The 70,047-nt window shown below is 45.7% G+C and overlaps 4 pseudogenes across 4 annotated transcripts; all 4 read left to right on the top strand.

Annotated features, from left to right (window-relative positions):
* Positions 1-832: 832 nt before the first annotated feature.
* Positions 833-6,950, top strand: LOC309890730 (zinc finger CCCH domain-containing protein 11A-like; annotated as a pseudogene). Its single transcript has 8 exons — positions 833-886; positions 1,087-1,206; positions 1,986-2,109; positions 2,540-2,742; positions 3,382-3,501; positions 4,007-4,065; positions 5,865-5,919; positions 6,442-6,950. The product of its transcript is annotated as a zinc finger CCCH domain-containing protein 11A-like (transcript).
* A 12,581-nt stretch (positions 6,951-19,531) lies between these two features.
* LOC309890729 (zinc finger CCCH domain-containing protein 11A-like) lies at positions 19,532-28,923 on the top strand (annotated as a pseudogene). Its single transcript has 10 exons — positions 19,532-19,585; positions 19,786-19,905; positions 20,686-20,809; positions 21,240-21,442; positions 22,070-22,189; positions 22,695-22,753; positions 24,267-24,326; positions 24,554-24,608; positions 25,131-25,579; positions 28,742-28,923. The product of its transcript is annotated as a zinc finger CCCH domain-containing protein 11A-like (transcript).
* A 9,272-nt stretch (positions 28,924-38,195) lies between these two features.
* On the top strand, positions 38,196-44,311 carry LOC309890728 (zinc finger CCCH domain-containing protein 11A-like; annotated as a pseudogene). The gene is made up of 8 exons: positions 38,196-38,249; positions 38,450-38,569; positions 39,349-39,472; positions 39,903-40,105; positions 40,741-40,860; positions 41,366-41,424; positions 43,226-43,280; positions 43,803-44,311. The product of its transcript is annotated as a zinc finger CCCH domain-containing protein 11A-like (transcript).
* A 12,487-nt stretch (positions 44,312-56,798) lies between these two features.
* On the top strand, positions 56,799-61,071 carry LOC309890727 (zinc finger CCCH domain-containing protein 11A-like; annotated as a pseudogene). The gene is made up of 7 exons: positions 56,799-56,852; positions 57,053-57,172; positions 57,952-58,075; positions 58,506-58,708; positions 59,295-59,414; positions 59,920-60,000; positions 61,028-61,071. The product of its transcript is annotated as a zinc finger CCCH domain-containing protein 11A-like (transcript).
* The last annotated feature ends 8,976 nt before the right edge of the window (positions 61,072-70,047 follow it).

Genomic DNA, 70,047 nt, shown 5'->3' with positions numbered 1-70,047 from the left:
ACGAGTTCATCTCTAAATGCGCTGTTTTTTTTTTGTTTTTGTTTTGTTTTGGTTTTTGTTTTTTATTTTTTTGAAGAGCTAACTAACCCTGGCTGCATCCAGTCTGAGAGAGCATTCAAATGGACTTGCTTCCTCTCTTAGTTATAAGCTGTTTAAAAGCGCATCCTATGTTTGAATTGTGGATGAGAGGTTCCCTTGGCAAAGTGAGGAGGAAAATTCTTCCTACCCCTTTATTATTAATTCACGGATTCAGTCTTGGTTCGGCCTACAGGAGCAGTTAACTGGAAGCCTTTGAAGATCGATAACTTTGCTGAGGTTGTCCAGGTAGGTGAAATCGAAGACCCACAGGGCCTGGAACGTGCTGTTTAATGCGTCCTAACTGTGTTCTAGAGAAGTTATTTGTAGCCATAGTTGATTATTGACTTGCATGTATCATCAGGTGGTTTTTTAAGGAGTGACTCCGTTTTCAGGCTTCCAGATGTGCTCCAGGTCATATTATTGAGGATGTGGAAGAGAACGCTTGCTGACAAAGCTCCTGGCAGCTTTACAGAACTTTAATATTTAGTTAGTTCATGTAACAGCTGATTTCAAGGCTTTGCTCTCTTTGAGAGACTGATAACTTGATTTGATTAACTGAAGAAAGCTGGAAAAATGTCCGTTCCTCATTATTTTTCACTTGTTACTTTCTTTCGGGTTACTTTTAAAAAGAAGATTTCACTGATCACAAGCCAGTAGAAGACTTTCAGCCCAAGCAAGGGTGAAGACAGCTCTCTCCAAGAGCAGAGGAAGTCCCTGTGGAGAGAACCCGAGCTTGTTAGCAGAACTCGTCGGCATGTCTAAACAAGGAGACGATTGCTACTTCTATTTCTATTCTACCTGTAGCAAGGTATGGCTGGCTTTCCTTTGCTTTGCTTTTTTTCCCCCTTTTTTTCAGGAAGGAGTAGATTAGGAGGAGGAAGCACACTGGTCTTTGGTTAACTTGAGAACCAGATAGATTGTGAATTCAGTTGTAGCACCATTAGGCAGCAGCATGGCCATTTTTGAGGCTGTACTCTATTTTCCTTGTTGGTTTCCTTTTGGTTCCAGGGAGACAAATGTGCCTACCGCCACTGCGAAGCTGCTCTGGGCAATGAGACGGTCTGCAAGCTGTGGCAGGAGGGTCGTTGTTTCAGGAATGTCTGCCGATTCAGACACATGGAAATTGACGTGAGTGCCTAACAATGTGTTCTCAAAATAAATCCACAAAAGCATTTTTCAGTGCCGTAGGTGTACTGATTGTGCTTTTGCAGGATAGATTTGTTTGCTTCAAAATCATACTGGTTTCTGTTACCAAGAGAGGGGGTGGGAGGAAGCAGAGGGAAATAAAATCAATGCCTTAGGTATGTCTTAGCAAGATATTTGTTTATTTTTTTTTATTAGATGCTGACAGTTTTCTCAAGAGATGCAGAATAGCTGTTAAATAGACTGCTAAAACCTGCTGGAGCAGGGGGGTAATAAACAGGCTGTTCTATCCTCATGGGAGCAGGCTTGATAATGAACTATCAGGTGTCTTCTGACCCACAGTCCTTCAGATAACGCTGTTGTAGCTGCCTGGGGTAGGAAGTGGGGAAAGTTAAAGGTGCAGCAGAACTAAGTCTCCAAGAAGTAGTTCTAGACAGGGTTAACCTAGGCAATTTCAGATGTTCTTTTTCCCTCTGAATAATCCTAGTATAATCCTAGGTGTATTAGTTTAAGCCACCCTCAACTGATGTCTGAGAGTGCCTGTCTTCTCAAACTGAGTGATGACCAAACTAAATGTGCATAGTGGTTACAGCTTATGCAAACTTTGTGAATATGCCCAGAAATACTACACTTAACTGAGAAACTGACCTTTGGAATGATGTTTCAGCACTGTGTTGTGACAGCTGTCACGATCTGGAGCTGTGCATCTCTTTGCAAGCCTCAGGTGCATGTTATCACGAGCTTTTCTTTCTTTCTGTCTTCAGAAAAAGCGCAGTGAGATTCCTTGCTACTGGGAGAACCAGCCGGGAGGCTGTCAGAAAGCCAACTGTGCTTTTCATCATGCAAAGGGACGTTACATCGATGGACAATTCCTACCACCAAGCAAGAGTGAGTTTAGGTCCTTTTTCTTTATGCGCTGAAGAATTAATTTTGAGTAGTACTTAGTGGGTGCCAATCCTGTAGGGGGCGTCAGGTAACTGTTCATTTGTGAGTGCAGGAAAAGGTCTGCAGTCATAGGTGTACTGCACCGAGTGTACTGCTGGTGTTTGTTTTCTGCTTTCGTGCTCAGCTTCTCTTTGCTTAGTGTGATGTTTGCCTTGCAGTTTGCTTCCTGTTGTTTCCTCTTTTGCTGGGTGGTAGGGAGATGTGTTGTTGTTCGAAGGGAAGTCATTGTTCACGGCGTAAGCAGTGATGGGATGGGCAAAAGGAGATGCTGAACTCGTTGTCTGTGCGGGTTATCTGCCTTTGCTACCATCTCTTTGCATTGTGGTCAAAGTTTTAAACTGCCATATTACCGATGATCCTCCTCTTCCTCTAGCTACACTGCCAAGTCCGCCTGAGTGCGCGGACAATGATCTGAAAGTGGCTCAGATGTCACTGCAGCAAAACAAACTTTCTGTCCAGTCAAATCCCTCTCCACAGCTAAGGGGGTGACGAAAGTGGAAAACTCTGAAAATGTCCCAAGCCCTACACACCCTCCAGTTGTAATCAATGCTGCAGATGATGATGAAGATGATGATGGTGAGCATGTTTTGGTTCTTGGAAGGAATTTGTGCTGTAAATGATTGTGTAAATCTTTGGTTCTTGAAGGAATCTGTGCTGTAAATGAATGTGTTAAATCTTTGTTTCTTGAAGGAATTTGTGCTGTAAATGAATGTGTTAAATCTTTGGTTCTTGAAGGAATTTGTGCTGTAAATGAATGTATAAATCACAGATGACCTGAGGTCTGACTAGCAATAGGGCAGGCAGTCTGGCCAGGTCACTGGTGGCTTTGTCTGGCAGTCAGTGGACAGAAGCTGAAACGTTGGAGGAAAGCTTAGAACCACTCCTGGCTTTAGCTGGTCTTTTGTGTAAAGTTCTATGTGAAACTAGGAAGGAAATTTCTTTTTTCTGTCTGAAGAGCAATGTGTTGTGTAGTAGTTAAAGCTGCAGAGAGAATCTAGAGTCCTAGATGTTTTGTCCTAGTGTATTCTACTTAGGAGTTCATCAGGTCAGTGTAGCTGTTTAAAAACAAACAAACAAACAAACAAACAAACAAACAAAAAAACAAAACAGCAACAAAGTTTTTTATATGAACCATGGGCTGAAGTGTCACTGCATGAGCTACGTAATCATGACCAACCTGGTCTATGCATAACTGAATCGATTTTTCCCCTTCAGACCAACTTTCTGAGGAAGGAGAAGAAACTAAAACTCCCGTCCAGCATCCAGCTGCGGAAGGCAAAAATGGATTACGGGTGATTTCCACTCGGAAAGGCAGTTCTACTACTACTAAACAAGGTATGCCAGCACCTTAGTAGGATAAATCAGAAGAACTTGACAGTTAAGTCAAAAGCAGCGTGGTGTAAAAACACAACAAAATGTAGGGGTGCTGAATGGAGTCGGTTATTTCCATGATCTCATTTCTGCCATTAATACCATCATGTGCCCATTGGGTCAGAAAGGTGAACTCCTTTTCTTTACTTTTGGAGAACAAAACAGGGCCACAGCATGGAGTTTAAATGGCTGCACGTGCAGCCTTGCAACCACTGTTGATAAGCCATATCTAACAATAGAGGGATCTAATATCGTGTAAATGGATTAAAATTAAAACTACATTTTGAACCCTGAAGGATGAAAGGAGGGGCAAAATGCCATTGGTTCTATGGCTCTTTCACTTGTGAGGAGTGTTGACAGGCTTTATTCGAAATACTTCAGAAAGTTCCTGAGCGCTAAGAAGCCTGAGGACCTGTGGTCCTCAGTGAGTGCCTCTAAGCCTGTCTCATGAACTGTTTCCTGTTTTCAGAGGGCAATCTGAATTTTGGAATAAAAACACTTGAGGAAATCAAATGGCAGAAGATGAAGGAAAAAAATAAGAGACACGGTGGTGAGTTAATATTGCCTACTTTCTTATCCTGTTCACGGCAGGTGATGGTGACTGGGAGCTGCTTGAGGGACAGACTTCCATTTTTAGCTGGGGGCATAAAGCAACCTGATTCTCAGCCAGCTGGTATTCTAAATGGGAGTTCAAAGGGCAACCAGAGGCAAATTAGTCACCTCTCTTCTTTACATGCTCTGCTTGCTGTATTTTTGACAGTAACAAGTCATTTAAAGTTTTTTGTTCTTTGTGATAGTTTTTTATGTTGGGTAAACTTCCTTACGTTTTGGTTGCTCTGAACAGAAGGTTCTTCAAGATCTTCTCTTCGTCCCGTTGATTCTATGATTTTTCCTGCTCCAGAAGAGGAAAACGTCCGGACAGTGGTGAGAACTGTGACAGTGTCTTCCAAGAAAGGTAATAATGAATGCTTTTGTTTTGATTTCATTACTCCTAAACTGGAGGGTTAAGCAATAATTAAAACAATTCACCCATGTTAGCCTTCTGGTGCTGCCTTCTGTTCAAAACGTGCTTTTATGCTTAAAGTCCCTGGTTGTACTGGAAAGATTTGGTGCTCAGGTTAAGTGCAGTGGCAGGAGAGAAAAAAAAAAGTGTCAGTATGCCAATAGGGGGGTAACTGAAAACCAGAAGAGTAACGAGAAGAGCGAGCTGTAGAAGCCAGTGCTATATAAGAAGCAATTTCTGAAGCATTAAAGAGGCGTACAGTGGCAGGTGTGGACACAGTATGACAGGAGTTTGTGTATAAATTGTTTAGAGCTGTGCAAATGCCTTTTAAAGGGAAAAAAGTGTGGAAGTACTTTTACTCGTAGACATTCACCTTAGAAAGGAATATTTCTCAGCATTTGCACCTAAGAATATTCTGCTTGCTTATGCAGCTTTGTTCTGCACAAAGTATAGGTGTCAAGCAGACTCAGATTCACTCTCCACTATCTCAGCTGGAATTTGAAGCAAGCACTGAGACTATTAATATTTTTTTTCCATGTTAATTATAGTTAAAATATGAGTTTATGTGGTTTAGCTGTCAAAAGAGTGTCTGACTGGGGTTTTTTGGACATGGGCTAACAGGATAATATTTCTGTTGGCTACTGGTTTCTGTGAAATAGAAAAAAAAATTCCCTTTTGTTTTAGGGGAGGAACCTGTGGTTCGAGTAGATCTTGCTGATAGACAAGGAAAACGGAAAGCCTCCGCGGGTGAGAACTTTTTACGAGCTGTTACGTAGGTGCTGCCTTCTATATATGACTGCATTAAAGAGTATTTGGGATGTATGAAAGGAAAATACATTGCAGTGGAGATCTGTGTTGACTGCAGAAATGGAAAAAAAAAAAAAAATCATTTAGCAGCTGAAAGGCAATTCTATGAAAATATGCTTGAAAAAGAGAAGCTTATTGTTGACTGTTCTCAAACCTTCCTGCAAAGAAAAGTTCTTACAATATTCCTTGTTTTCTCTGAAGATGATGTAAGCAGCCTTCCAGTGAAGCGCAGCCTTGCTGAAAGGCTGGGGAAGAAGGTAGAGGCTCCGGGAAATGCTGACAAAGCACCCAAGAGAGAGACAGGTACTAAACGGGCATCTGGATTGGATTCCTGGGTTTCGTATTTAGTCTTTCTGTTTGTCCTTTTCCAGTGATGTTTCTTTTTGCATGTTGGCTGAGGTCGTAATCACTGGGATTCAAAGTCACCTTTCCTGTCTTGTTTTGAAATGTGAACCTGAAGTTGACATTATGCAGCCTCCCTAATTCGTTCTTTTTCTGTTTTGCAGTTCGAGTTCCCAAGTCTCTGAAGGACAGGCTGGGATTACCTCCTAAGCAGACCAGTACTGAGAGAGGTAACAGCTAGATATTAAATATGCTTTCTCCTCCTTCCTTTCCACGAACTTGGACTGCTTTCATACATCCCTACAAACTAATTTAAACGAAAACAAAGAACTGACGCCTCTTGCTTGAGTGCTGAAGCTCTTCTGACAGCCACTATCAGAACTCTGGCTCTAGGTGTGTGTTTATTTTCTACTTGTGCCTTGTCGAGGTTTTTAGCTGCTTCTGTGAACCGTTACGTACAATTAGAATAGAACCACTGCCAGGAGCAGGAATTTGAAATGCAGTCTGAAAAAGTAATAAAGTAAAGCAGCATTTCTGTGTAGCAGTTCTCTCTGGATAGGGCTGGTCTTCAAAATACAAGTGGCTCAGAGGAGGAGGAGAATGTTGTTCTAAGGATTGCATTGTTCTAAGATGCATTATTGGGAACGCTCAAGATGAGTTTTCCTTAGTGCTCTGACAAATTTTGGAGACTTAAAATATTGCTGGACTCTCTTTAAATGTTGGTGCTTCTCCTCATTTCTTGATGATGACAGGGAAGGCTGCCAAGCCGATGGGAGAGATCCATGTGAAAACACTGGAGGAAATCCGTCGTGAGAAAGCTCTTCAGAGACGCGAAACTCAAGCCAAAGCCGAGGCTGAAGGGCATGGTAAAACTGAAGATTCCAGCGCAGGGGCAAGAGCTGCTCGTGCAGGTCGCATCCAAACTTTCTCTGAAGCCTTGTCCGAAAAAAAGAATAATCGCTTGGTAGAAGAGAAGAAAAAAGCAGGAGAATGCCATAGCAAGAGCAAAATTCAGGGTGAGTCCAAGAAGCAGCTCGCTCTGTCCGGGCCCAGCAAAGGGCAGGCGAAGGAGCCGGCAGGAAAAGTCAAGCCGGAAGGAGAAGTGCGTGTTAAAACCTTGGAAGAAATAAAGCGTGAGAAAGCTCTGCGGATGCAGCAGAGTGAAGGAGATGTGCCAGCTCCCTCAGCACAACCCGGACCTGCCCCAGCAGAGCAGAAATCTTTATGGAGCACAAAACTAACAGGTAATAAGATGCTTTAATGCCTGCCCCAGTGAGGTGCTTCCCATATTGAGCAAGTTCAGTTTGCTCAGGATCTGCTTCATGGATAAATGCTGAATGGCTTGCACATTGTAGCCTTTCTCTCTCTCTCTCTCATGGGACACAAGGAAATAAATGCACAAAGGAAACAAGTACCCAGCTTTCTTTATTTCTGCCGTTGACAACACTTTTTTTTGTCTTTTTTTAAAGCACCTGAAAAAGAAGAAAAGAAGGCAGTGGAATTGAACCGGCCTTTTCCTAAACTTTCCTCTGGACCTGATGTACAGGTGAGTCCTCTGTGAAGACACACATACATTCGTACAATTTCTGATAATTCTGACAAGTTTTGTTACTCACCGTGTGCCACCCTCTTGAGTGTGTTCTTACCCTTCAGCAGCTGGTAGGAGCTGCAGTGCAGTCTAAATCCTATCGCCAGCAGCATTTCCAGACAACTCTGTAATCCTCAAACTTGGAATCAGTCTGTTTATACCACAGCAAGAAAGAAACCCTGTTAGCACCAGGTGAAATCTACACAGTTAACGTGGAGGGAATTCTTTTTGTTCTTACTGACTTGATCTGTCAGACATGAAGGATTTAATACAGAAGGCCAGAGTTCTGTGTTCAAGGAAATCAATCTGTCAGTGGATACTGTATAGGGGAACTTGTATGACTTTCTGCTGCTTAAAAAGAATGTGATAAATAGATGTACAGCAGAACATCCTATCTGTTTAAAGAAGCTTGCCATAGTGGATATTGCAGATATGTGAGACTGTGTCCGTAGTAAAGCATGGCTCTTGTTACAGGCAGAATTTTATGGAGAAAAAAAAACACAACAGTAACCTGAACGAGATTAATATGCTGTTCCACATCAAGACCATTTTGGAGGGATTGCTGATCAGATTTTCTTAACGAAATCTCCACGGATTTTATTTATTTTTTTTGTCCTATTCATGCACTCCTTTTCTTTCCTTCTAGCCCACTCAGCAGAGTGGAACTCGTAAATGTCCAGAGAAGAGCTTTGAAGAGAGACGGTGGGAGAAGTGGCAACAGAGAAAACAACAAGAGAAGCTTCGTCAGGAGGAAGCTGCTGTCAAATCTACTGCTGGCTTCTTTAATACTGAACCAGCAGGGAAAGTGGCAGCTCAATTTCAGGGCCAGGAAGCTAAAAGTAAGTGTTGAAGGTTAAGAGTTACTTAGGTTGTCTTCTGAAATACAGACAGAAGATGACAATTCTCATGCTGTAACTCTGGGTGGGTGCATTTTGCCACGCAATGCTACGAAGCGAAGGGTGTACTTTCTTTTTCTTAGTTTGTTTCTTTTCCTGCCAGCCAGATGTTAGGTAAGGAACGGGAGACTAGAAAATGACACTACAAGTGTGGACTTTGTAGAACAGCTTAACTGTGGGACATCACTGCAAGGGAGAGGAAGCTGGTACAACAGTTGCATACACTCTTGTCCTACTATAACTGCTGCTTTTTCCTTTCCTAGCGGGAGCAGGACTTTAAATATAAAAGCCGTCTATATTTGTGAACCTAGCTTGCACTTAGGATTGCTATGTGTCTGAGGTTTCCCTTGTCCTGGATTATTATTTACTGTAGCTCTTCGGTTTCTTTGTTCCTTTGTATGGCTTGTTGGTAGACAGAGTTTCCTATGTGGAAAAGATTCCTGAGAATCCAGGCAATGGCGGTGTAATTGTGCTGGCCAAATGCATTTAAGTGTGTAGAAGGACTGTGGAAATGATTAAGAGAACCTGGATTTTTCCTGAGGCAGAGCAAGACTGTATCAGTTCTCTCTTGCTTTTACTCTAGCCAACTTTATGACACCTGCGAAGCCTTCGCGTGGGAACGTCACTTTCCCCAAGAAGAAGGCACTGAAACGTAAGGCACCTGGGAGTTATCCCTCTGCCATAGCAGCTGTGGAACTACAGACTGCCTTTGATGCTGACATGATGGGACCTCCAGCCAGAAAAGCAGCCATGGTAAGGCCAGGGGCTAATGCAGAGATGGATCCCTTGTTAAATTTCTACCCTCCTCTATTTGAAAAGGTGGAAAACTCAAACGTTCTGCAGGCCTTCTGTTTCCTTTGAAATCCAGTAGCTGTCTCCAGGATGCTTGTAGAACCCTTCTGTATTTATGAGATGAATGGCACTCTTTAACCGGTACTCTGATGCTGTGATTTCTCTGGTGTGGGGGATTTTGTCCATTAATGCCATGTTCTTAAAAGACACCAGATCATGAGTAACCTCCAGGTGAATGTGAACTTTCTTCAGGAGCACCTTGGTTTTGTATTTTGGCCACGGCTCCGCAATGCCAGAGGAGAAGCAGTGTGGAGGAAAAAGCTATTAAGGAATCTTTTACCCATGTGTCATAAATACTGTTTTGCTGCTTTCTAGGGTGTTTCAGACGTGCCGGAGCACGTCCCAGCCATCAGACTTGAAGAAAATCCCCCAAACAGGTGACAACCCCAACTTGCTCTTTTTCTTAATCAGTGTATATCCCCAGGGAAACGTAAGTTCTGTCACATGTGGGAAAAAATGAGGGTTCTGAGATAATTAAAGCCCAAATCCATCAAAGGAATAAGTCACCTGAAACCACTTTCTAGCAGCTAGCAGGATTGCTTAATTAGGCTTTCTTGAAATGCTGCAAGTCAGCACAGCTTTCCGGTGACTTCTTGGGTTGTCTGAATACCTGAACGAGGATGAGGTGAAGTTCTACTTCCTCGTGAGGTGATAGATGATGAGTAGTGTCCTCTGCCTTTTGGTCCTCAAGAATGCCACCTCAACTCCAGGTGCCCTGGCTTCACAGATAAACCCCCAGACTGAAAAATGTACCTGGTAACGCATCGGGCTCTAAATGTAGCCCTGGGTTGATTGATAACAATCCCTGTGTAAGATTGAAGCGTAGGAGGGCTTGCCTACAGTTTTAAGAGCCGGTTTGCAGGAAAGGGATTTCCCGTTAAGAAATGGCATATCCTGATTGTTCTTTCTTGCTCTCCCAAGACCTGAAGTGCGTCTTGGAAGCCCGGAAAGATTTGAGGAGCAGATGGAGATGGATCTCGAGACCTCGACCTCAGCTTCTTCCCAGCTAGAAGAGGCACGGACACGCCGGCTGAGTTCCACAGGGAACGCGCCCTTATCTGCGGATGAAGATTTTGAGAAGCTACTTTGGGAAATCTCAGGAGGCAGACTGGAAGCCGAAATCGACTTAGACCCAGGGAAGGACGAGGATGACCTCCTCCTTGAACTCTCCGAGATGATTGACAGTTGAACTGCGTAGTCCTATGGTAGAATTAAAAAAAAAATAAAAAAAAAATTAAAACTGTTCTTCTTGTTAGATACCCTGAGGTGATCCTTTTTCTAACTGAGGCTTTGCAATGAGACTTAAAGCACGGTCCGAAGTGGTAGAAATTGGCAGGATCTGCACTCAGTTGTCCTAAATTTCCCTGCTGGTCAGAGTTAAGGTCTTGTGCATCCGTTCTGTAACTATAGGTGGTTACCTTCGATATTGAGAGGACAAAGCACTTCTTTTGGCACAGAAAGATCTCCATTGGCACGCCATGGTGGCTGCAAATCGATCTTCTGATGGAGCGATGCTCTGAAGGCTTAAACGTAAAGCTTCTTCCTTCCTCCGCCCTTGGCACAACTCGATGTTGGGCACATTGTGAAGCTTCGGTGTTCTGATTTCTCGGACAGTTGATAGCCAAATCCTGGAGTTACTATGTCAACTCTTGACTTTTACTCGTGTATGCCATTGTTTTGACTGTACCCGTGTCAGATGATGAAGCTGTAGGGGTGGGAGGGAGCAGAATCGTTATTGCAGTGTGTTGTGGACCAAACTTGCTGCCAGGAGTGGGGGTGGGGGTCAGCCCACCCAGCCTTCCTTTCAATTATCAGGGAGGATCAAATGGTGAAAAGCAGCAGCTCTGCCATGCGGCTCCGCTACCCCCACTCCCTTCTCTTGTGCTGTACCAAAGTTCCCCCAGGCTTTGGTTGGTGCTTTTTGCTGGTGTGAGGACTCCGGGGCGAGCAGTCGGGACTCTGCCGCAGTTACGGGGTCGATGAAAGGTTGTTTAAGTGCCTCTTGGTTTTAAAACTTGCTCCCCTGAGCTGCTGGCTCTGCTGCCTGCTACAGCAAATGTTCGGGTGCCATCAGCATCGCGCTTGGGCGTGGGCACTGACCCTGCGGAGGACAGAGCTGAGATTCGGGTGTATTGTGTACCCTGCCACCAGCCATCGTTTTTTTTCCCCTAGCAGGTCAATTTTGAATTATTTTCCGAACTTTTCGCGGCACGGTAGGCTCTTCCCGCTATGATTTGTGAAGCTGTGGGGGCCCTCAGGCATTTGCTGCTGGCAGAGGAAAAGCGCTTGTCGAATTTGTTGTAAATACTTAATGTTTGGACAAAACCACGCGTCTCTGTCTGTGTGTGTGTGTGTGTGTGTGTGTGTGTGTGCTGTGACGCCCCGGCCCCACCAGGGAAAACCTCCGCCGACGAAACTGCTGCTGGAGCTCACGCAGGCCTTCATCGTGCCAAAGGACTTCACGGGGACTTCTGCCAGCTCAGTAATGGGGGAGAAAAAGCAAAATCAGGAGGAGAGCTCAGAGACTGCACCCACCTGCCCTCGCTTTCCCTTCACCCCAAGAAGCCCTGTTCTACCATCAGCCTTCGATTCTTCTGCCTGCGGTGCTGGGAGCAGGAGCGGCAAGGCGGCGGCAGCCATGGCGTACCGCGAGCAGGACCAGAAGGTGCAGAAGGTGATTGTGCAGCCCATCGTATCCTTCCTGCGGCTGGGGGGTGCCAGGGAGGTGGGTGGGGGGCGGCTTGGACCTCAGGGGTCTCGGATTTGGGGCCCTGGGGGCTCGGCCTGGGCCTTGAGGCCTTGTCGCGGGGCCCTGAGGCGTCGTTGTGGGGTTTGGGGCCTTGTCCCGAGCCCGGAACTGTCGTCCCCGTGCTGAGCCCTTAACGCAGCGCCCCAGAACCTCATCTTCCGCTATCTGCAGAACGTGAGTACCGCGGGGAGGGGGCGGGGATGGGGATTTGGGAGGTGTGGGGGGAGTGGGGAGGGTCTGGGGATTCCCCTCGGTGAGTTTTCGGCTCCTGGCCGTGTCCCGGGACGGGTTTGTGGGGGATGGAGAGCTGTGCGGCGTGCTGGTGGGCACAAGGAGCCCAGCGTTTCCCCCTCGTGTAGCCGGGCGTGCAGGGGTGTTCCCTTGTGACTGGAAACGTGTTCTTCACCGAATGTGTAGTATTCACCCGATGGTATAACGCTCAAATGTCAGATTGCTCATTGAAACTGCCCCTGAGAGTTGCTCCTCGGAGCGTTTGGGAGCTGTCGTGGCTGTGGCTAGCAGGTATTTCTGAACACATGAGAGAACAAAAGTGCTCAGTGTTTGTGGCCCGACTTACTCTCCTCCTTCGTTCTGCAGAGGTCGAGGATCCAGGTGTGGCTCTATGAGCAGGTGAACATGCAGATAGAAGGCTGCATCATCGTGAGTATCCGCACGTCCCCATGTTTCATCTTTCATTTTGCCTCATTCACAATCGTGTTTTTTGGTCAAGAAAAGTTATCACAAGGAAAAAAAGATTTGTACTTCTCTGCCCTTCCCCTCGCCCTGCCCTTCCCTCCTGCTCCTGAGCCCTTCGTCAGGCCTTGCTGGGCCCTCTGTCCGGCTGTCTGTCCGTCCATCCGACCCTCTGGCCATCTGTCCCACCACCCTGCCCCGTCCCTGCCCTCTCCCTAAGGAAGCAAAGAGTCCCCGGGCTGCCTTCTTGGGGGGAGGGGGGGAAGTGGGGAGGTTCTGCTGAGAAAAAAATGAAAGATTTCCCCCTTAACGGGCACCTTGCGAGTTCTTTCGAGTTCCAACCTTCTGCCTTCCTTCCGTAGCAGTGCCTCTAAGGGGTGCGCTGTAAGGCAGCCCTCATCTGGCGCGTTGCTCCTCCGTTCCCCCAAGGAACTGCCTTCAGGATCTGACTAACTCTGGATGCACCCGGTTGTCGCCTTAATTTCTCCTTTAGCTTGCTGAAAACAAGCCGGTTGGGTGACCTTTTGCGTTTCTCGCTTAAAATTTGGATCGAGGAGGTCTGTGTTTCCTTACGCTGATGTCCACGCTGAAGGTGCAGAAGGGTTCCGTGCTGTTGCTTGGGTCAGCCTTGTTGCCAGGTTCAGAATGTTTAGCCTACCGGTGCTTCGGTGCTGTTGGGCTGCACTCAGAGTGTGAGCTCTGGGCGTTATTTCTCAAATACTGCGTTATTTGAGCATACAGACCCGAGATATTCTGCGGAGAGGTGATTTAAGGCACATCAGAACCACCGCTGTGGCGTGTGCCAGCGTCGGACGCCCGTTCGAGTGATCAGGCGGAGCAGGTGAGTTGAATTTGGTGCTGGGTGGCGAGGTGGTGTTGGGGGAAGAGCTAGGCTAAGGAGAGCTTCCTCTTGCTCTGCCCCTTCCCATCTCAAATGGCCGCTTCCTGGGGAGATGGGTTCGTTGGGAGGTTAACTACAACGTTACAGTGCGGATGAGGAATCATCTTTAGTCCCGTAGGTATTTGCTGCCAGGCCGCAGCGTTGATTTCAGAAATTGTATTTAAAAAAGGGAAAAGAAAGGAAAGATGTATTCTTTAACATACTCTCTTTTCTCGGAGAGTAGATGGAGGAGCTTCAGCAGTGCCCTTCCTCCGGAAACGATTCCCAGTGTCTGCTCAGACACTGAGGAGGAAAATGGAGGAGAGCCACCCGATAGAAATAAAGGAAAGAAGGGGTCATGGATTAAGGGAAAAGCACTACTTAAAAAATTGGTGCTCTCTAAAAACGGGTTAAGGGTTTGGGACCTGCAGGTGCTGCCTACAGCTGTGTGCGTTGCAGTCGTGCCTGTTGCCACTGAGCAAAACGGGGAGAGCTGCTTTGTCGAATGCGGCGTGTTAAAGCACGTGCCACTGCCTGGAAGAAAAGCACGGACTTCCCTCGTGTGGGCCTTCTTCCCTAGCGATCTGTGGTTTACCTGATGGTTTCCCATAAGCTGAGAATGTTTAAAAGAAAAAAAAAAAAAAAAATCAAAAACCAACACCAGCGTTGAGAGTGGTGAAGCAGATCCTCACGTGGGGACTCAGAATCAGCGGTGACATCACCATGCGAAGCATTGTGTGCGCTTCGGGTTGGGGCTGCTGCGAGCCTCGCAGCGGGGAGGGAGAGCGGATCCGGGGTGCCTCTGTGTCAGCCCTCTGCCCTGGTGGCTTCGTGAGCACTGAGAGTTTGACTCCTGTGTTCCCAGCTTTCGCTTCCGCACCTGCGGTGTGGCAGAGCCAGCGAGCTGCTTGCTCAGCTGGAGGAGGAAGAGGAGTAACCTCAACATTGCCGAGGTAAAGCACAGTTACTGAAAAGATTTGGCAAAGATGTGGGTTGTACCAGCGCGGCTGCTGCAGCTGCAGCAGATCCTGGAGCATTGGAGAAGATAGAGAGGGGTTTCTTCATGAAAAGAATGCTGTTAAAAGTGTTTTCATGCCAGAAATTAGGATAAACGCCTCTGTTGTTTGACATCCTCTATTGAGCTGGCACATTGGCATTACAGCGTACCTGGCACGCTGTTTGTATTAAAAAAAAAAAAGGTATTTTATTCAGGGCAGGCCAGAAACGTGCCTTGGCACTTGCACATCGCAGCAATGCTTACAGACCCTGCATCCTGGCTGCCAGGCCAGGATCTAAATCCGATGGTGCTGTTGGTAAACTGAAGCTCAGGAAGCGCTTCTGGGTTTTTCTGTCCTTCCATGTGAATTTTTACCCTGTGAAGATGGTGTATGAAGCTATTTTCGTAACAACAAATAGGTTTAAAAGCAGTTTCAGTTTAACATCTACACGCTTGGGTGTTATTAACAGAGCTTTGTATACTGAGCTGGTGCTTGGTAGGAGAAAAACCATCAATCTTACCTGGGAAACCTGGACCCCCTCAGCTACATACTGCTATGAGGAAACTCAGATGTAAGAACACACTTAAATAACACCTCACCAGAGCTGTTGTGCTCCTGACCACCAAAGGCACCTTTTTCCAACACCGTCGTACTGGAAGTTGATGCAGCTGGTTCCATCCGTAACGTGTGACTGTACAGTGCTGTAAAAGAACTATTTTTTCACAGCTTTGGAGAAAGTGAAGCAGAGAAAACCACGCATAACCACTGATACCTGGACCCCAAACTGCCACAGACTGACAGTGATGCCCACTGGATATCTCCTGATACCCTGCTGCCTTCTGACTGCTCCAGCAGAAGTCCCGTTTTAATTAGCCAGCAGGTCCCTCTGAGGGAGGGACTTTGCTAAAACTCCTGCCGTAGGAAGTATCCTACGGGAGCCAAGTTGCTAAACTGATGTGTGGTTTTCCCTTAACCCCCTCACCCCTGACTTTCCAGCTCCTGACGACACTGCCAACGTGTGCAGTGTCACCGTGTGCCATCTAGGTGCCAGCTGCCATGGTTTATATATTGTAAAATTAGTGATTTGGGACTCGTGAGCACTGAGGAGAGGCTAGCAATTGCTTAAGAGCTTTCCTTGTGTCGCTCTGGGGCAGGGAGATGGGTGAAACATCTTAGGCTTGAAAGTGATTCCCTGCAGAGTGACGTGCTCAGATCTGCACAACAGATCTGTCGTTTTGGTCACCTTATTAGATCCCTGCTTGAGAGGTTGCTTGCAAGAATCGATTCGTCTTCACCTTGATGTGTCAAGCTAAAGACAAATCTGTGCCGAAGCACTGTTTGATCAGACGAGTGCCTCGGTTCAGGATTGTTCTTTGACAGCTACAGAAACAGCAGGACGATCAGCGCCTTCAGGAACAGATGAATTTGATCTTGAGGCTGTCGTAAAACAGGTCCCTGAAGTTTGAAGACTCTTCAAATAGTTTGGGCCAGCAAGGAGCAGCTGTACGTGGCGGCTGCGGTAACTCGGGGCTCCGAGTCTCAGAGAGCGTGTTGACAGGTGACCCCCAGCTGGCTGCTGGAGGAAGCTGAGGCAGCGTTCAGCTCTAACCTTTGCCTTCTTGGCTGGCATCTTTGCACTCCTGCTGTCAGTGGGTGTTGAGTGTCCTTCCCGGCAGCCTCAGAACGTGCCCTCAGATGTAGGCAGCGTTTAGCAGCTAGAATTCCCTCAAATAGAAAGAGTACAAATGATGCGTTTTCTGCTTTTGCTTTGGAACTCTTAGCTTGAGGTTTTCCTGCAGGCCTTGAGGTTTCTTGCAGCAGCAGGGATGAGTTCTGTTAGCAAGAGGCTGTTCTGTGCTTCGACTGTGGGAAGATGAATGGTTACGTGTGCACCGTTAAATATAACTTGACAGCTAGCACACCGCACTTGCAGCCTGTGGGGTGCTTTAACAAGCAGGTAAATCAGCAGAGGCTGTTTTGCAGCCGGGGTGATGCTGGGTGATTAAAAAGCAGGGGCAGAACAAGGAGTTTCTAGTGTTTGTTCTTGCTTGTCATCCGACTCTCCACTTCCACTGTTCTTTAAAAAAACAAACAAACAAACAAACAAACAAACAAAAAAAAAAACAAGCAAGGGGTAAGCATCTTAATATCTTTATTATAAATGGAAGGCACAAAAGAGGCCAGCAACAGAGACTGTCCAAGAGAAATGCTTTGTGCTTTATAAACAAACAAGGAAGTACCCTTAGGTGGGTGTGATAATCCTCCTCTAATGCGTTTTTGGGGTGCAAAAATAGATTTGTTCCTTTCTTGCTCTTCTCTGCAGGACAAAGGCAGAATAGGCACTGCAAAGTTCGACCAGGGAGGTCAGTTTGTTCCGTACTGAGAAAGACAAGCCTGTAAAACAAACTAGACAGATTTTCTTTGTACTATTCATCTTCCTTCAGCAAAGGCAAAGCTTATGACACTTGTTGGTGTGTATTTCCAGACCCCCAGCTACTGGCACTGTAGCGCATCTCTAATTCTTTGGTACAAAAGGTTCAAAATCTCTTAATGCAAAAATTTTACCAGCACCCTGGAGCAAAAAAAAAGAAATCTAAAACCCTTACCAACTTCTATTACAGACCTGCTGAGTGCACCAGATTTACTCATTTTTATTCAGGCTTTCAGGGGCAACTTCAGTTGGTTTAGCGCTTGGATTGCTCTGTTAGCAGATGTCAGTTTAAAAAAAAAAAAAGCTTTTGAGGTCCTTTTTAAAATGAGACTGCTATTTTGGAATTTGGAATACTGCAAGGTATCGTTGGTTTTGCTTTCTTCCCATTCCTTAGACCAGATCCATTCAGATTCTGAACAGCGTTCCCGGTCTGTTCAGGAAAATGGAAGGCAACAAGCAAAATGATGAGCTCCTTGGGCAGTCAAAAGAGCTAAATCTGGAGAGTGTTTTGAGTCAAACTTCCATGCTAAGGAGCACCAGTAATTGTTAGAAGTAGCTGCAGAGGAACCTGCATGGCACTGGGTGTGTTTCTGAAGGTGCTAAAGGTCCGAAGTGACGATTCCTATCCATACTAAAGAAGAGAAGGAAACCTTGCACTTAACTACTGTTTTTATTCCCTTTGTCCAGCAGTCAAAAGCAGTAACTAATATGAGAACCCAACTTTTCCTCTCTTTATTTTAGATTTGGGAAAATTCCCTGCCAAAAAAATATTTCCTGGAAAATTCACTAGTGTTCGTGTGAGTAAAAGCTTCCAACCTTTTATTATTAATTTGTAAGAACTATGTCATCCACTTTTGTCCAGAAGAGTCAGAAATAATTTGCACAGAAATGTGCAGCGTTTTAATGAAAGGATTCAGAATCACTCTGAATTGAACTTTATCTGGTCTGGTTGCAGGTTTTGTGACATTTAGTGTCTTTAAAAAAAAAAAAAAAATCAAAATTTCTAGCTTCATGTCAGAAAAAAAGAAAAAAAAAATGCTTGTGGCGAAATAAAATCTGTTGCAGCTCTGCTCATCGAAAACTCATTGGCTGTTAAATTGGACCTAAGTCGTCTTCTCTAACCTTTCATGATCCTGCAGCAATGGATGATGATGGATATATGGATTAGGGAACAGCACGTGATGGCAAACCTGTGGTATTTGCTACAGCGCAGAAAGAAAAACCAAATTGCTTCCAAAAAATCAAAGTAATTCAAAATCCTTGGTATCATGCAGCCGTGCCACTGGCAAAGTGAGCATTCCCCTGCCTCTCAAAGCTTGCTGTACCCTTGATCTGCTGTCTTGCTGCTGTTAATTGATTGCAACTCTACGTGTCTGATCAGGGCTACGAGTTGTTCTCGATATGGAGATCATACAACATCTACTGTGCACGCTTGTGTGCATAGATATGTTTATCCTGTATGCATGTACATCCGTATGCATATTTGTGTGCTGGCCCCCAGATCCCTCATGTTACAAAGCATCGGCCTCGAAGGCATACTCATCAAAATCTTTTGTAGAGCCTCCATTTTTTTCTAGTTCCCTCAAAATGAGAGAATTTTTACGCGCTCTCTGTGTCGAAAAGGCAAAAATTCTGATTTTCACTGTCGCTCTAGCTAACTTTCTCTCACTCCCTCCTCGTGTGTGTATAAACACAGATGTGTGTATGCGTATGCACATCTGTGGCTTTAGATGCACTGGTATGTTTTTTGCTGTACAGGTAATAAAGACGGGGAAAGGTTTTTGTGTTTTCTTAATAGGTGAAGAAATCTTGAAGACCAGAGATTGGAACATGCTGAATTTTAAATTAAAAAAAAAAAAAAAAAAAAGTTAAATTGTCCGGCTGTGGAAGATGGAGCCTCATTTTTGCAGCCACTTTGAATCACGAGTTCATCTCTAAATGCGCTGTTTTTTTTTTTGTTTTTGTTTTGTTTTGGTTTTTGTTTTTTATTTTTTTGAAGAGCTAACTAACCCTGGCTGCATCCAGTCTGAGAGAGCATTCAAATGGACTTGCTTCCTCTCTTAGTTATAAGCTGTTTAAAAGCGCATCCTATGTTTGAATTGTGGATGAGAGGTTCCCTTGGCAAAGTGAGGAGGAAAATTCTTCCTACCCCTTTATTATTAATTCACGGATTCAGTCTTGGTTCGGCCTACAGGAGCAGTTAACTGGAAGCCTTTGAAGATCGATAACTTTGCTGAGGTTGTCCAGGTAGGTGAAATCGAAGACCCACAGGGCCTGGAACGTGCTGTTTAATGCGTCCTAACTGTGTTCTAGAGAAGTTATTTGTAGCCATAGTTGATTATTGACTTGCATGTATCATCAGGTGGTTTTTTAAGGAGTGACTCCGTTTTCAGGCTTCCAGATGTGCTCCAGGTCATATTATTGAGGATGTGGAAGAGAACGCTTGCTGACAAAGCTCCTGGCAGCTTTACAGAACTTTAATATTTAGTTAGTTCATGTAACAGCTGATTTCAAGGCTTTGCTCTCTTTGAGAGACTGATAACTTGATTTGATTAACTGAAGAAAGCTGGAAAAATGTCCGTTCCTCATTATTTTTCACTTGTTACTTTCTTTCGGGTTACTTTTAAAAAGAAGATTTCACTGATCACAAGCCAGTAGAAGACTTTCAGCCCAAGCAAGGGTGAAGACAGCTCTCTCCAAGAGCAGAGGAAGTCCCTGTGGAGAGAACCCGAGCTTGTTAGCAGAACTCGTCGGCATGTCTAAACAAGGAGACGATTGCTACTTCTATTTCTATTCTACCTGTAGCAAGGTATGGCTGGCTTTCCTTTGCTTTGCTTTTTTTCCCCCTTTTTTTCAGGAAGGAGTAGATTAGGAGGAGGAAGCACACTGGTCTTTGGTTAACTTGAGAACCAGATAGATTGTGAATTCAGTTGTAGCACCATTAGGCAGCAGCATGGCCATTTTTGAGGCTGTACTCTATTTTCCTTGTTGGTTTCCTTTTGGTTCCAGGGAGACAAATGTGCCTACCGCCACTGCGAAGCTGCTCTGGGCAATGAGACGGTCTGCAAGCTGTGGCAGGAGGGTCGTTGTTTCAGGAATGTCTGCCGATTCAGACACATGGAAATTGACGTGAGTGCCTAACAATGTGTTCTCAAAATAAATCCACAAAAGCATTTTTCAGTGCCGTAGGTGTACTGATTGTGCTTTTGCAGGATAGATTTGTTTGCTTCAAAATCATACTGGTTTCTGTTACCAAGAGAGGGGGTGGGAGGAAGCAGAGGGAAATAAAATCAATGCCTTAGGTATGTCTTAGCAAGATATTTGTTTATTTTTTTTTTATTAGATGCTGACAGTTTTCTCAAGAGATGCAGAATAGCTGTTAAATAGACTGCTAAAACCTGCTGGAGCAGGGGGGTAATAAACAGGCTGTTCTATCCTCATGGGAGCAGGCTTGATAATGAACTATCAGGTGTCTTCTGACCCACAGTCCTTCAGATAACGCTGCTGTAGCTGCCTGGGGTAGGAAGTGGGGAAAGTTAAAGGTGCAGCAGAACTAAGTCTCCAAGAAGTAGTTCTAGACAGGGTTAACCTAGGCAATTTCAGATGTTCTTTTTCCCTCTGAATAATCCTAGTATAATCCTAGGTGTATTAGTTTAAGCCACCCTCAACTGATGTCTGAGAGTGCCTGTCTTCTCAAACTGAGTGATGACCAAACTAAATGTGCATAGTGGTTACAGCTTATGCAAACTTTGTGAATATGCCCAGAAATACTACACTTAACTGAGAAACTGACCTTTGGAATGATGTTTCAGCACTGTGTTGTGACAGCTGTCACGATCTGGAGCTGTGCATCTCTTTGCAAGCCTCAGGTGCATGTTATCACGAGCTTTTCTTTCTTTCTGTCTTCAGAAAAAGCGCAGTGAGATTCCTTGCTACTGGGAGAACCAGCCGGGAGGCTGTCAGAAAGCCAACTGTGCTTTTCATCATGCAAAGGGACGTTACATCGATGGACAATTCCTACCACCAAGCAAGAGTGAGTTTAGGTCCTTTTTCTTTAAGCGCTGAAGAATTAATTTTGAGTAGTACTTAGTGGGTGCCAATCCTGTAGGGGGCGTCAGGTAACTGTTCATTTGTGAGTGCAGGAAAAGGTCTGCAGTCATAGGTGTACTGCACCGAGTGTACTGCTGGTGTTTGTTTTCTGCTTTCGTGCTCAGCTTCTCTTTGCTTAGTGTGATGTTTGCCTTGCAGTTTGCTTCCTGTTGTTTCCTCTTTTGCTGGGTGGTAGGGAGATGTGGTGTTGTTGGAAGGGAAGTCATTGTTCACGGCGTAAGCAGTGATGGGATGGGCAAAAGGAGATGCTGAACTCGTTGTCTGTGCGGGTTATCTGCCTTTGCTACCATCTCTTTGCATTGTGGTCAAAGTTTTAAACTGCCATATTACCGATGATCCTCCTCTTCCTCTAGCTACACTGCCAAGTCCGCCTGAGTGCGCGGACGATGATCTGAAAGTGGCTCAGATGTCACTGCAGCAAAACAAACTTTCTGTCCAGTCAAATCCCTCTCCACAGCTAAGGGGGTGACGAAAGTGGAAAACTCTGAAAATGTCCCAAGCCCTACACACCCTCCAGTTGTAATCAATGCTGCAGATGATGATGAAGATGATGATGGTGAGCATGTTTTGGTTCTTGGAAGGAATTTGTGCTGTAAATGATTGTGTAAATCTTTGGTTCTTGAAGGAATCTGTGCTGTAAATGAATGTGTTAAATCTTTGTTTCTTGAAGGAATTTGTGCTGTAAATGAATGTGTTAAATCTTTGGTTCTTGAAGGAATTTGTGCTGTAAATGAATGTATAAATCACAGATGACCTGAGGTCTGACTAGCAATAGGGCAGGCAGTCTGGCCAGGTCACTGGTGGCTTTGTCTGGCAGTCAGTGGACAGAAGCTGAAACGTTGGAGGAAAGCTTAGAACCACTCCTGGCTTTAGCTGGTCTTTTGTGTAAAGTTCTATGTGAAACTAGGAAGGAAATTTCTTTTTTCTGTCTGAAGAGCAATGTGTTGTGTAGTAGTTAAAGCTGCAGAGAGAATCTAGAGTCCTAGATGTTTTGTCCTAGTGTATTCTACTTAGGAGTTCATCAGGTCAGTGTAGCTGTTTAAAAACAAACAAACAAACAAACAAACAAACAAAACAGCAACAAAGTTTTTTATATGAACCATGGGCTGAAGTGTCACTGCATGAGCTACGTAATCATGACCAACCTGGTCTATGCATAACTGAATCGATTTTTCCCCTTCAGACCAACTTTCTGAGGAAGGAGAAGAAACTAAAACTCCCGTCCAGCATCCAGCTGCGGAAGGCAAAAATGGATTACGGGTGATTTCCACTCGGAAAGGCAGTTCTACTACTACTAAACAAGGTATGCCAGCACCTTAGTAGGATAAATCAGAAGAACTTGACAGTTAAGTCAAAAGCAGCGTGGTGTAAAAACACAACAAAATGTAGGGGTGCTGAATGGAGTCGGTTATTTCCATGATCTCATTTCTGCCATTAATACCATCATGTGCCCATTGGGTCAGAAAGGTGAACTCCTTTTCTTTACTTTTGGAGAACAAAACAGGGCCACAGCATGGAGTTTAAATGGCTGCACGTGCAGCCTTGCAACCACTGTTGATAAGCCATATCTAACAATAGAGGGATCTAATATCGTGTAAATGGATTAAAATTAAAACTACATTTTGAACCCTGAAGGATGAAAGGAGGGGCAAAATGCCATTGGTTCTATGGCTCTTTCACTTGTGAGGAGTGTTGACAGGCTTTATTCGAAATACTTCAGAAAGTTCCTGAGCGCTAAGAAGCCTGAGGACCTGTGGTCCTCAGTGAGTGCCTCTAAGCCTGTCTCATGAACTGTTTCCTGTTTTCAGAGGGCAATCTGAATTTTGGAATAAAAACACTTGAGGAAATCAAATGGCAGAAGATGAAGGAAAAAAATAAGAGACACGGTGGTGAGTTAATATTGCCTACTTTCTTATCCTGTTCACGGCAGGTGATGGTGACTGGGAGCTGCTTGAGGGACAGACTTCCATTTTTAGCTGGGGGCATAAAGCAACCTGATTCTCAGCCAGCTGGTATTCTAAATGGGAGTTCAAAGGGCAACCAGAGGCAAATTAGTCACCTCTCTTCTTTACATGCTCTGCTTGCTGTATTTTTGACAGTAACAAGTCATTTAAAGTTTTTTGTTCTTTGTGATAGTTTTTTATGTTGGGTAAACTTCCTTACGTTTTGGTTGCTCTGAACAGAAGGTTCTTCAAGATCTTCTCTTCGTCCCGTTGATTCTATGATTTTTCCTGCTCCAGAAGAGGAAAACGTCCGGACAGTGGTGAGAACTGTGACAGTGTCTTCCAAGAAAGGTAATAATGAATGCTTTTGTTTTGATTTCATTACTCCTAAACTGGAGGGTTAAGCAATAATTAAAACAATTCACCCATGTTAGCCTTCTGGTGCTGCCTTCTGTTCAAAACGTGCTTTTATGCTTAAAGTCCCTGGTTGTACTGGAAAGATTTGGTGCTCAGGTTAAGTGCAGTGGCAGGAGAGAAAAAAAAAAGTGTCAGTATGCCAATAGGGGGGTAACTGAAAACCAGAAGAGTAACGAGAAGAGCGAGCTGTAGAAGCCAGTGCTATATAAGAAGCAATTTCTGAAGCATTAAAGAGGCGTACAGTGGCAGGTGTGGACACAGTATGACAGGAGTTTGTGTATAAATTGTTTAGAGCTGTGCAAATGCCTTTTAAAGGGAAAAAAGTGTGGAAGTACTTTTACTCGTAGACATTCACCTTAGAAAGGAATATTTCTCAGCATTTGCACCTAAGAATATTCTGCTTGCTTATGCAGCTTTGTTCTGCACAAAGTATAGGTGTCAAGCAGACTCAGATTCACTCTCCACTATCTCAGCTGGAATTTGAAGCAAGCACTGAGACTATTAATATTTTTTTTCCATGTTAATTATAGTTAAAATATGAGTTTATGTGGTTTAGCTGTCAAAAGAGTGTCTGACTGGGGTTTTTTGGACATGGGCTAACAGGATAATATTTCTGTTGGCTACTGGTTTCTGTGAAATAGAAAAAAAAATTCCCTTTTGTTTTAGGGGAGGAACCTGTGGTTCGAGTAGATCTTGCTGATAGACAAGGAAAACGGAAAGCCTCCGCGGGTGAGAACTTTTTACGAGCTGTTACGTAGGTGCTGCCTTCTATATATGACTGCATTAAAGAGTATTTGGGATGTATGAAAGGAAAATACATTGCAGTGGAGATCTGTGTTGACTGCAGAAATGGCAAAAAAAAAAAAAAATCATTTAGCAGCTGAAAGGCAATTCTATGAAAATATGCTTGAAAAAGAGAAGCTTATTGTTGACTGTTCTCAAACCTTCCTGCAAAGAAAAGTTCTTACAATATTCCTTGTTTTCTCTGAAGATGATGTAAGCAGCCTTCCAGTGAAGCGCAGCCTTGCTGAAAGGCTGGGGAAGAAGGTAGAGGCTCCGGGAAATGCTGACAAAGCACCCAAGAGAGAGACAGGTACTAAACGGGCATCTGGATTGGATTCCTGGGTTTCGTATTTAGTCTTTCTGTTTGTCCTTTTCCAGTGATGTTTCTTTTTGCATGTTGGCTGAGGTCGTAATCACTGGGATTCAAAGTCACCTTTCCTGTCTTGTTTTGAAATGTGAACCTGAAGTTGACATTATGCAGCCTCCCTAATTCGTTCTTTTTCTGTTTTGCAGTTCGAGTTCCCAAGTCTCTGAAGGACAGGCTGGGATTACCTCCTAAGCAGACCAGTACTGAGAGAGGTAACAGCTAGATATTAAATATGCTTTCTCCTCCTTCCTTTCCACGAACTTGGACTGCTTTCATACATCCCTACAAACTAATTTAAACGAAAACAAAGAACTGACGCCTCTTGCTTGAGTGCTGAAGCTCTTCTGACAGCCACTATCAGAACTCTGGCTCTAGGTGTGTGTTTATTTTCTACTTGTGCCTTGTCGAGGTTTTTAGCTGCTTCTGTGAACCGTTACGTACAATTAGAATAGAACCACTGCCAGGAGCAGGAATTTGAAATGCAGTCTGAAAAAGTAATAAAGTAAAGCAGCATTTCTGTGTAGCAGTTCTCTCTGGATAGGGCTGGTCTTCAAAATACAAGTGGCTCAGAGGAGGAGGAGAATGTTGTTCTAAGGATTGCATTGTTCTAAGATGCATTATTGGGAACGCTCAAGATGAGTTTTCCTTAGTGCTCTGACAAATTTTGGAGACTTAAAATATTGCTGGACTCTCTTTAAATGTTGGTGCTTCTCCTCATTTCTTGATGATGACAGGGAAGGCTGCCAAGCCGATGGGAGAGATCCATGTGAAAACACTGGAGGAAATCCGTCGTGAGAAAGCTCTTCAGAGACGCGAAACTCAAGCCAAAGCCGAGGCTGAAGGGCATGGTAAAACTGAAGATTCCAGCGCAGGGGCAAGAGCTGCTCGTGCAGGTCGCATCCAAACTTTCTCTGAAGCCTTGTCCGAAAAAAAGAATAATCGCTTGGTAGAAGAGAAGAAAAAAGCAGGAGAATGCCATAGCAAGAGCAAAATTCAGGGTGAGTCCAAGAAGCAGCTCGCTCTGTCCGGGCCCAGCAAAGGGCAGGCGAAGGAGCCGGCAGGAAAAGTCAAGCCGGAAGGAGAAGTGCGTGTTAAAACCTTGGAAGAAATAAAGCGTGAGAAAGCTCTGCGGATGCAGCAGAGTGAAGGAGATGTGCCAGCTCCCTCAGCACAACCCGGACCTGCCCCAGCAGAGCAGAAATCTTTATGGAGCACAAAACTAACAGGTAATAAGATGCTTTAATGCCTGCCCCAGTGAGGTGCTTCCCATATTGAGCAAGTTCAGTTTGCTCAGGATCTGCTTCATGGATAAATGCTGAATGGCTTGCACATTGTAGCCTTTCTCTCTCTCTCTCTCATGGGACACAAGGAAATAAATGCACAAAGGAAACAAGTACCCAGCTTTCTTTATTTCTGCCGTTGACAACACTTTTTTTTGTCTTTTTTTAAAGCACCTGAAAAAGAAGAAAAGAAGGCAGTGGAATTGAACCGGCCTTTTCCTAAACTTTCCTCTGGACCTGATGTACAGGTGAGTCCTCTGTGAAGACACACATACATTCGTACAATTTCTGATAATTCTGACAAGTTTTGTTACTCACCGTGTGCCACCCTCTTGAGTGTGTTCTTACCCTTCAGCAGCTGGTAGGAGCTGCAGTGCAGTCTAAATCCTATCGCCAGCAGCATTTCCAGACAACTCTGTAATCCTCAAACTTGGAATCAGTCTGTTTATACCACAGCAAGAAAGAAACCCTGTTAGCACCAGCTGAAATGTACACAGTTAACGTGGAGGGAATTCTTTTTGTTCTTACTGACTTGATCTGTCAGACATGAAGGATTTAATACAGAAGGCCAGAGTTCTGTGTTCAAGGAAATCAATCTGTCAGTGGATACTGTATAGGGGAACTTGTATGACTTTCTGCTGCTTAAAAAGAATGTGATAAATAGATGTACAGCAGAACATCCTATCTGTTTAAAGAAGCTTGCCATAGTGGATATTGCAGATATGTGAGACTGTGTCCGTAGTAAAGCATGGCTCTTGTTACAGGCAGAATTTTATGGAGAAAAAAAAACACAACAGTAACCTGAACAATATTAATATGCTGTTCCACATCAAGACCATTTTGGAGGGATTGCTGATCAGATTTTCTTAACGAAATCTCCACGGATTTTATTTTTTTTTTTTGTCCTATTCATGCACTACTTTTCTTTCCTTCTAGCCCACTCAGCAGAGTGGAACTCGTAAATGTCCAGAGAAGAGCTTTGAAGAGAGACGGTGGGAGAAGTGGCAACAGAGAAAACAACAAGAGAAGCTTCGTCAGGAGGAAGCTGCTGTCAAATCTACTGCTGGCTTCTTTAATACTGAACCAGCAGGGAAAGTGGCAGCTCAATTTCAGGGCCAGGAAGCTAAAAGTAAGTGTTGAAGGTTAAGAGTTACTTAGGTTGTCTTCTGAAATACAGACAGAAGATGACAATTCTCATGCTGTAACTCTGGCTGGGTGCATTTTGCCACGCAATGCTACGAAGCGAAGGGTGTACTTTCTTTTTCTTAGTTTGTTTCTTTTCCTGCCAGCCAGATGTTAGGTAAGGAACGGGAGACTAGAAAATGACACTACAAGTGTGGACTTTGTAGAACAGCTTAACTGTGGGACATCACTGCAAGGGAGAGGAAGCTGGTACAACAGTTGCATACACTCTTGTCCTACTATAACTGCTGCTTTTTCCTTTCCTAGCGGGAGCAGGACTTTAAATATAAAAGCCGTCTATATTTGTGAACCTAGCTTGCACTTAGGATTGCTATGTGTCTGAGGTTTCCCTTGTCCTGGATTATTATTTACTGTAGCTCTTCGGTTTCTTTGTTCCTTTGTATGGCTTGTTGGTAGACAGAGTTTCCTATGTGGAAAAGATTCCTGAGAATCCAGGCAATGGCGGTGTAATTGTGCTGGCCAAATGCATTTAAGTGTGTAGAAGGACTGTGGAAATGATTAAGAGAACCTGGATTTTTCCTGAGGCAGAGCAAGACTGTATCAGTTCTCTCTTGCTTTTACTCTAGCCAACTTTATGACACCTGCGAAGCCTTCGCGTGGGAACGTCACTTTCCCCAAGAAGAAGGCACTGAAACGTAAGGCACCTGGGAGTTATCCCTCTGCCATAGCAGCTGTGGAACTACAGACTGCCTTTGATGCTGACATGATGGGACCTCCAGCCAGAAAAGCAGCCATGGTAAGGCCAGGGGCTAATGCAGCGATGGATCCCTTGTTAAATTTCTACCCTCCTCTATTTGAAAAGGTGGAAAACTCAAACGTTCTGCAGGCCTTCTGTTTCCTTTGAAATCCAGTAGCTGTCTCCAGGATGCTTGTAGAACCCTTCTGTATTTATGAGATGAATGGCACTCTTTAACCGGTACTCTGATGCTGTGATTTCTCTGGTGTGGGGGATTTTGTCCATTAATGCCATGTTCTTAAAAGACACCAGATCATGAGTAACCTCCAGGTGAATGTGAACTTTCTTCAGGAGCACCTTGGTTTTGTATTTTGGCCACGGCTCCGCAATGCCAGAGGAGAAGCAGTGTGGAGGAAAAAGCTATTAAGGAATCTTTTACCCATGTGTCATAAATACTGTTTTGCTGCTTTCTAGGGTGTTTCAGACGTGCCGGAGCACGTCCCAGCCATCAGACTTGAAGAAAATCCCCCAAACAGGTGACAACCCCAACTTGCTCTTTTTCTTAATCAGTGTATATCCCCAGGGAAACATAAGTTCTGTCACATGTGGGAAAAAATGAGGGTTCTGAGATAATTAAAGCCCAAATCCATCAAAGGAATAAGTCACCTGAAACCACTTTCTAGCAGCTAGCAGGATTGCTTAATTAGGCTTTCTTGAAATGCTGCAAGTCAGCACAGCTTTCCGGTGACTTCTTGGGTTGTCTGAATACCTGAACGAGGATGAGGTGAAGTTCTACTTCCTCGTGAGGTGATAGATGATGAGTAGTGTCCTCTGCCTTTTGGTCCTCAAGAATGCCACCTCAACTCCAGGTGCCCTGGCTTCACAGATAAACCCCCAGACTGAAAAATGTACCTGGTAACGCATCGGGCTCTAAATGTAGCCCTGGGTTGATTGATAACAATCCCTGTGTAAGATTGAAGCGTAGGAGGGCTTGCCTACAGTTTTAAGAGCCGGTTTGCAGGAAAGGGATTTCCCGTTAAGAAATGGCATATCCTGATTGTTCTTTCTTGCTCTCCCAAGACCTGAAGTGCGTCTTGGAAGCCCGGAAAGATTTGAGGAGCAGATGGAGATGGATCTCGAGACCTCGACCTCAGCTTCTTCCCAGCTAGAAGAGGCACGGACACGCCGGCTGAGTTCCACAGGGAACGCGCCCTTATCTGCGGATGAAGATTTTGAGAAGCTACTTTGGGAAATCTCAGGAGGCAGACTGGAAGCCGAAATCGACTTAGACCCAGGGAAGGACGAGGATGACCTCCTCCTTGAACTCTCCGAGATGATTGACAGTTGAACTGCGTAGTCCTATGGTAGAATTAAAAAAAAAATAAAAAAAAAATTAAAACTGTTCTTCTTGTTAGATACCCTGAGGTGATCCTTTTTCTAACTGAGGCTTTGCAATGAGACTTAAAGCACGGTCCGAAGTGGTAGAAATTGGCAGGATCTGCACTCAGTTGTCCTAAATTTCCCTGCTGGTCAGAGTTAAGGTCTTGTGCATCCGTTCTGTAACTATAGGTGGTTACCTTCGATATTGAGAGGACAAAGCACTTCTTTTGGCACAGAAAGATCTCCATTGGCACGCCATGGTGGCTGCAAATCGATCTTCTGATGGAGCGATGCTCTGAAGGCTTAAACGTAAAGCTTCTTCCTTCCTCCGCCCTTGGCACAACTCGATGTTGGGCACATTGTGAAGCTTCGGTGTTCTGATTTCTCGGACAGTTGATAGCCAAATCCTGGAGTTACTATGTCAACTCTTGACTTTTACTCGTGTATGCCATTGTTTTGACTGTACCCGTGTCAGATGATGAAGCTGTAGGGGTGGGAGGGAGCAGAATCGTTATTGCAGTGTGTTGTGGACCAAACTTGCTGCCAGGAGTGGGGGTGGGGGTCAGCCCACCCAGCCTTCCTTTCAATTATCAGGGAGGATCAAATGGTGAAAAGCAGCAGCTCTGCCATGCGGCTCCGCTACCCCCACTCCCTTCTCTTGTGCTGTACCAAAGTTCCCCCAGGCTTTGGTTGGTGCTTTTTGCTGGTGTGAGGACTCCGGGGCGAGCAGTCGGGACTCTGCCGCAGTTACGGGGTCGATGAAAGGTTGTTTAAGTGCCTCTTGGTTTTAAAACTTGCTCCCCTGAGCTGCTGGCTCTGCTGCCTGCTACAGCAAATGTTCGGGTGCCATCAGCATCGCGCTTGGGCGTGGGCACTGACTCTGCGGAGGACAAAGCTGAGATTTGGGTGTATTGTGTACCCTGCCACCAGCCATCGTTTTTTTTCCCCTAGCAGGTCAATTTTGAATTATTTTCCGAACTTTTCGCGGCACGGTAGGCTCTTCCCGCTATGATTTGTGAAGCTGTGGGGGCCCTCAGGCATTTGCTGCTGGCAGAGGAAAAGCGCTTGTCGAATTTGTTGTAAATACTTAATGTTTGGACAAAACCACGCGTCTCTGTCTGTGTGTGTGTGTGTGTGTGTGTGTGTGTGTGTGCTGTGACGCCCCGGCCCCACCAGGGAAAACCTCCGCCGACGAAACTGCTGCTGGAGCTCACGCAGGCCTTCATCGTGCCAAAGGACTTCACGGGGACTTCTGCCAGCTCAGTAATGGGGGAGAAAAAGCAAAATCAGGAGGAGAGCTCAGAGACTGCACCCACCTGCCCTCGCTTTCCCTTCACCCCAAGAAGCCCTGTTCTACCATCAGCCTTCGCCTCTTCTGCCTGCGGTGCTGGGAGCGGGAGCGGCAAGGCGGCAGCAGCCATGGCGTACCGCGAGCAGGACCAGAAGGTGCAGAAGGTGATTGTGCAGCCCATCGTATCCTTCCTGCGGCTGGGGTGTGCCGGGGAGGTGGGTTGGGGGCGGCTCGGACCTCAGGGGGCTCGGCCCGGGCCTTGAGGCCTTGTCGCGGGGCCCTGAGGCCTCGCTGTGGGGTTTGGGGCCTTGTCCCGAGCCCGGAACTGTCGTCCCCGTGCTGAGCCCTTAACGCAGCGCCCCAGAACCTCATCTTCCGCTATCTGCAGAACGTGAGTACCGCGGGGAGGGGGCGGGGATGGGGATTTGGGAGGTGTGGGGGGAGTGGGGAGGGTCTGGGGATTCCCCTCGGTGAGTTTTCGGCTCCTGGCCGTGTCCCGGGACGGGTTTGTGGGGGATGGAGAGCTGTGCGGCGTGCTGGTGGGCACAAGGAGCCCAGCGTTTCCCCCTCGTGTAGCCGGGCGTGCAGGGGTGTTCCCTTGTGACTGGAAACGTGTTCTTCACCGAATGTGTAGTATTCACCCGATGGTATAACGCTCAAATGTCAGATTGCTCATTGAAACTGCCCCTGAGAGTTGCTCCTCGGAGCGTTTGGGAGCTGTCGTGGCTGTGGCTAGCAGGTATTTCTGAACACATGAGAGAACAAAAGTGCTCAGTGTTTGTGGCCCGACTTACTCTCCTCCTTCGTTCTGCAGAGGTCGAGGATCCAGGTGTGGCTCTATGAGCAGGTGAACATGCAGATAGAAGGCTGCATCATCGTGAGTATCCGCACGTCCCCATGTTTCATCTTTCATTTTGCCTCATTCACAATCGTGTTTTTTGGTCAAGAAAAGTTATCACAAGGAAAAAAAGATTTGTACTTCTCTGCCCTTCCCCTCGCCCTGCCCTTCCCTCCTGCTCCTGAGCCCTTCGTCAGGCCTTGCTGGGCCCTCTGTCCGGCTGTCTGTCCGTCCATCCGACCCTCTGGCCATCTGTCCCACCACCCTGCCCCGTCCCTGCCCTCTCCCTAAGGAAGCAAAGAGTCCCCGGGCTGCCTTCTTGGGGGGAGGGGGGGAAGTGGGGAGGTTCTGCTGAGAAAAAAATGAAAGATTTCCCCCTTAACGGGCACCTTGCGAGTTCTTTCGAGTTCCAACCTTCTGCCTTCCTTCCGTAGCAGTGCCTCTAAGGGGTGCGCTGTAAGGCAGCCCTCATCTGGCGCGTTGCTCCTCCGTTCCCCCAAGGAACTGCCTTCAGGATCTGACTAACTCTGGATGCACCCGGTTGTCGCCTTAATTTCTCCTTTAGCTTGCTGAAAACAAGCCGGTTGGGTGACCTTTTGCGTTTCTCGCTTAAAATTTGGATCGAGGAGGTCTGTGTTTCCTTACGCTGATGTCCACGCTGAAGGTGCAGAAGGGTTCCGTGCTGTTGCTTGGGTCAGCCTTGTTGCCAGGTTCAGAATGTTTAGCCTACCGGTGCTTCGGTGCTGTTGGGCTGCACTCAGAGTGTGAGCTCTGGGCGTTATTTCTCAAATACTGCGTTATTTGAGCATACAGACCCAAGATATTCTGCGGAGAGGTGATTTAAGGCACATCAGAACCACCGCTGTGGCGTGTGCCAGCGTCGGACGCCCGTTCGAGTGATCAGGCGGAGCAGGTGAGTTGAATTTGGTGCTGGGTGGCGAGGTGGTGTTGGGGGAAGAGCTAGGCTAAGGAGAGCTTCCTCTTGCTCTGCCCCTTCCCATCTCAAATGGCCGCTTCCTGGGGAGATGGGTTCATTTGGAGGTTAACTACAACGTTACAGTGCGGATGAGGAATCATCTTTAGTCCTGTAGGTATTTGCTGCCAGGCCGCAGCGTTGATTTCAGAAATTGTATTTAAAAAAGGGAAAAGAAAGGAAAGATGTATTCTTTAACATACTCTCTTTTCTCGGAGAGTAGATGGAGGAGCTTCAGCAGTGCCCTTCCTCCGGAAACGATTCCCAGTGTCTGCTCAGACACTGAGGAGGAAAATGGAGGAGAGCCACCCGATAGAAATAAAGGAAAGAAGGGGTCATGGATTAAGGGAAAAGCACTACTTAAAAAATTGGTGCTCTCTAAAAACGGGTTAAGGGTTTGGGACCTGCAGGTGCTGCCTACAGCTGTGTGCGTTGCAGTCGTGCCTGTTGCCACTGAGCAAAACGGGGAGAGCTGCTTTGTCGAACGCAGCGTGTTAAAGCACGTGCCACTGCCTGGAAGAAAAGCACGGACTTCCCTCGTGTGGGACTTCTTCCCTAGCGAAATGGTTTCCCAAAAGCTGTGAATGTTTAAAAGAAAAACAAACAAACAAACAAACAAACAAAAAAATAAAACACCAACGTTGAGAGTGGTGAGGCAGATCCTCACGTGGGGACTCAGAATCAGCGGTGACATCACCATGCGAAGCATTGTGTGCGCTTCGGGTTGGGGCTGCTGCGAGCCTCGCAGCGGGGAGGGAGAGCGGATCCGGGGTGCCTCTGTGTCAGCCCTCTGCCCTGGTGGCTTCGTGAGCACTGAGAGTTTGACTCCTGTGTTCCCAGCTTTCGCTTCCGCACCTGCGGTGTGGCAGAGCCAGCGAGCTGCTTGCTCAGCTGGAGGAGGAAGAGGAGTGACCTCAACATTGCCGAGGTAAAGCACAATTACTGAAAAGATTTGGCAAAGATGTGGGTTGTACCAGCGCGGCTGCTGCAGCTGCAGCAGATCCTGGAGCATTGGAGAAGATAGAGAGGGGTTTCTTCATGAAAAGAATGCTGTTAAAAGTGTTTTCATGCCAGAAATTAGGATAAACGCCTCTGTTGTTTGACATCCTCTATTGAGCTGGCACATTGGCATTACAGCGTACCTGGCACGCTGTTTGTATTAAAAAAAAAAAAAGGTATTTTATTCAGGGCAGGCCAGAAACCTGCCTTGGCACTTGCACATCGCAGCAATGCTTACAGACCCTGCATCCTGGCTGCCAGGCCAGGATCTAAATCCGATGGTGCTGTTGGTAAACTGAAGCTCAGGAAGCGCTTCTGGGTTTTTCTGTCCTTCCATGTGAATTTTTACCCTGTGAAGATGGTGTATGAAGCTATTTTCGTAACAACAAATAGGTTTAAAAGCAGTTTCAGTTTAACATCTACACGCTTGGGTGTTATTAACAGAGCTTTGTATACTGAGCTGGTGCTTGGTAGGAGAAAAACCATCAATCTTACCTGGGAAACCTGGACCCCCTCAGCTACATACTGCTGTGAGGAAACTCAGATGTAAGAACACACTTAAATAACACCTCACCAGAGCTGTTGTGCTCCTGACCACCAAAGGCACCTTTTTCCAACACCGTCGTACTGGAAGTTGATGCAGCTGGTTCCATCCGTAAAGTGTGACTGTACAGTGCTGTAAAAGAACTATTTTTTCACAGCTTTGGAGAAAGTGAAGCAGAGAAAACCACGCATAACCACTGATACCTGGACCCCAAACTGCCACAGACTGACAGTGATGCCCACTGGATATCTCCTGATACCCTGCTGCCTTCTGACTGCTCCAGCAGAAGTCCCGTTTTAATTAGCCAGCAGGTCCCTCTGAGGGAGGGACTTTGCTAAAACTCCTGCCGTAGGAAGTATCCTACGGGAGCCAAGTTGCTAAACTGATGTGTGGTTTTCCCTTAACCCCCTCACCCCTGACTTTCCAGCTCCTGACGACACTGCCAACGTGTGCAGTGTCACCGTGTGCCATCTAGGTGCCAGCTGCCATGGTTTATATATTGTAAAATTAGTGATTTGGGACTCGTGAGCACTGAGGAGAGGCTAGCAATTGCTTAAGAGCTTTCCTTGTGTCGCTCTGGGGCAGGGAGATGGGTGAAACATCTTAGGCTTGAAAGTGATTCCCTGCAGAGTGACGTGCTCAGATCTGCACAACAGATCTGTCGTTTTGGTCACCTTATTAGATCCCTGCTTGAGAGGTTGCTTGCAAGAATCGATTCCTCTTCACCTTGATGTGTCAAGCTAAAGACAAATCTGTGCCGAAGCACTGTTTGATCAGACGAGTGCCTCGGTTCAGGATTGTTCTTTGACAGCTACAGAAACAGCAGGACGATCAGCGCCTTCAGGAACAGATGAATTTGATCTTGAGGCTGTCGTAAAACAGGTCCCTGAAGTTTGAAGACTCTTCAAATAGTTTGGGCCAGCAAGGAGCAGCTGTACGTGGCGGCTGCGGTAACTCGGGGCTCCGAGTCTCAGAGAGCGTGTTGACAGGTGACCCCCAGCTGGCTGCTGGAGGAAGCTGAGGCAGCGTTCAGCTCTAACCTTTGCCTTCTTGGCTGGCATCTTTGCACTCCTGCTGTCAGTGGGTGTTGAGTGTCCTTCCCGGCAGCCTCAGAACGTGCCCTCAGATGTAGGCAGCGTTTAGCAGCTAGAATTCCCTCAAATAGAAAGAGTACAAATGATGCGTTTTCTGCTTTTGCTTTGGAACTCTTAGCTTGAGGTTTTCCTGCAGGCCTTGAGGTTTCTTGCAGCAGCAGGGATGAGTTCTGTTAGCAAGAGGCTGTTCTGTGCTTCGACTGTGGGAAGATGAATGGTTACGTGTGCACCGTTAAATATAACTTGACAGCTAGCACACCGCACTTGCAGCCTGTGGGGTGCTTTAACAAGCAGGTAAATCAGCAGAGGCTGTTTTGCAGCCGGGGTGATGCTGGGTGATTAAAAAGCAGGGGCAGAACAAGGAGTTTCTAGTGTTTGTTCTTGCTTGTCATCCGACTCTCCACTTCCACTGTTCTTTAAAAAAACAAACAAACAAACAAACAAACAAACAAAAAAAAAAACAAGCAAGGGGTAAGCATCTTAATATCTTTATTATAAATGGAAGGCACAAAAGAGGCCAGCAACAGAGACTGTCCAAGAGAAATGCTTTGTGCTTTATAAACAAACAAGGAAGTACCCTTAGGTGGGTGTGATAATCCTCCTCTAATGCGTTTTTGGGGTGCAAAAATAGATTTGTTCCTTTCTTGCTCTTCTCTGCAGGACAAAGGCAGAATAGGCACTGCAAAGTTCGACCAGGGAGGTCAGTTTGTTCCGTACTGAGAAAGACAAGCCTGTAAAACAAACTAGACAGATTTTCTTTGTACTATTCATCTTCCTTCAGCAAAGGCAAAGCTTATGACACTTGTTGGTGTGTATTTCCAGACCCCCAGCTACTGGCACTGTAGCGCATCTCTAATTCTTTGGTACAAAAGGTTCAAAATCTCTTAATGCAAAAATTTTACCAGCACCCTGGAGCAAAAAAAAAGAAATCTAAAACCCTTACCAACTTCTATTACAGACCTGCTGAGTGCACCAGATTTACTCATTTTTATTCAGGCTTTCAGGGGCAACTTCAGTTGGTTTAGCGCTTGGATTGCTCTGTTAGCAGATGTCAGTTTAAAAAAAAAAAAGCTTTTGAGGTCCTTTTTAAAATGAGACTGCTATTTTGGAATTTGGAATACTGCAAGGTATCGTTGGTTTTGCTTTCTTCCCATTCCTTAGACCAGATCCATTCAGATTCTGAACAGCGTTCCCGGTCTGTTCAGGAAAATGGAAGGCAACAAGCAAAATGATGAGCTCCTTGGGCAGTCAAAAGAGCTAAATCTGGAGAGTGTTTTGAGTCAAACTTCCATGCTAAGGAGCACCAGTAATTGTTAGAAGTAGCTGCAGAGGAACCTGCATGGCACTGGGTGTGTTTCTGAAGGTGCTAAAGGTCCGAAGTGACGATTCCTATCCATACTAAAGAAGAGAAGGAAACCTTGCACTTAACTACTGTTTTTATTCCCTTTGTCCAGCAGTCAAAAGCAGTAACTAATATGAGAACCCAACTTTTCCTCTCTTTATTTTAGATTTGGGAAAATTCCCTGCCAAAACAATATTTCCTGGAAAATTCACTAGTGTTCGTGTGAGTAAAAGCTTCCAACCTTTTATTATTAATTTGTAAGAACTATTTCATCCACTTTTGTCCAGAAGAGTCAGAAATAATTTGCACAGAAATGTGCAGCGTTTTAATGAAAGGATTCAGAATCACTCTGAATTGAACTTTATCTGGTCTGGTTGCAGGTTTTGTGACATTTAGTGTCTTTAAAAAAAAAAAAAATCAAAATTTCTAGCTTCATATCAGAAAAAAAGAAAAAAAAATGCTTGTGGCGAAATAAAATCTGTTGCAGCTCTGCTCATCGAAAACTCATTGGCTGTTAAATTGGACCTAAGTCGTCTTCTCTAACCTTTCATGATCCTGCAGCAATGGATGATGATGGATATATGGATTAGGGAACAGCACGTGATGGCAAACCTGTGGTATTTGCTACAGCGCAGAAAGAAAAACCAAATTGCTTCCAAAAAATCAAAGTAATTCAAAATCCTTGGTATCATGCAGCCGTGCCACTGGTAAAGTGAGCATTCCCCTGCCTCTCAAAGCTTGCTGTACCCTTGATCTGCTGTCTTGCTGCTGTTAATTGATTGCAACTCTACGTGTCTGATCAGGGCTACGAGTTGTTCTCGATATGGAGATCATACAACATCTACTGTGCACGCTTGTGTGCATAGATATGTTTATCCTGTATGCATGTACATCCGTATGCATATTTGTGTGCTGGCCCCCAGATCCCTCATGTTACAAAGCATCGGCCTCGAAGGCATACTCATCAAAATCTTTTGTAGAGCCTCCATTTTTTTCTAGTTCCCTCAAAATGAGAGAATTTTTACACGCTCTCTGTGTCGAAAAGGCAAAAATTCTGATTTTCACTGTCGCTCTAGCTAACTTTCTCTCACTCCCTCCTCGTGTGTGTATAAACACAGATGTGTGTATGCGTATGCACATCTGTGGCTTTAGATGCACTGGTATGTTTTTTGCTGTACAGGTAATAAAGACGGGGAAAGGTTTTTGTGTTTTCTTAATAGGTGAAGAAATCTTGAAGACCAGAGATTGGAACATGCTGAATTTTAAATTAAAAAAAAAAAAAAAAGTTAAAAGTTAAATTGTCCGGCTGTGGAAGATGGAGCCTCATTTTTGCAGCCACTTTGAATCACGAGTTCATCTCTAAATGCACTGTTTTTTTGTTGTTTTTTGTTTGTTTTGGTTTTTGTTTTTTATTTTTTTGAAGAGCTAACTAACCCTGGCTGCATCCAGTCTGAGAGAGCATTCAAATGGACTTGCTTCCTCTCTTAGTTATAAGCTGTTTAAAAGCGCATCCTATGTTTGAATTGTGGATGAGAGGTTCCCTTGGCAAAGTGAGGAGGAAAATTCTTCCTACCCCTTTATTATTAATTCACGGATTCAGTCTTGGTTCGGCCTACAGGAGCAGTTAACTGGAAGCCTTTGAAGATCGATAACTTTGCTGAGGTTGTCCAGGTAGGTGAAATCGAAGACCCACAGGGCCTGGAACGTGCTGTTTAATGCGTCCTAACTGTGTTCTAGAGAAGTTATTTGTAGCCATAGTTGATTATTGACTTGCATGTATCATCAGGTGGTTTTTTAAGGAGTGACTCCGTTTTCAGGCTTCCAGATGTGCTCCAGGTCATATTATTGAGGATGTGGAAGAGAACGCTTGCTGACAAAGCTCCTGGCAGCTTTACAGAACTTTAATATTTAGTTAGTTCATGTAACAGCTGATTTCAAGGCTTTGCTCTCTTTGAGAGACTGATAACTTGATTTGATTAACTGAAGAAAGCTGGAAAAATGTCCGTTCCTCATTATTTTTCACTTGTTACTTTCTTTCGGGTTACTTTTAAAAAGAAGATTTCACTGATCACAAGCCAGTAGAAGACTTTCAGCCCAAGCAAGGGTGAAGACAGCTCTCTCCAAGAGCAGAGGAAGTCCCTGTGGAGAGAACCCGAGCTTGTTAGCAGAACTCGTCGGCATGTCTAAACAAGGAGACGATTGCTACTTCTATTTCTATTCTACCTGTAGCAAGGTATGGCTGGCTTTCCTTTGCTTTGCTTTTTTTCCCCCTTTTTTTCAGGAAGGAGTAGATTAGGAGGAGGAAGCACACTGGTCTTTGGTTAACTTGAGAACCAGATAGATTGTGAATTCAGTTGTAGCACCATTAGGCAGCAGCATGGCCATTTTTGAGGCTGTACTCTATTTTCCTTGTTGGTTTCCTTTTGGTTCCAGGGAGACAAATGTGCCTACCGCCACTGCGAAGCTGCTCTGGGCAATGAGACGGTCTGCAAGCTGTGGCAGGAGGGTCGTTGTTTCAGGAATGTCTGCCGATTCAGACACATGGAAATTGACGTGAGTGCCTAACAATGTGTTCTCAAAATAAATCCACAAAAGCATTTTTCAGTGCCGTAGGTGTACTGATTGTGCTTTTGCAGGATAGATTTGTTTGCTTCAAAATCATACTGGTTTCTGTTACCAAGAGAGGGGGTGGGAGGAAGCAGAGGGAAATAAAATCAATGCCTTAGGTATGTCTTAGCAAGATATTTGTTTATTTTTTTTTATTAGATGCTGACAGTTTTCTCAAGAGATGCAGAATAGCTGTTAAATAGACTGCTAAAACCTGCTGGAGCAGGGGGGTAATAAACAGGCTGTTCTATCCTCATGGGAGCAGGCTTGATAATGAACTATCAGGTGTCTTCTGACCCACAGTCCTTCAGATAACGCTGTTGTAGCTGCCTGGGGTAGGAAGTGGGGAAAGTTAAAGGTGCAGCAGAACTAAGTCTCCAAGAAGTAGTTCTAGACAGGGTTAACCTAGGCAATTTCAGATGTTCTTTTTCCCTCTGAATAATCCTAGTATAATCCTAGGTGTATTAGTTTAAGCCACCCTCAACTGATGTCTGAGAGTGCCTGTCTTCTCAAACTGAGTGATGACCAAACTAAATGTGCATAGTGGTTACAGCTTATGCAAACTTTGTGAATATGCCCAGAAATACTACACTTAACTGAGAAACTGACCTTTGGAATGATGTTTCAGCACTGTGTTGTGACAGCTGTCACGATCTGGAGCTGTGCATCTCTTTGCAAGCCTCAGGTGCATGTTATCACGAGCTTTTCTTTCTTTCTGTCTTCAGAAAAAGCGCAGTGAGATTCCTTGCTACTGGGAGAACCAGCCGGGAGGCTGTCAGAAAGCCAACTGTGCTTTTCATCATGCAAAGGGACGTTACATCGATGGACAATTCTTACCACCAAGCAAGAGTGAGTTTAGGTCCTTTTTCTTTAAGCGCTGAAGAATTAATTTTGAGTAGTACTTAGTGGGTGCCAATCCTGTAGGGGGCGTCAGGTAACTGTTCATTTGTGAGTGCAGGAAAAGGTCTGCAGTCATAGGTGTACTGCACCGAGTGTACTGCTGGTGTTTGTTTTCTGCTTTCGTGCTCAGCTTCTCTTTGCTTAGTGTGATGTTTGCCTTGCAGTTTGCTTCCTGTTGTTTCCTCTTTTGCTGGGTGGTAGGGAGATGTGTTGTTGTTCGAAGGGAAGTCATTGTTCACGGCGTAAGCAGTGATGGGATGGGCAAAAGGAGATGCTGAACTCGTTGTCTGTGCGGGTTATCTGCCTTTGCTACCATCTCTTTGCATTGTGGTCAAAGTTTTAAACTGCCATATTACCGATGATCCTCCTCTTCCTCTAGCTACACTGCCAAGTCCGCCTGAGTGCGCGGACAATGATCTGAAAGTGGCTCAGATGTCACTGCAGCAAAACAAACTTTCTGTCCAGTCAAATCCCTCTCCACAGCTAAGGGGGTGACGAAAGTGGAAAACTCTGAAAATGTCCCAAGCCCTACACACCCTCCAGTTGTAATCAATGCTGCAGATGATGATGAAGATGATGATGGTGAGCATGTTTTGGTTCTTGGAAGGAATTTGTGCTGTAAATGATTGTGTAAATCTTTGGTTCTTGAAGGAATCTGTGCTGTAAATGAATGTGTTAAATCTTTGTTTCTTGAAGGAATTTGTGCTGTAAATGAATGTGTTAAATCTTTGGTTCTTGAAGGAATTTGTGCTGTAAATGAATGTATAAATCACAGATGACCTGAGGTCTGACTAGCAATAGGGCAGGCAGTCTGGCCAGGTCACTGGTGGCTTTGTCTGGCAGTCAGTGGACAGAAGCTGAAACGTTGGAGGAAAGCTTAGAACCACTCCTGGCTTTAGCTGGTCTTTTGTGTAAAGTTCTATGTGAAACTAGGAAGGAAATTTCTTTTTTCTGTCTGAAGAGCAATGTGTTGTGTAGTAGTTAAAGCTGCAGAGAGAATCTAGAGTCCTAGATGTTTTGTCCTAGTGTATTCTACTTAGGAGTTCATCAGGTCAGTGTAGCTGTTTAAAAACAAACAAACAAACAAACAAACAAACAAAAAAACAAAACAGCAACAAAGTTTTTTATATGAACCATGGGCTGAAGTGTCACTGCATGAGCTACGTAATCATGACCAACCTGGTCTATGCATAACTGAATCGATTTTTCCCCTTCAGACCAACTTTCTGAGGAAGGAGAAGAAACTAAAACTCCCGTCCAGCATCCAGCTGCGGAAGGCAAAAATGGATTACGGGTGATTTCCACTCGGAAAGGCAGTTCTACTACTACTAAACAAGGTATGCCAGCACCTTAGTAGGATAAATCAGAAGAACTTGACAGTTAAGTCAAAAGCAGCGTGGTGTAAAAACACAACAAAATGTAGGGGTGCTGAATGGAGTCGGTTATTTCCATGATCTCATTTCTGCCATTAATACCATCATGTGCCCATTGGGTCAGAAAGGTGAACTCCTTTTCTTTACTTTTGGAGAACAAAACAGGGCCACAGCATGGAGTTTAAATGGCTGCACGTGCAGCCTTGCAACCACTGTTGATAAGCCATATCTAACAATAGAGGGATCTAATATCGTGTAAATGGATTAAAATTAAAACTACATTTTGAACCCTGAAGGATGAAAGGAGGGGCAAAATGCCATTGGTTCTATGGCTCTTTCACTTGTGAGGAGTGTTGACAGGCTTTATTCGAAATACTTCAGAAAGTTCCTGAGCGCTAAGAAGCCTGAGGACCTGTGGTCCTCAGTGAGTGCCTCTAAGCCTGTCTCATGAACTGTTTCCTGTTTTCAGAGGGCAATCTGAATTTTGGAATAAAAACACTTGAGGAAATCAAATGGCAGAAGATGAAGGAAAAAAATAAGAGACACGGTGGTGAGTTAATATTGCCTACTTTCTTATCCTGTTCACGGCAGGTGATGGTGACTGGGAGCTGCTTGAGGGACAGACTTCCATTTTTAGCTGGGGGCATAAAGCAACCTGATTCTCAGCCAGCTGGTATTCTAAATGGGAGTTCAAAGGGCAACCAGAGGCAAATTAGTCACCTCTCTTCTTTACATGCTCTGCTTGCTGTATTTTTGACAGTAACAAGTCATTTAAAGTTTTTTGTTCTTTGTGATAGTTTTTTATGTTGGGTAAACTTCCTTACGTTTTGGTTGCTCTGAACAGAAGGTTCTTCAAGATCTTCTCTTCGTCCCGTTGATTCTATGATTTTTCCTGCTCCAGAAGAGGAAAACGTCCGGACAGTGGTGAGAACTGTGACAGTGTCTTCCAAGAAAGGTAATAATGAATGCTTTTGTTTTGATTTCATTACTCCTAAACTGGAGGGTTAAGCAATAATTAAAACAATTCACCCATGTTAGCCTTCTGGTGCTGCCTTCTGTTCAAAACGTGCTTTTATGCTTAAAGTCCCTGGTTGTACTGGAAAGATTTGGTGCTCAGGTTAAGTGCAGTGGCAGGAGAGAAAAAAAAAAGTGTCAGTATGCCAATAGGGGGGTAACTGAAAACCAGAAGAGTAACGAGAAGAGCGAGCTGTAGAAGCCAGTGCTATATAAGAAGCAATTTCTGAAGCATTAAAGAGGCGTACAGTGGCAGGTGTGGACACAGTATGACAGGAGTTTGTGTATAAATTGTTTAGAGCTGTGCAAATGCCTTTTAAAGGGAAAAAAGTGTGGAAGTACTTTTACTCGTAGACATTCACCTTAGAAAGGAATATTTCTCAGCATTTGCACCTAAGAATATTCTGCTTGCTTATGCAGCTTTGTTCTGCACAAAGTATAGGTGTCAAGCAGACTCAGATTCACTCTCCACTATCTCAGCTGGAATTTGAAGCAAGCACTGAGACTATTAATATTTTTTTTCCATGTTAATTATAGTTAAAATATGAGTTTATGTGGTTTAGCTGTCAAAAGAGTGTCTGACTGGGGTTTTTTGGACATGGGCTAACAGGATAATATTTCTGTTGGCTACTGGTTTCTGTGAAATAGAAAAAAAAATTCCCTTTTGTTTTAGGGGAGGAACCTGTGGTTCGAGTAGATCTTGCTGATAGACAAGGAAAACGGAAAGCCTCCGCGGGTGAGAACTTTTTACGAGCTGTTACGTAGGTGCTGCCTTCTATATATGACTGCATTAAAGAGTATTTGGGATGTATGAAAGGAAAATACATTGCAGTGGAGATCTGTGTTGACGGCAGAAATGGAAAAAAAAAAAAAAAAATCATTTAGCAGCTGAAAGGCAATTCTATGAAAATATGCTTGAAAAAGAGAAGCTTATTGTTGACTGTTCTCAAACCTTCCTGCAAAGAAAAGTTCTTACAATATTCCTTGTTTTCTCTGAAGATGATGTAAGCAGCCTTCCAGTGAAGCGCAGCCTTGCTGAAAGGCTGGGGAAGAAGGTAGAGGCTCCGGGAAATGCTGACAAAGCACCCAAGAGAGAGACAGGTACTAAACGGGCATCTGGATTGGATTCCTGGGTTTCGTATTTAGTCTTTCTGTTTGTCCTTTTCCAGTGATGTTTCTTTTTGCATGTTGGCTGAGGTCGTAATCACTGGGATTCAAAGTCACCTTTCCTGTCTTGTTTTGAAATGTGAACCTGAAGTTGACATTATGCAGCCTCCCTAATTCGTTCTTTTTCTGTTTTGCAGTTCGAGTTCCCAAGTCTCTGAAGGACAGGCTGGGATTACCTCCTAAGCAGACCAGTACTGAGAGAGGTAACAGCTAGATATTAAATATGCTTTCTCCTCCTTCCTTTCCACGAACTTGGACTGCTTTCATACATCCCTACAAACTAATTTAAACGAAAACAAAGAACTGACGCCTCTTGCTTGAGTGCTGAAGCTCTTCTGACAGCCACTATCAGAACTCTGGCTCTAGGTGTGTGTTTATTTTCTACTTGTGCCTTGTCGAGGTTTTTAGCTGCTTCTGTGAACCGTTACGTACAATTAGAATAGAACCACTGCCAGGAGCAGGAATTTGAAATGCAGTCTGAAAAAGTAATAAAGTAAAGCAGCATTTCTGTGTAGCAGTTCTCTCTGGATAGGGCTGGTCTTCAAAATACAAGTGGCTCAGAGGAGGAGGAGAATGTTGTTCTAAGGATTGCATTGTTCTAAGATGCATTATTGGGAACGCTCAAGATGAGTTTTCCTTAGTGCTCTGACAAATTTTGGAGACTTAAAATATTGCTGGACTCTCTTTAAATGTTGGTGCTTCTCCTCATTTCTTGATGATGACAGGGAAGGCTGCCAAGCCGATGGGAGAGATCCATGTGAAAACACTGGAGGAAATCCGTCGTGAGAAAGCTCTTCAGAGACGCGAAACTCAAGCCAAAGCCGAGGCTGAAGGGCATGGTAAAACTGAAGATTCCAGCGCAGGGGCAAGAGCTGCTCGTGCAGGTCGCATCCAAACTTTCTCTGAAGCCTTGTCCGAAAAAAAGAATAATCGCTTGGTAGAAGAGAAGAAAAAAGCAGGAGAATGCCATAGCAAGAGCAAAATTCAGGGTGAGTCCAAGAAGCAGCTCGCTCTGTCCGGGCCCAGCAAAGGGCAGGCGAAGGAGCCGGCAGGAAAAGTCAAGCCGGAAGGAGAAGTGCGTGTTAAAACCTTGGAAGAAATAAAGCGTGAGAAAGCTCTGCGGATGCAGCAGAGTGAAGGAGATGTGCCAGCTCCCTCAGCACAACCCGGACCTGCCCCAGCAGAGCAGAAATCTTTATGGAGCACAAAACTAACAGGTAATAAGATGCTTTAATGCCTGCCCCAGTGAGGTGCTTCCCATATTGAGCAAGTTCAGTTTGCTCAGGATCTGCTTCATGGATAAATGCTGAATGGCTTGCACATTGTAGCCTTTCTCTCTCTCTCTCTCATGGGACACAAGGAAATAAATGCACAAAGGAAACAAGTACCCAGCTTTCTTTATTTCTGCCGTTGACAACACTTTTTTTTTGTCTTTTTTTAAAGCACCTGAAAAAGAAGAAAAGAAGGCAGTGGAATTGAACCGGCCTTTTCCTAAACTTTCCTCTGGACCTGATGTACAGGTGAGTCCTCTGTGAAGACACACATACATTCGTACAATTTCTGATAATTCTGACAAGTTTTGTTACTCACCGTGTGCCACCCTCTTGAGTGTGTTCTTACCCTTCAGCAGCTGGTAGGAGCTGCAGTGCAGTCTAAATCCTATCGCCAGCAGCATTTCCAGACAACTCTGTAATCCTCAAACTTGGAATCAGTCTGTTTATACCACAGCAACAAAGAAACCCTGTTAGCACCAGCTGAAATGTACACAGTTAACGTGGAGGGAATTCTTTTTGTTCTTACTGACTTGATCTGTCAGACATGAAGGATTTAATACAGAAGGCCAGAGTTCTGTGTTCAAGGAAATCAATCTGTCAGTGGATACTGTATAGGGGAACTTGTATGACTTTCTGCTGCTTAAAAAGAATGTGATAAATAGATGTACAGCAGAACATCCTATCTGTTTAAAGAAGCTTGCCATAGTGGATATTGCAGATATGTGAGACTGTGTCCGTAGTAAAGCATGGCTCTTGTTACAGGCAGAATTTTATGGAGAAAAAAAAACACAACAGTAACCTGAACGAGATTAATATGCTGTTCCACATCAAGACCATTTTGGAGGGATTGCTGATCAGATTTTCTTAACGAAATCTCCACGGATTTTATTTATTTTTTTTGTCCTATTCATGCACTCCTTTTCTTTCCTTCTAGCCCACTCAGCAGAGTGGAACTCGTAAATGTCCAGAGAAGAGCTTTGAAGAGAGACGGTGGGAGAAGTGGCAACAGAGAAAACAACAAGAGAAGCTTCGTCAGGAGGAAGCTGCTGTCAAATCTACTGCTGGCTTCTTTAATACTGAACCAGCAGGGAAAGTGGCAGCTCAATTTCAGGGCCAGGAAGCTAAAAGTAAGTGTTGAAGGTTAAGAGTTACTTAGGTTGTCTTCTGAAATACAGACAGAAGATGACAATTCTCATGCTGTAACTCTGGCTGGGTGCATTTTGCCACGCAATGCTACGAAGCGAAGGGTGTACTTTCTTTTTCTTAGTTTGTTTCTTTTCCTGCCAGCCAGATGTTAGGTAAGGAACGGGAGACTAGAAAATGCCACTACAAATGTGGACTTTGTAGAACAACTTAACTGTGGGACATCACTGCAAGGGAGAGGAAGCTGGTACAACAGTTGCATACACTCTTGTCCTACTATAACTGCTGCTTTTTCCTTTCCTAGCGGGAGCAGGACTTTAAATATAAAAGCTGTCTATATTTGTGAACCTAGCTTGCACTTAGGATTGCTATGTGTCGGAGGTGTCCCTTGTCCTGGATTATTATTTACTGTAGCTCTTCGGTTTCTTTGTTCCTTTGTATGGCTTGTTGGTAGACAGAGTTTCCTATGTGGAAAAGATTCCTGAGAATCCAGGCAATGGCGGTGTAATTGTGCTGGCCAAATGCATTTAAGTGTGTAGAAGGACTGTGGAAATGATTAAGAGAACCTGGATTTTTCCTGAGGCAGAGCAAGACTGTATCAGTTCTCTCTTGCTTTTACTCTAGCCAACTTTATGACACCTGCGAAGCCTTCGCGTGGGAACGTCACTTTCCCCAAGAAGAAGGCACTGAAACGTAAGGCACCTGGGAGTTATCCCTCTGCCATAGCAGCTGTGGAACTACAGACTGCCTTTGATGCTGACATGATGGGACCTCCAGCCAGAAAAGCAGCCATGGTAAGGCCAGGGGCTAATGCAGCGATGGATCCCTTGTTAAATTTCTACCCTCCTCTATTTGAAAAGGTGGAAAACTCAAACGTTCTGCAGGCCTTCTGTTTCCTTTGAAATCCAGTAGCTGTCTCCAGGATGCTTGTAGAACCCTTCTGTATTTATGAGATGAATGGCACTCTTTAACCGGTACTCTGATGCTGTGATTTCTCTGGTGTGGGGGATTTTGTCCATTAATGCCATGTTCTTAAAAGACACCAGATCATGAGTAACCTCCAGGTGAATGTGAACTTTCTTCAGGAGCACCTTGGTTTTGTATTTTGGCCACGGCTCCGCAATGCCAGAGGAGAAGCAGTGTGGAGGAAAAAGCTATTAAGGAATCTTTTACCCATGTGTCATAAATACTGTTTTGCTGCTTTCTAGGGTGTTTCAGACGTGCCGGAGCACGTCCCAGCCATCAGACTTGAAGAAAATCCCCCAAACAGGTGACAACCCCAACTTGCTCTTTTTCTTAATCAGTGTATATCCCCAGGGAAACATAAGTTCTGTCACATGTGGGAAAAAATGAGGGTTCTGAGATAATTAAAGCCCAAATCCATCAAAGGAATAAGTCACCTGAAACCACTTTCTAGCAGCTAGCAGGATTGCTTAATTAGGCTTTCTTGAAATGCTGCAAGTCAGCACAGCTTTCCGGTGACTTCTTGGGTTGTCTGAATACCTGAACGAGGATGAGGTGAAGTTCTACTTCCTCGTGAGGTGATAGATGATGAGTAGTGTCCTCTGCCTTTTGGTCCTCAAGAATGCCACCTCAACTCCAGGTGCCCTGGCTTCACAGATAAACCCCCAGACTGAAAAATGTACCTGGTAACGCATCGGGCTCTAAATGTAGCCCTGGGTTGATTGATAACAATCCCTGTGTAAGATTGAAGCATAGGAGGGCTTGCCTACAGTTTTAAGAGCCGGTTTGCAGGAAAGGGATTTCCCGTTAAGAAATGGCATATCCTGATTGTTCTTTCTTGCTCTCCCAAGACCTGAAGTGCGTCTTGGAAGCCCGGAAAGATTTGAGGAGCAGATGGAGATGGATCTCGAGACCTCGACCTCAGCTTCTTCCCAGCTAGAAGAGGCACGGACACGCCGGCTGAGTTCCACAGGGAACGCGCCCTTATCTGCGGATGAAGATTTTGAGAAGCTACTTTGGGAAATCTCAGGAGGCAGACTGGAAGCCGAAATCGACTTAGACCCAGGGAAGGACGAGGATGACCTCCTCCTTGAACTCTCCGAGATGATTGACAGTTGAACTGTGTAGTCCTATGGTAGAATTAAAAAAAAAAAAAAAAAAAAAAATTAAAACTGTTCTTCTTGTTAGATACCCTGAGGTGATCCGTTTTCTAACTGAGGCTTTGCAATGAGACTTAAAGCACGGTCCGAAGTGGTAGAAATTGGCAGGATCTGCACTCAGTTGTCCTAAATTTCCCTGCTGGTCAGAGTTAAGGTCTTGTGCATCCGTTCTGTAACTACAGGTGGTTACCTTCGATATTGAGAGGACAAAGCACTTCTTTTGGCACAGAAAGATCTCCATTGGCACGCCATGGTGGCTGCAAATCGATCTTCTGATGGAGCGATGCTCTGAAGGCTTAAACGTAAAGCTTCTTCCTTCCTCCGCCCTTGGCACAACTCGATGTTGGGCACATTGTGAAGCTTCGGTGTTCTGATTTCTCGGACAGTTGATAGCCAAATCCTGGAGTTACTATGTCAACTCTTGACTTTTACTCGTGTATGCCATTGTTTTGACTGTACCCGTGTCAGATGATGAAGCTGTAGGGGTGGGAGGGAGCAGAATCGTTATTGCAGTGTGTTGTGGACCAAACTTGCTGCCAGGAGTGGGGGTGGGGGTCAGCCCACCCAGCCTTCCTTTCAATTATCAGGGGGGATCAAATGGTGAAAAGCAGCAGCTCTGCCATGCGGCTCCGCTACCCCCACTCCCTTCTCTTGTGCTGTACCAAAGTTCCCCCAGGCTTTGGTTGGTGCTTTTTGCTGGTGTGAGGACTCCGGGGCGAGCAGTCGGGACTCTGCCGCAGTTACGGGGTCGATGAAAGGTTGTTTAAGTGCCTCTTGGTTTTAAAACTTGCTCCCCTGAGCTGCTGGCTCTGCTGCCTGCTACAGCAAATGTTCGGGTGCCATCAGCATCGCGCTTGGGCGTGGGCACTGACCCTGCGGAGGACAGAGCTGAGATTCGGGTGTATTGTGTACCCTGCCACCAGCCATCGTTTTTTTTCCCCTAGCAGGTCAATTTTGAATTATTTTCCGAACTTTTCGCGGCACGGTAGGCTCTTCCCGCTATGATTTGTGAAGCTGTGGGGGCCCTCAGGCATTTGCTGCTGGCAGAGGAAAAGCGCTTGTCGAATTTGTTGTAAATACTTAATGTTTGGACAAAACCACGCGTCTCTGTCTGTGTGTGTGTGTGTGTGTGTGTGTGCTGTGACGCCCCGGCCCCACCAGGGAAAACCTCCGCCGACGAAACTGCTGCTGGAGCTCACGCAGGCCTTCATCGTGCCAAAGGACTTCACGGGGACTTCTGCCAGCTCAGTAATGGGGGAGAAAAAGCAAAATCAGGAGGAGAGCTCAGAGACTGCACCCACCTGCCCTCGCTTTCCCTTCACCCCAAGAAGCCCTGTTCTACCATCAGCCTTCGATTCTTCTGCCTGCGGTGCTGGGAGCGGGAGCGGCGAGGCGGCAGCAGCCATGGCGTACCGCGAGCAGGACCAGAAGGTGCAGAAGGTGATTGTGCAGCCCATCGTATCCTTCCTGCGGCTGGGGTGTGCCGGGGAGGTGGGTTGGGGGCGGCTCGGACCTCAGGGGGCTCGGCCCGGGCCTTGAGGCCTTGTCGCGGGGCCCTGAGGCCTCGCTGTGGGGTTTGGGGCCTTGTCCCGAGCCCGGAACTGTCGTCCCCGTGCTGAGCCCTTAACGCAGCGCCCCAGAACCTCATCTTCCGCTATCTGCAGAACGTGAGTACCGCGGGGAGGGGGCGGGGATGGGGATTTGGGAGGTGTGGGGGGAGTGGGGAGGGTCTGGGGATTCCCCTCGGTGAGTTTTCGGCTCCTGGCCGTGTCCCGGGACGGGTTTGTGGGGGATGGAGAGCTGTGCGGCGTGCTGGTGGGCACAAGGAGCCCAGCGTTTCCCCCTCGTGTAGCCGGGCGTGCAGGGGTGTTCCCTTGTGACTGGAAACGTGTTCTTCACCGAATGTGTAGTATTCACCCGATGGTATAACGCTCAAATGTCAGATTGCTCATTGAAACTGCCCCTGAGAGTTGCTCCTCGGAGCGTTTGGGAGCTGTCGTGGCTGTGGCTAGCAGGTATTTCTGAACACATGAGAGAACAAAAGTGCTCAGTGTTTGTGGCCCGACTTACTCTCCTCCTTCGTTCTGCAGAGGTCGAGGATCCAGGTGTGGCTCTATGAGCAGGTGAACATGCAGATAGAAGGCTGCATCATCGTGAGTATCCGCACGTCCCCATGTTTCATCTTTCATTTTGCCTCATTCACAATCGTGTTTTTTGGTCAAGAAAAGTTATCACAAGGAAAAAAAGATTTGTACTTCTCTGCCCTTCCCCTCGCCCTGCCCTTCCCTCCTGCTCCTGAGCCCTTCGTCAGGCCTTGCTGGGCCCTCTGTCCGGCTGTCTGTCCGTCCATCCGACCCTCTGGCCATCTGTCCCACCACCCTGCCCCGTCCCTGCCCTCTCCCTAAGGAAGCAAAGAGTCCCCGGGCTGCCTTCTTGGGGGGAGGGGGGGAAGTGGGGAGGTTCTGCTGAGAAAAAAATGAAAGATTTCCCCCTTAACGGGCACCTTGCGAGTTCTTTCGAGTTCCAACCTTCTGCCTTCCTTCCGTAGCAGTGCCTCTAAGGGGTGCGCTGTAAGGCAGCCCTCATCTGGCGCGTTGCTCCTCCGTTCCCCCAAGGAACTGCCTTCAGGATCTGACTAACTCTGGATGCACCCGGTTGTCGCCTTAATTTCTCCTTTAGCTTGCTGAAAACAAGCCGGTTGGGTGACCTTTTGCGTTTCTCGCTTAAAATTTGGATCGAGGAGGTCTGTGTTTCCTTACGCTGATGTCCACGCTGAAGGTGCAGAAGGGTTCCGTGCTGTTGCTTGGGTCAGCCTTGTTGCCAGGTTCAGAATGTTTAGCCTACCGGTGCTTCGGTGCTGTTGGGCTGCACTCAGAGTGTGAGCTCTGGGCGTTATTTCTCAAATACTGCGTTATTTGAGCATACAGACCCGAGATATTCTGCGGAGAGGTGATTTAAGGCACATCAGAACCACCGCTGTGGCGTGTGCCAGCGTCGGACGCCCGTTCGAGTGATCGGGCGGAGCAGGTGAGTTGAATTTGGTGCTGGGTGGCGAGGTGGTGTTGGGGGAAGAGCTAGGCTAAGGAGAGCTTCCTCTTGCTCTGCCCCTTCCCATCTCAAATGGCCGCTTCCTGGGGAGATGGGTTCATTTGGAGGTTAACTACAACGTTACAGTGAGGATGAGGAATCATCTTTAGTCCCGTAGGTATTTGCTGCCAGGCCGCAGCGTTGATTTCAGAAATTGTATTTAAAAAAGGGAAAAGAAAGGAAAGATGTATTCTTTAACATACTCTCTTTTCTCGGAGAGTAGATGGAGGAGCTTCAGCAGTGCCCTTCCTCCGGAAACGATTCCCAGTGTCTGCTCAGACACTGAGGAGGAAAATGGAGGAGAGCCACCCGATAGAAATAAAGGAAAGAAGGGGTCATGGATTAAGGGAAAAGCACTACTTAAAAAATTGGTGCTCTCTAAAAACGGGTTAAGGGTTTGGGACCTGCAGGTGCTGCCTACAGCTGTGTGCGTTGCAGTCGTGCCTGTTGCCACTGAGCAAAACGGGGAGAGCTGCTTTGTCGAACGCGGCGTGTTAAAGCACGTGCCACTGCCTGGAAGAAAAGCACGGACTTCCCTCGTGTGGGACTTCTTCCCTAGCGAAATGGTTTCCCAAAAGCTGTGAATGTTTAAAAGAAAAACAAACAAACAAACAAACAAAAAAATAAAACACCAACGTTGAGAGTGGTGAGGCAGATCCTCACGTGGGGACTCAGAATCAGCGGTGACATCACCATGCGAAGCATTGTGTGCGCTTCGGGTTGGGGCTGCTGCGAGCCTCGCAGCGGGGAGGGAGAGCGGATCCGGGGTGCCTCTGTGTCAGCCCTCTGCCCTGGTGGCTTCGTGAGCACTGAGAGTTTGACTCCTGTGTTCCCAGCTTTCGCTTCCGCACCTGCGGTGTGGCAGAGCCAGCGAGCTGCTTGCTCAGCTGGAGGAGGAAGAGGAGTGACCTCAACATTGCCGAGGTAAAGCACAATTACTGAAAAGATTTGGCAAAGATGTGGGTTGTACCAGCGCGGCTGCTGCAGCTGCAGCAGATCCTGGAGCATTGGAGAAGATAGAGAGGGGTTTCTTCATGAAAAGAATGCTGTTAAAAGTGTTTTCATGCCAGAAATTAGGATAAACGCCTCTGTTGTTTGACATCCTCTATTGAGCTGGCACATTGGCATTACAGCGTACCTGGCACGCTGTTTGTATTAAAAAAAAAAAAGGTATTTTATTCAGGGCAGGCCAGAAACCTGCCTTGGCACTTGCACATCGCAGCAATGCTTACAGACCCTGCATCCTGGCTGCCAGGCCAGGATCTAAATCCGATGGTGCTGTTGGTAAACTGAAGCTCAGGAAGCGCTTCTGGGTTTTTCTGTCCTTCCATGTGAATTTTTACCCTGTGAAGATGGTGTATGAAGCTATTTTCGTAACAACAAATAGGTTTAAAAGCAGTTTCAGTTTAACATCTACACGCTTGGGTGTTATTAACAGAGCTTTGTATACTGAGTTGGTGCTTGGTAGGAGAAAAACCATCAATCTTACCTGGGAAACCTGGACCCCCTCAGCTACATACTGCTATGAGGAAACTCAGATGTAAGAACACACTTAAATAACACCTCACCAGAGCTGTTGTGCTCCTGACCACCAAAGGCACCTTTTTCCAACACCGTCGTACTGGAAGTTGATGCAGCTGGTTCCATCCGTAAAGTGTGACTGTACAGTGCTGTAAAAGAACTATTTTTTCACAGCTTTGGAGAAAGTGAAGCAGAGAAAACCACGCATAACCACTGATACCTGGACCCCAAACTGCCACAGACTGACAGTGATGCCCACTGGATATCTCCTGATACCCTGCTGCCTTCTGACTGCTCCAGCAGAAGTCCCGTTTTAATTAGCCAGCAGGTCCCTCTGAGGGAGGGACTTTGCTAAAACTCCTGCCGTAGGAAGTATCCTACGGGAGCCAAGTTGCTAAACTGATGTGTGGTTTTCCCTTAACCCCCTCACCCCTGACTTTCCAGCTCCTGACGACACTGCCAACGTGTGCAGTGTCACCGTGTGCCATCTAGGTGCCAGCTGCCATGGTTTATATATTGTAAAATTAGTGATTTGGGACTCGTGAGCACTGAGGAGAGGCTAGCAATTGCTTAAGAGCTTTCCTTGTGTCGCTCTGGGGCAGGGAGATGGGTGAAACATCTTAGGCTTGAAAGTGATTCCCTGCAGAGTGACGTGCTCAGATCTGCACAACAGATCTGTCGTTTTGGTCACCTTATTAGATCCCTGCTTGAGAGGTTGCTTGCAAGAATCGATTCGTCTTCACCTTGATGTGTCAAGCTAAAGACAAATCTGTGCCGAAGCACTGTTTGATCAGACGAGTGCCTCGGTTCAGGATTGTTCTTTGACAGCTACAGAAACAGCAGGACGATCAGCGCCTTCAGGAACAGATGAATTTGATCTTGAGGCTGTCGTAAAACAGGTCCCTGAAGTTTGAAGACTCTTCAAATAGTTTGGGCCAGCAAGGAGCAGCTGTACGTGGCGGCTGCGGTAACTCGGGGCTCCGAGTCTCAGAGAGCGTGTTGACAGGTGACCCCCAGCTGGCTGCTGGAGGAAGCTGAGGCAGCGTTCAGCTCTAACCTTTGCCTTCTTGGCTGGCATCTTTGCACTCCTGCTGTCAGTGGGTGTTGAGTGTCCTTCCCGGCAGCCTCAGAACGTGCCCTCAGATGTAGGCAGCGTTTAGCAGCTAGAATTCCCTCAAATAGAAAGAGTACAAATGATGCGTTTTCTGCTTTTGCTTTGGAACTCTTAGCTTGAGGTTTTCCTGCAGGCCTTGAGGTTTCTTGCAGCAGCAGGGATGAGTTCTGTTAGCAAGAGGCTGTTCTGTGCTTCGACTGTGGGAAGATGAATGGTTACGTGTGCACCGTTAAATATAACTTGACAGCTAGCACACCGCACTTGCAGCCTGTGGGGTGCTTTAACAAGCAGGTAAATCAGCAGAGGCTGTTTTGCAGCCGGGGTGATGCTGGGTGATTAAAAAGCAGGGGCAGAACAAGGAGTTTCTAGTGTTTGTTCTTGCTTGTCATCCGACTCTCCACTTCCACTGTTCTTTAAAAAAACAAACAAACAAACAAACAAACAAAAAAAACAAGCAAGGGGTAAGCATCTTAATATCTTTGTTATAAATGGAAGGCACAAAAGAGGCCAGCAACAGAGACTGTCCAAGAGAAATGCTTTGTGCTTTATAAACAAACAAGGAAGTACCCTTAGGTGGGTGTGATAATCCTCCTCTAATGCGTTTTTGGGGTGCAAAAATAGATTTGTTCCTTTCTTGCTCTTCTCTGCAGGACAAAGGCAGAATAGGCACTGCAAAGTTCGACCAGGGAGGTCAGTTTGTTCCGTACTGAGAAAGACAAGCCTGTAAAACAAACTAGACAGATTTTCTTTGTACTATTCATCTTCCTTCAGCAAAGGCAAAGCTTATGACACTTGTTGGTGTGTATTTCCAGACCCCCAGCTACTGGCACTGTAGCGCATCTCTAATTCTTTGGTACAAAAGGTTCAAAATCTCTTAATGCAAAAATTTTACCAGCACCCTGGAGCAAAAAAAAAGAAATCTAAAACCCTTACCAACTTCTATTACAGACCTGCTGAGTGCACCAGATTTACTCATTTTTATTCAGGCTTTCAGGGGCAACTTCAGTTGCTTTAGCGCTTGGATTGCTATGTTGGCAGATGTCAGTTTAAAAAAAAAAAAAAAAGCTTCTGATCTGGTCCATTCAGCTTTCCAATCTGAATGGACCAGATCCATTCAGATTCTGAACAGCGTTCCCGGTCTGTTCAGGAAAATGGAAGGCAACAAGCAAAATGATGAGCTCCTTGGGCAGTCAAAAGAGCTAAATCTGGAGAGTGTTTTGAGTCAAACTTCCATGCTAAGGAGCACCAGTAATTGTTAGAAGTAGCTGCAGAGGAACCTGCATGGCACTGGGTGTGTTTCTGAAGGTGCTAAAGGTCCGAAGTGACGATTCCTATCCATACTAAAGAAGAGAAGGAAACCTTGCACTTAACTACTGTTTTTATTCCCTTTGTCCAGCAGTCAAAAGCAGTAACTAATATGAGAACCCAACTTTTCCTCTCTTTATTTTAGATTTGGGAAAATTCCCTGCCAAAAAAATATTTCCTGGAAAATTCACTAGTGTTCGTGTGAGTAAAAGCTTCCAACCTTTTATTATTAATTTGTAAGAACTATTTCATCCACTTTTGTCCAGAAGAGTCAGCAATAATTTGCACAGAAATGTGCAGCGTTTTAATGAAAGGATTCAGAATCACTCTGAATTGAACTTTATCTGGTCTGGTTGCAGGTTTTGTGACATTTAGTGTCTTTAAAAAAAAAAAAAATCAAAATTTCTAGCTTCATATCAGAAAAAAAGAAAAAAAAATGCTTGTGGCGAAATAAAATCTGTTGCAGCTCTGCTCATCGAAAACTCATTGGCTGTTAAATTGGACCTAAGTCGTCTTCTCTAACCTTTCATGATCCTGCAGCAATGGATGATGATGGATATATGGATTAGGGAACAGCACGTGATGGCAAACCTGTGGTATTTGCTACAGCGCAGAAAGAAAAACCAAATTGCTTCCAAAAAATCAAAGTAATTCAAAATCCTTGGTATCATGCAGCCGTGCCACTGGCAAAGTGAGCATTCCCCTGCCTCTCAAAGCTTGCTGTACCCTTGATCTGCTGTCTTGCTGCTGTTAATTGATTGCAACTCTACGTGTCTGATCAGGGCTACGAGTTGTTCTCGATATGGAGATCATACAACATCTACTGTGCACGCTTGTGTGCATAGATATGTTTATCCTGTATGCATGTACATCCGTATGCATATTTGTGTGCTGGCCCCCAGATCCCTCATGTTACAAAGCATCGGCCTCGAAGGCATACTCATCAAAATCTTTTGTAGAGCCTCCATTTTTTTCTAGTTCCCTCAAAATGAGAGAATTTTTACGCGCTCTCTGTGTCGAAAAGGCAAAAATTCTGATTTTCACTGTCGCTCTAGCTAACTTTCTCTCACTCCCTCCTCGTGTGTGTATAAACACAGATGTGTGTATGCGTATGCACATCTGTGGCTTTAGATGCACTGGTATGTTTTTTGCTGTACAGGTAATAAAGACGGGGAAAGGCTTTTGTGTTTTCTTAATAGGTGAAGAAATCTTGAAGACCAGAGATTGGAACATGCTGAATTTTAAATTAAAAAAAAAAAAAAAAAAAGTTAAATTGTCCGGCTGTGGAAGATGGAGCCTCATTTTTGCAGCCACTTTGAATCACGAGTTCATCTCTAAATGCACTGTTTTTTTTTTGTTTTTTGTTTGTTTTGGTTTTTGTTTTTTATTTTTTTGAAGAGCTAACTAACCCTGGCTGCATCCAGTCTGAGAGAGCATTCAAATGGACTTGCTTCCTCTCTTAGTTATAAGCTGTTTAAAAGCGCATCCTATGTTTGAATTGTGGATGAGAGGTTCCCTTGGCAAAGTGAGGAGGAAAATTCTTCCTACCCCTTTATTATTAATTCACGGATTCAGTCTTGGTTCGGCCTACAGGAGCAGTTAACTGGAAGCCTTTGAAGATCGATAACTTTGCTGAGGTTGTCCAGGTAGGTGAAATCGAAGACCCACAGGGCCTGGAACGTGCTGTTTAATGCGTCCTAACTGTGTTCTAGAGAAGTTATTTGTAGCCATAGTTGATTATTGACTTGCATGTATCATCAGGTGGTTTTTTAAGGAGTGACTCCATTTTCAGGCTTCCAGATGTGCTCCAGGTCATATTATTGAGGATGTGGAAGAGAACGCTTGCTGACAAAGCTCCTGGCAGCTTTACAGAACTTTAATATTTAGTTAGTTCATGTAACAGCTGATTTCAAGGCTTTGCTCTCTTTGAGAGACTGATAACTTGATTTGATTAACTGAAGAAAGCTGGAAAAATGTCCGTTCCTCATTATTTTTCACTTGTTACTTTCTTTCGGGTTACTTTTAAAAAGAAGATTTCACTGATCACAAGCCAGTAGAAGACTTTCAGCCCAAGCAAGGGTGAAGACAGCTCTCTCCAAGAGCAGAGGAAGTCCCTGTGGAGAGAACCCGAGCTTGTTAGCAGAACTCGTCGGCATGTCTAAACAAGGAGACGATTGCTACTTCTATTTCTATTCTACCTGTAGCAAGGTATGGCTGGCTTTCCTTTGCTTTGCTTTTTTTCCCCCTTTTTTTCGGGAAGGAGTAGATTAGGAGGAGGAAGCACACTGGTCTTTGGTTAACTTGAGAACCAGATAGATTGTGAATTCAGTTGTAGCACCATTAGGCAGCAGCATGGCCATTTTTGAGGCTGTACTCTATTTTCCTTGTTGGTTTCCTTTTGGTTCCAGGGAGACAAATGTGCCTACCGCCACTGCGAAGCTGCTCTGGGCAATGAGACGGTCTGCAAGCTGTGGCAGGAGGGTCGTTGTTTCAGGAATGTCTGCCGATTCAGACACATGGAAATTGACGTGAGTGCCTAACAATGTGTTCTCAAAATAAATCCACAAAAGCATTTTTCAGTGCCGTAGGTGTACTGATTGTGCTTTTGCAGGATAGATTTGTTTGCTTCAAAATCATACTGGTTTCTGTTACCAAGAGAGGGGGTGGGAGGAAGCAGAGGGAAATAAAATCAATGCCTTAGGTATGTCTTAGCAAGATATTTGTTTATTTTTTTTTATTAGATGCTGACAGTTTTCTCAAGAGATGCAGAATAGCTGTTAAATAGACTGCTAAAACCTGCTGGAGCAGGGGGGTAATAAACAGGCTGTTCTATCCTCATGGGAGCAGGCTTGATAATGAACTATCAGGTGTCTTCTGACCCACAGTCCTTCAGATAACGCTGTTGTAGCTGCCTGGGGTAGGAAGTGGGGAAAGTTAAAGGTGCAGCAGAACTAAGTCTCCAAGAAGTAGTTCTAGACAGGGTTAACCTAGGCAATTTCAGATGTTCTTTTTCCCTCTGAATAATCCTAGTATAATCCTAGGTGTATTAGTTTAAGCCACCCTCAACTGATGTCTGAGAGTGCCTGTCTTCTCAAACTGAGTGATGACCAAACTAAATGTGCATAGTGGTTACAGCTTATGCAAACTTTGTGAATATGCCCAGAAATACTACACTTAACTGAGAAACTGACCTTTGGAATGATGTTTCAGCACTGTGTTGTGACAGCTGTCACGATCTGGAGCTGTGCATCTCTTTGCAAGCCTCAGGTGCATGTTATCACGAGCTTTTCTTTCTTTCTGTCTTCAGAAAAAGCGCAGTGAGATTCCTTGCTACTGGGAGAACCAGCCGGGAGGCTGTCAGAAAGCCAACTGTGCTTTTCATCATGCAAAGGGACGTTACATCGATGGACAATTCCTACCACCAAGCAAGAGTGAGTTTAGGTCCTTTTTCTTTAAGCGCTGAAGAATTAATTTTGAGTAGTACTTAGTGGGTGCCAATCCTGTAGGGGGCGTCAGGTAACTGTTCATTTGTGAGTGCAGGAAAAGGTCTGCAGTCATAGGTGTACTGCACCGAGTGTACTGCTGGTGTTTGTTTTCTGCTTTCGTGCTCAGCTTCTCTTTGCTTAGTGTGATGTTTGCCTTGCAGTTTGCTTCCTGTTGTTTCCTCTTTTGCTGGGTGGTAGGGAGATGTGGTGTTGTTGGAAGGGAAGTCATTGTTCACGGCGTAAGCAGTGATGGGATGGGCAAAAGGAGATGCTGAACTCGTTGTCTGTGCGGGTTATCTGCCTTTGCTACCATCTCTTTGCATTGTGGTCAAAGTTTTAAACTGCCATATTACCGATGATCCTCCTCTTCCTCTAGCTACACTGCCAAGTCCGCCTGAGTGCGCGGACAATGATCTGAAAGTGGCTCAGATGTCACTGCAGCAAAACAAACTTTCTGTCCAGTCAAATCCCTCTCCACAGCTAAGGGGGTGACGAAAGTGGAAAACTCTGAAAATGTCCCAAGCCCTACACACCCTCCAGTTGTAATCAATGCTGCAGATGATGATGAAGATGATGATGGTGAGCATGTTTTGGTTCTTGGAAGGAATTTGTGCTGTAAATGATTGTGTAAATCTTTGGTTCTTGAAGGAATTTGTGCTGTAAATGAATGTGTTAAATCTTTGGTTCTTGGAAGGAATCTGTGCTGTAAATGAATGTATAAATCACAGATGACCTGAGGTCTGACTAGCAATAGGGCAGGCAGTCTGGCCAGGTCACTGGTGGCTTTGTCTGGCAGTCAGTGGACAGAAGCTGAAACGTTGGAGGAAAGCTTAGAACCACTCCTGGCTTTAGCTGGTCTTTTGTGTAAAGTTCTATGTGAAACTAGGAAGGAAATTTCTTTTTTCTGTCTGAAGAGCAATGTGTTGTGTAGTAGTTAAAGCTGCAGAGAGAATCTAGAGTCCTAGATGTTTTGTCCTAGTGTATTCTACTTAGGAGTTCATCAGGTCAGTGTAGCTGTTTAAAAACAAACAAACAAACAAACAAACAAAAAACAAAACAGCAACAAAGTTTTTTATATGAACCATGGGCTGAAGTGTCACTGCATGAGCTACGTAATCATGACCAACCTGGTCTATGCATAACTGAATCGATTTTTCCCCTTCAGACCAACTTTCTGAGGAAGGAGAAGAAACTAAAACTCCCGTCCAGCATCCAGCTGCGGAAGGCAAAAATGGATTACGGGTGATTTCCACTCGGAAAGGCAGTTCTACTACTACTAAACAAGGTATGCCAGCACCTTAGTAGGATAAATCAGAAGAACTTGACAGTTAAGTCAAAAGCAGCGTGGTGTAAAAACACAACAAAATGTAGGGGTGCTGAATGGAGTCGGTTATTTCCATGATCTCATTTCTGCCATTAATACCATCATGTGCCCATTGGGTCAGAAAGGTGAACTCCTTTTCTTTACTTTTGGAGAACAAAACAGGGCCACAGCATGGAGTTTAAATGGCTGCACGTGCAGCCTTGCAACCACTGTTGATAAGCCATATCTAACAATAGAGGGATCTAATATCGTGTAAATGGATTAAAATTAAAACTACATTTTGAACCCTGAAGGATGAAAGGAGGGGCAAAATGCCATTGGTTCTATGGCTCTTTCACTTGTGAGGAGTGTTGACAGGCTTTATTCGAAATACTTCAGAAAGTTCCTGAGCGCTAAGAAGCCTGAGGACCTGTGGTCCTCAGTGAGTGCCTCTAAGCCTGTCTCATGAACTGTTTCCTGTTTTCAGAGGGCAATCTGAATTTTGGAATAAAAACACTTGAGGAAATCAAATGGCAGAAGATGAAGGAAAAAAATAAGAGACACGGTGGTGAGTTAATATTGCCTACTTTCTTATCCTGTTCACGGCAGGTGATGGTGACTGGGAGCTGCTTGAGGGACAGACTTCCATTTTTAGCTGGGGGCATAAAGCAACCTGATTCTCAGCCAGCTGGTATTCTAAATGGGAGTTCAAAGGGCAACCAGAGGCAAATTAGTCACCTCTCTTCTTTACATGCTCTGCTTGCTGTATTTTTGACAGTAACAAGTCATTTAAAGTTTTTTGTTCTTTGTGATAGTTTTTTATGTTGGGTAAACTTCCTTACGTTTTGGTTGCTCTGAACAGAAGGTTCTTCAAGATCTTCTCTTCGTCCCGTTGATTCTATGATTTTTCCTGCTCCAGAAGAGGAAAACGTCCGGACAGTGGTGAGAACTGTGACAGTGTCTTCCAAGAAAGGTAATAATGAATGCTTTTGTTTTGATTTCATTACTCCTAAACTGGAGGGTTAAGCAATAATTAAAACAATTCACCCATGTTAGCCTTCTGGTGCTGCCTTCTGTTCAAAACGTGCTTTTATGCTTAAAGTCCCTGGTTGTACTGGAAAGATTTGGTGCTCAGGTTAAGTGCAGTGGCAGGAGAGAAAAAAAAAAGTGTCAGTATGCCAATAGGGGGGTAACTGAAAACCAGAAGAGTAACGAGAAGAGCGAGCTGTAGAAGCCAGTGCTATATAAGAAGCAATTTCTGAAGCATTAAAGAGGCGTACAGTGGCAGGTGTGGACACAGTATGACAGGAGTTTGTGTATAAATTGTTTAGAGCTGTGCAAATGCCTTTTAAAGGGAAAAAAGTGTGGAAGTACTTTTACTCGTAGACATTCACCTTAGAAAGGAATATTTCTCAGCATTTGCACCTAAGAATATTCTGCTTGCTTATGCAGCTTTGTTCTGCACAAAGTATAGGTGTCAAGCAGACTCAGATTCACTCTCCACTATCTCAGCTGGAATTTGAAGCAAGCACTGAGACTATTAATATTTTTTTTCCATGTTAATTATAGTTAAAATATGAGTTTATGTGGTTTAGCTGTCAAAAGAGTGTCTGACTGGGGTTTTTTGGACATGGGCTAACAGGATAATATTTCTGTTGGCTACTGGTTTCTGTGAAATAGAAAAAAAAATTCCCTTTTGTTTTAGGGGAGGAACCTGTGGTTCGAGTAGATCTTGCTGATAGACAAGGAAAACGGAAAGCCTCCGCGGGTGAGAACTTTTTACGAGCTGTTACGTAGGTGCTGCCTTCTATATATGACTGCATTAAAGAGTATTTGGGATGTATGAAAGGAAAATACATTGCAGTGGAGATCTGTGTTGACGGCAGAAATGGAAAAAAAAAAAAAAAAATCATTTAGCAGCTGAAAGGCAATTCTATGAAAATATGCTTGAAAAAGAGAAGCTTATTGTTGACTGTTCTCAAACCTTCCTGCAAAGAAAAGTTCTTACAATATTCCTTGTTTTCTCTGAAGATGATGTAAGCAGCCTTCCAGTGAAGCGCAGCCTTGCTGAAAGGCTGGGGAAGAAGGTAGAGGCTCCGGGAAATGCTGACAAAGCACCCAAGAGAGAGACAGGTACTAAACGGGCATCTGGATTGGATTCCTGGGTTTCGTATTTAGTCTTTCTGTTTGTCCTTTTCCAGTGATGTTTCTTTTTGCATGTTGGCTGAGGTCGTAATCACTGGGATTCAAAGTCACCTTTCCTGTCTTGTTTTGAAATGTGAACCTGAAGTTGACATTATGCAGCCTCCCTAATTCGTTCTTTTTCTGTTTTGCAGTTCGAGTTCCCAAGTCTCTGAAGGACAGGCTGGGATTACCTCCTAAGCAGACCAGTACTGAGAGAGGTAACAGCTAGATATTAAATATGCTTTCTCCTCCTTCCTTTCCACGAACTTGGACTGCTTTCATACATCCCTACAAACTAATTTAAACGAAAACAAAGAACTGACGCCTCTTGCTTGAGTGCTGAAGCTCTTCTGACAGCCACTATCAGAACTCTGGCTCTAGGTGTGTGTTTATTTTCTACTTGTGCCTTGTCGAGGTTTTTAGCTGCTTCTGTGAACCGTTACGTACAATTAGAATAGAACCACTGCCAGGAGCAGGAATTTGAAATGCAGTCTGAAAAAGTAATAAAGTAAAGCAGCATTTCTGTGTAGCAGTTCTCTCTGGATAGGGCTGGTCTTCAAAATACAAGTGGCTCAGAGGAGGAGGAGAATGTTGTTCTAAGGATTGCATTGTTCTAAGATGCATTATTGGGAACGCTCAAGATGAGTTTTCCTTAGTGCTCTGACAAATTTTGGAGACTTAAAATATTGCTGGACTCTCTTTAAATGTTGGTGCTTCTCCTCATTTCTTGATGATGACAGGGAAGGCTGCCAAGCCGATGGGAGAGATCCATGTGAAAACACTGGAGGAAATCCGTCGTGAGAAAGCTCTTCAGAGACGCGAAACTCAAGCCAAAGCCGAGGCTGAAGGGCATGGTAAAACTGAAGATTCCAGCGCAGGGGCAAGAGCTGCTCGTGCAGGTCGCATCCAAACTTTCTCTGAAGCCTTGTCCGAAAAAAAGAATAATCGCTTGGTAGAAGAGAAGAAAAAAGCAGGAGAATGCCATAGCAAGAGCAAAATTCAGGGTGAGTCCAAGAAGCAGCTCGCTCTGTCCGGGCCCAGCAAAGGGCAGGCGAAGGAGCCGGCAGGAAAAGTCAAGCCGGAAGGAGAAGTGCGTGTTAAAACCTTGGAAGAAATAAAGCGTGAGAAAGCTCTGCGGATGCAGCAGAGTGAAGGAGATGTGCCAGCTCCCTCAGCACAACCCGGACCTGCCCCAGCAGAGCAGAAATCTTTATGGAGCACAAAACTAACAGGTAATAAGATGCTTTAATGCCTGCCCCAGTGAGGTGCTTCCCATATTGAGCAAGTTCAGTTTGCTCAGGATCTGCTTCATGGATAAATGCTGAATGGCTTGCACATTGTAGCCTTTCTCTCTCTCTCTCTCATGGGACACAAGGAAATAAATGCACAAAGGAAACAAGTACCCAGCTTTCTTTATTTCTGCCGTTGACAACACTTTTTTTTTGTCTTTTTTTAAAGCACCTGAAAAAGAAGAAAAGAAGGCAGTGGAATTGAACCGGCCTTTTCCTAAACTTTCCTCTGGACCTGATGTACAGGTGAGTCCTCTGTGAAGACACACATACATTCGTACAATTTCTGATAATTCTGACAAGTTTTGTTACTCCCCGTGTGCCACCCTCTTGAGTGTGTTCTTACCCTTCAGCAGCTGGTAGGAGCTGCAGTGCAGTCTAAATCCTATCGCCAGCAGCATTTCCAGACAACTCTGTAATCCTCAAACTTGGAATCAGTCTGTTTATACCACAGCAACAAAGAAACCCTGTTAGCACCAGCTGAAATGTACACAGTTAACGTGGAGGGAATTCTTTTTGTTCTTACTGACTTGATCTGTCAGACATGAAGGATTTAATACAGAAGGCCAGAGTTCTGTGTTCAAGGAAATCAATCTGTCAGTGGATACTGTATAGGGGAACTTGTATGACTTTCTGCTGCTTAAAAAGAATGTGATAAATAGATGTACAGCAGAACATCCTATCTGTTTAAAGAAGCTTGCCATAGTGGATATTGCAGATATGTGAGACTGTGTCCGTAGTAAAGCATGGCTCTTGTTACAGGCAGAATTTTATGGAGAAAAAAAAACACAACAGTAACCTGAACGAGATTAATATGCTGTTCCACATCAAGACCATTTTGGAGGGATTGCTGATCAGATTTTCTTAACGAAATCTCCACGGATTTTATTTATTTTTTTTGTCCTATTCATGCACTCCTTTTCTTTCCTTCTAGCCCACTCAGCAGAGTGGAACTCGTAAATGTCCAGAGAAGAGCTTTGAAGAGAGACGGTGGGAGAAGTGGCAACAGAGAAAACAACAAGAGAAGCTTCGTCAGGAGGAAGCTGCTGTCAAATCTACTGCTGGCTTCTTTAATACTGAACCAGCAGGGAAAGTGGCAGCTCAATTTCAGGGCCAGGAAGCTAAAAGTAAGTGTTGAAGGTTAAGAGTTACTTAGGTTGTCTTCTGAAATACAGACAGAAGATGACAATTCTCATGCTGTAACTCTGGCTGGGTGCATTTTGCCACGCAATGCTACGAAGCGAAGGGTGTACTTTCTTTTTCTTAGTTTGTTTCTTTTCCTGCCAGCCAGATGTTAGGTAAGGAACGGGAGACTAGAAAATGCCACTACAAATGTGGACTTTGTAGAACAACTTAACTGTGGGACATCACTGCAAGGGAGAGGAAGCTGGTACAACAGTTGCATACACTCTTGTCCTACTATAACTGCTGCTTTTTCCTTTCCTAGCGGGAGCAGGACTTTAAATATAAAAGCTGTCTATATTTGTGAACCTAGCTTGCACTTAGGATTGCTATGTGTCGGAGGTGTCCCTTGTCCTGGATTATTATTTACTGTAGCTCTTCGGTTTCTTTGTTCCTTTGTATGGCTTGTTGGTAGACAGAGTTTCCTATGTGGAAAAGATTCCTGAGAATCCAGGCAATGGCGGTGTAATTGTGCTGGCCAAATGCATTTAAGTGTGTAGAAGGACTGTGGAAATGATTAAGAGAACCTGGATTTTTCCTGAGGCAGAGCAAGACTGTATCAGTTCTCTCTTGCTTTTACTCTAGCCAACTTTATGACACCTGCGAAGCCTTCGCGTGGGAACGTCACTTTCCCCAAGAAGAAGGCACTGAAACGTAAGGCACCTGGGAGTTATCCCTCTGCCATAGCAGCTGTGGAACTACAGACTGCCTTTGATGCTGACATGATGGGACCTCCAGCCAGAAAAGCAGCCATGGTAAGGCCAGGGGCTAATGCAGCGATGGATCCCTTGTTAAATTTCTACCCTCCTCTATTTGAAAAGGTGGAAAACTCAAACGTTCTGCAGGCCTTCTGTTTCCTTTGAAATCCAGTAGCTGTCTCCAGGATGCTTGTAGAACCCTTCTGTATTTATGAGATGAATGGCACTCTTTAACCGGTACTCTGATGCTGTGATTTCTCTGGTGTGGGGGATTTTGTCCATTAATGCCATGTTCTTAAAAGACACCAGATCATGAGTAACCTCCAGGTGAATGTGAACTTTCTTCAGGAGCACCTTGGTTTTGTATTTTGGCCACGGCTCCGCAATGCCAGAGGAGAAGCAGTGTGGAGGAAAAAGCTATTAAGGAATCTTTTACCCATGTGTCATAAATACTGTTTTGCTGCTTTCTAGGGTGTTTCAGACGTGCCGGAGCACGTCCCAGCCATCAGACTTGAAGAAAATCCCCCAAACAGGTGACAACCCCAACTTGCTCTTTTTCTTAATCAGTGTATATCCCCAGGGAAACATAAGTTCTGTCACATGTGGGAAAAAATGAGGGTTCTGAGATAATTAAAGCCCAAATCCATCAAAGGAATAAGTCACCTGAAACCACTTTCTAGCAGCTAGCAGGATTGCTTAATTAGGCTTTCTTGAAATGCTGCAAGTCAGCACAGCTTTCCGGTGACTTCTTGGGTTGTCTGAATACCTGAACGAGGATGAGGTGAAGTTCTACTTCCTCGTGAGGTGATAGATGATGAGTAGTGTCCTCTGCCTTTTGGTCCTCAAGAATGCCACCTCAACTCCAGGTGCCCTGGCTTCACAGATAAACCCCCAGACTGAAAAATGTACCTGGTAACGCATCGGGCTCTAAATGTAGCCCTGGGTTGATTGATAACAATCCCTGTGTAAGATTGAAGCGTAGGAGGGCTTGCCTTAAGTTTTGAGAGCCGGTTTGCAGGAAAGGGATTTCCCGTTAAGAAATGGCATATCCTGATTGTTCTTTCTTGCTCTCCCAAGACCTGAAGTGCGTCTTGGAAGCCCGGAAAGATTTGAGGAGCAGATGGAGATGGATCTCGAGACCTCGACCTCAGCTTCTTCCCAGCTAGAAGAGGCACGGACACGCCGGCTGAGTTCCACAGGGAACGCGCCCTTATCTGCGGATGAAGATTTTGAGAAGCTACTTTGGGAAATCTCAGGAGGCAGACTGGAAGCCGAAATCGACTTAGACCCAGGGAAGGACGAGGATGACCTCCTCCTTGAACTCTCCGAGATGATTGACAGTTGAACTGCGTAGTCCTATGGTAGAATTAAAAAAAAAAAAAAAAAAAAATTAAAACTGTTCTTCTTGTTAGATACCCTGAGGTGATCCTTTTTCTAACTGAGGCTTTGCAATGAGACTTAAAGCACGGTCCGAAGTGGTAGAAATTGGCAGGATCTGCACTCAGTTGTCCTAAATTTCCCTGCTGGTCAGAGTTAAGGTCTTGTGCATCCGTTCTGTAACTATAGGTGGTTACCTTCGATATTGAGAGGACAAAGCACTTCTTTTGGCACAGAAAGATCTCCATTGGCACGCCATGGTGGCTGCAAATCGATCTTCTGATGGAGCGATGCTCTGAAGGCTTAAACGTAAAGCTTCTTCCTTCCTCCGCCCTTGGCACAACTCGATGTTGGGCACATTGTGAAGCTTCGGTGTTCTGATTTCTCGGACAGTTGATAGCCAAATCCTGGAGTTACTATGTCAACTCTTGACTTTTACTCGTGTATGCCATTGTTTTGACTGTACCCGTGTCAGATGATGAAGCTGTAGGGGTGGGAGGGAGCAGAATCGTTATTGCAGTGTGTTGTGGACCAAACTTGCTGCCAGGAATGGGGGTGGGGGTCAGCCCACCCAGCCTTCCTTTCAATTATCAGGGGGGATCAAATGGTGAAAAGCAGCAGCTCTGCCATGCGGCTCCGCTACCCCCACTCCCTTCTCTTGTGCTGTACCAAAGTTCCCCCAGGCTTTGGTTGGTGCTTTTTGCTGGTGTGAGGACTCCGGGGCGAGCAGTCGGGACTCTGCCGCAGTTACGGGGTCGATGAAAGGTTGTTTAAGTGCCTCTTGGTTTTAAAACTTGCTCCCCTGAGCTGCTGGCTCTGCTGCCTGCTACAGCAAATGTTCGGGTGCCATCAGCATCGCGCTTGGGCGTGGGCACTGACCCTGCGGAGGACAGAGCTGAGATTCGGGTGTATTGTGTACCCTGCCACCAGCCATCGTTTTTTTTCCCCTAGCAGGTCAATTTTGAATTATTTTCCGAACTTTTCGCGGCACGGTAGGCTCTTCCCGCTATGATTTGTGAAGCTGTGGGGGCCCTCAGGCATTTGCTGCTGGCAGAGGAAAAGCGCTTGTCGAATTTGTTGTAAATACTTAATGTTTGGACAAAACCACGCGTCTCTGTCTGTGTGTGTGTGTGTGTGTGTGTGTGTGCTGTGACGCCCCGGCCCCACCAGGGAAAACCTCCGCCGACGAAACTGCTGCTGGAGCTCACGCAGGCCTTCATCGTGCCAAAGGACTTCACGGGGACTTCTGCCAGCTCAGTAATGGGGGAGAAAAAGCAAAATCAGGAGGAGAGCTCAGAGACTGCACCCACCTGCCCTCGCTTTCCCTTCACCCCAAGAAGCCCTGTTCTACCATCAGCCTTCGCCTCTTCTGCCTGCGGTGCTGGGAGCGGGAGCGGCGAGGCGGCAGCAGCCATGGCGTACCGCGAGCAGGACCAGAAGGTGCAGAAGGTGATTGTGCAGCCCATCGTATCCTTCCTGCGGCTGGGGGGTGCCAGGGAGGTGGGTGGGGGGCGGCTTGGACCTCAGGGGTCTCGGATTTGGGGCCCTGGGGGCTCGGCCTGGGCCTTGAGGCCTTGTCGCGGGGCCCTGAGGCGTCGTTGTGGGGTTTGGGGCCTTGTCCCGAGCCCGGAACTGTCGTCCCCGTGCTGAGCCCTTAACGCAGCGCCCCAGAACCTCATCTTCTGCTATCTGCAGAACGTGAGTACCGCGGGGAGGGGGCGGGGATGGGGATTTGGGAGGTGTGGGGGGAGTGGGGAGGGTCTGGGGATTCCCCTCGGTGAGTTTTCGGCTCCTGGCCGTGTCCCGGGACGGGTTTGTGGGGGATGGAGAGCTGTGCGGCGTGCTGGTGGGCACAAGGAGCCCAGCGTTTCCCCCTCGTGTAGCCGGGCGTGCAGGGGTGTTCCCTTGTGACTGGAAACGTGTTCTTCACCGAATGTGTAGTATTCACCCGATGGTATAACGCTCAAATGTCAGATTGCTCATTGAAACTGCCCCTGAGAGTTGCTCCTCGGAGCGTTTGGGAGCTGTCGTGGCTGTGGCTAGCAGGTATTTCTGAACACATGAGAGAACAAAAGTGCTCAGTGTTTGTGGCCCGACTTACTCTCCTCCTTCGTTCTGCAGAGGTCGAGGATCCAGGTGTGGCTCTATGAGCAGGTGAACATGCAGATAGAAGGCTGCATCATCGTGAGTATCCGCACGTCCCCATGTTTCATCTTTCATTTTGCCTCATTCACAATCGTGTTTTTTGGTCAAGAAAAGTTATCACAAGGAAAAAAAGATTTGTACTTCTCTGCCCTTCCCCTCGCCCTGCCCTTCCCTCCTGCTCCTGAGCCCTTCGTCAGGCCTTGCTGGGCCCTCTGTCCGGCTGTCTGTCCGTCCATCCGACCCTCTGGCCATCTGTCCCACCACCCTGCCCCGTCCCTGCCCTCTCCCTAAGGAAGCAAAGAGTCCCCGGGCTGCCTTCTTGGGGGGAGGGGGGGAAGTGGGGAGGTTCTGCTGAGAAAAAAATGAAAGATTTCCCCCTTAACGGGCACCTTGCGAGTTCTTTCGAGTTCCAACCTTCTGCCTTCCTTCCGTAGCAGTGCCTCTAAGGGGTGCGCTGTAAGGCAGCCCTCATCTGGCGCGTTGCTCCTCCGTTCCCCCAAGGAACTGCCTTCAGGATCTGACTAACTCTGGATGCACCCGGTTGTCGCCTTAATTTCTCCTTTAGCTTGCTGAAAACAAGCCGGTTGGGTGACCTTTTGCGTTTCTCGCTTAAAATTTGGATCGAGGAGGTCTGTGTTTCCTTACGCTGATGTCCACGCTGAAGGTGCAGAAGGGTTCCGTGCTGTTGCTTGGGTCAGCCTTGTTGCCAGGTTCAGAATGTTTAGCCTACCGGTGCTTCGGTGCTGTTGGGCTGCACTCAGAGTGTGAGCTCTGGGCGTTATTTCTCAAATACTGCGTTATTTGAGCATACAGACCCGAGATATTCTGCGGAGAGGTGATTTAAGGCACGTCAGAACCACCGCTGCGGCGTGTGCCAGCGTCGGACGCCCGTTCGAGTGATCGGGCGGAGCAGGTGAGTTGAATTTGGTGCTGGGTGGCGAGGTGGTGTTGGGGGAAGAGCTAGGCTAAGGAGAGCTTCCTCTTGCTCTGCCCCTTCCCATCTCAAATGGCCGCTTCCTGGGGAGATGGGTTCGTTGGGAGGTTAACTACAACGTTACAGTGAGGATGAGGAATCATCTTTAGTCCCGTAGGTATTTGCTGCCAGGCCGCAGCGTTGATTTCAGAAATTGTATTTAAAAAAGGGAAAAGAAAGGAAAGATGTATTCTTTAACATACTCTCTTTTCTCGGAGAGTAGATGGAGGAGCTTCAGCAGTGCTCTTCCTCCGGAAACGATTCCCAGTGTCTGCTCAGACACTGAGGAGGAAAATGGAGGAGAGCCACCCGATAGAAATAAAGGAAAGAAGGGGTCATGGATTAAGGGAAAAGCACTACTTAAAAAATTGGTGCTCTCTAAAAACGGGTTAAGGGTTTGGGACCTGCAGGTGCTGCCTACAGCTGTGTGCGTTGCAGTCGTGCCTGTTGCCACTGAGCAAAACGGGGAGAGCTGCTTTGTCGAACGCGGCGTGTTAAAGCACGTGCCACTGCCTGGAAGAAAAGCACGGACTTCCCTCGTGTGGGACTTCTTCCCTAGCGAAATGGTTTCCCAAAAGCTGTGAATGTTTAAAAGAAAAACAAACAAACAAACAAACAAAAAAATAAAACACCAACGTTGAGAGTGGTGAGGCAGATCCTCACGTGGGGACTCAGAATCAGCGGTGACATCACCATGCGAAGCATTGTGTGCGCTTCGGGTTGGGGCTGCTGCGAGCCTCGCAGCGGGGAGGGAGAGCGGATCCGGG

The sequence above is a fragment of the Aythya marila genome (genome assembly GCF_965140915.1).
Source record: "Aythya marila genome assembly, contig: HAP1_HAP1_SCAFFOLD_221, whole genome shotgun sequence".
In the NCBI taxonomy this organism is placed as follows: domain Eukaryota; kingdom Metazoa; phylum Chordata; class Aves; order Anseriformes; family Anatidae; genus Aythya; species Aythya marila.
This window is presented reverse-complemented; position numbering and strand designations above follow the sequence as displayed.